The sequence below is a fragment of the Zophobas morio genome, unplaced genomic scaffold (assembly GCF_036711695.1).
Source record: "Zophobas morio isolate AGI-343-1 ecotype UQ-CSIRO unplaced genomic scaffold, CSIRO_AGI_Zmor_V1 ptg000017l, whole genome shotgun sequence".
In the NCBI taxonomy this organism is placed as follows: domain Eukaryota; kingdom Metazoa; phylum Arthropoda; class Insecta; order Coleoptera; family Tenebrionidae; genus Zophobas; species Zophobas morio.
In genome coordinates, this window is record NW_026972122.1 from 17,260,596 (window position 1) to 17,318,681 (window position 58,086).

A 58,086-nucleotide genomic window follows, 5' to 3' on the forward strand; every position below is an offset into this window, starting at 1 on the left:
GTTCTCATAATTAAATTTTCATTAACTAACCAGCAAAATACAAAATAAATAGTTACCAGTGCTAACTACTTTTTTATTGACTTATATCAATTATATTATTATATATTAAAAAATAATAAAGAAACCAGTACATGCGTGTGTGAAGTATCCTTGGATGTATTGATGTCAGACACGTGGAATAAAATTATTACTTAATTATTACACTTTATCTTTTAATGGTAAAATTTCCACCAGAGTTAAAGGCGACCTTAAACCATATAACAAAATAAAATTATTAAAATATCTTAATAGTTTATCAAAACAAACTAACAAGACATTTTGCAGTAATTATTTAAGTTTTAAAAAGATATATTTCTGTTCTCTTGTTTCTATTATTTAATCTATATATAAATATCAGAAACCTGAAATTCACGTCAATACTTTATTTTTAATGCATGTGAAATTATTTGGTTAACTGTGACATTGAAATATGCAGTACCCAAGCAACCTCGTTATTATCAGAGGTCATCGTAATTTTTCTGGTTAGTCGAAAGTCATTATTGGACTTACCTGCTCTTTAGTGCTTATTTTGTGGTTGACTACTTTGGCAGAAATACAACTTTGTAAAGGTAGGTATATTACATACTAGATATAGAACATCAATTTAAATTTATTTTGGTTCAATAAGTAACTCATCTTGCAAACGTGTAAATATAAACATACACTTACATAATCGTCTAAAAAATATATGTGTAACATTTATCACATTAATTGCTACATGAAATTATGCAAAAAAATGTTTGATAGACATCGTATTGGTTGTTATCTTTCTTTTATTATATTTTTTTTTTTACAAACTAATGTTATTTTTTAAATTACTGTAAGATAAATATCTTTGATAATAGTAATTTTAGTACAGATTATAGATTATACATATACAAAAAAACGCTGATAATTATTTAAATAATACAAATTTAATAATTAAAAAACAGCTTTTAATATCTAGACTTCAGTGAAAACAAGTGAAAAGTAAAACATATTTTATATTACAAACAATTTATAACAACACATTTTTAACATTTATATTTGTAAACAGAAGCACAAAGAGCAAAAATGTTCACAAATAATTCCATAACTTGTAGTATATTAATGATTATTTATAGACCTAGTGAATAAGCATATTTTTATTCACCGAGAAGAACAAAGCTTACGGGTCCGCAGGTTAATGGGCTAGTACTTCGAGTGAATAATTAAGCTTAACTCAGGTGGTTGTATACAATAATATTTTATTTGATTTTGACGAAATAATTCTTCAATCAATCAAAAAGAATCAACTTTGCAGCGGGCACACGATTTATTTTCACAACAAACTTTCAGTGAAAATTGCAAACAACTTGCATTGTGTGAAAACCGCTAAAAAATTAATGGCAATCTTGATAAGCAAGACGTTTATGTCTCCGAAGCTGTTTTTTATTTTTCTGAGTGACTTAAAATTCTGAGTTAATTAAAAATTTCGCGATTCACTTATAAATAAAAACTAATTTGTGAAGGTTGCTAAGGGTTTAATAAAAACAATTTAAAACGCCAAAAGTGGATAAATATAATTATTACTTATGGAGTTGTAGATACACTGAAAAACTCATTTTGATCGACTGGAAAAAACATACTGGAAATTGATTTAATTTAATGGGTATGGAAAATATTGAACTGAGTTTATTGTCAGAGTTATATTAGCTTGAAAATTCAATACTTTCTCTTATTTATATTATTATGCTCAGATTTTGAAAGTTAAAGATTAAGTTCAGTCAGTAATTTTACTCTTCTTTGTTTTCAAATTTTAACCTCTATCCATCACTCTTGCAGCATAAATAAACTTCGAAAAATATGCCAAAAAAAAAATGTAATTGAAACTTCTACGTCACGCAATTATTCATAACAGATACGTTTTAAGACTCCACATTTAGATGAAATTATTAAGTAAAATTGTAAGGAGCAAATTTTCAAATCACTAACTCAAAAATTCTAATTATTTGCTTTGTTTATTCTGTTGATAGGCTTTGGATATACAGCCTGTTATGGAATTGAACACAAAAATTTAAGTGAAAGTAGAACTCATCAATATATGAAACTTTGATATATAACATTTTTTCGAAAACCCATTTTTTTGTCATTTTCTCCCATTCGTTTTGACAAGACGGTCAGTATTTCAAAACAAATTCACAGTTGTGATTTAACTACAAAAATGCAGTTCGCAGTAAATTCTCACAGTGTTCGGGTTGTTTACTCCCAGTGTAAAAGATGATACAATGGTTTGTACCAACGTAGAATACAGGGATAGGGTACGATGAGGCTTTGTTCAACACTCAGGAAGCGAGACGTCTGTCTACACAGTGTGCGCTTCCTAAACCGACGCCTTTCAGCTGAACACACGTTTACTGCAGCAGTTTAACATCTACATGATTTTGCGACTCTCGATCATAATCGTGGCCAGCACCTCTACACATCAGGTACTTGAGCCGGAACCCGAAATTTTGGATGCTGTTGCCGTAGAACCCAATATCAGCATTTGTCGATTGGCATTTCGTATGGGTATTTCGAACTTTATTAAATGGTGAAGCCTTCACGAACAAGAATTGCACCAATTCCACCTTCAACGTGTGCAAGCGTCACAAGCTTATGTTACTCAGTAGTTGTGCATTTTGGAAATATAGTAGTAAAAATGTACCAATGCTTTGGCCTCCTCGTTCACCGGACTTAAATCCCTGTGATTTTTTTGTGAAAAGTTAGTGTACACGACCCCCAGGAATTCTGTGCCATCTAAGGGTGTCTCAATAAATCTGGTGGTTCTTATTTACTGTTCAAACTATTTTATGTCCCCAAATATCGAGAATTGCCTTAACCCTTCCAAAAACCACGCAATGCTTTCGTTTGCGAAATACATTTTGGTGAAAATTTTAGATTTTCTCTTCTCGCGTTGATATTTTCCAAAAATGTTTTATAACAATTTTGTTTAAATTGTTTCGTGTAATTTATAAAATATGTATTTTCAATTTAAATTTTTGAGCGGTAAAGTTTTGAACAAAGCGTTATATATAATGAGTGACAAAAGTAAAAGAACACTATGAAGGAATCGTGATTTTGTAATGCACTTTTATACATAGGGTAAGTGTTGTCAGAATACGAATTGATTAAAATTTCAGTGTTATCGGTCCAGTAGTTTTAAGGAAAACTTTTTTTTGCTCATACACTGGAGAAATACAATTACATTTCCTGACACGTCAAGAGACATTGATCTAATGATATCATCAACATCATTCTGGGGTATTTCATATTATGCCACCTATAATTGGTGCCAAAATCCTTTCAAAAACTCTAAAGAAACAGGGTAAATTGGGTAGCCTTATACCTATCACATTCCGAATTTTTCGATTAGGGATATGTCAAAGAATTTTAAACGGTAAAGGAGAAGATTAACTTCAACTTCTTCAAAACCGTCTATAGTAATCCTAGCAATGCGAGGTTAGGCATTATCTTGTTGAAAAACAGCGTTTTGCAGGGTGTGAAGATATGGAAGAAGATATATTGCCGTGGATCTATAGTTCTTCTAATGAAAATCAAGGGTGATCCACTGCCGTATCCAATCGCGACCCACACCATAACCCTAACAATTCGTTGCACATGCCACTCCTCGAAAAACTGTGGATGTCGTAGTTTTCCACGCCTTCGCCTTATCCTTATCCGATCATCGCTCATGCTCAAACCAAATCATGATTCGTCAGTAAAGACGACTTGATGCCATTCTTCATTACAATCTAACCTTTCTCGAGACCACTCGAAGCGTTGGCATGTGTGAACAACCGTGAACACAAATTGTAGCCGACATGAGTCCGAAAGACTTTATATGACTGTTGATGGTTGATGGCTTACAGCTAGCAGTCTTAGATGACGCTCGTGACGTGCTGTTGCTTATGGGGGACGCCCTAAATGTCTGGCTCGTTGTGCCGTTCTTTGTTGGATCCAAATCCGATAACTGTTTGCCACAGATAAGGCCCTGTCAAACGGGCTACAATTTAGCGAAACGATAATTCTTCATTCTGAAGACCCCCTATTCGACTTCTCTCAGAGTCGCAGAGTTGGCTAAAATTTAGACGAACACGTCAAACACAATAACGTGCCGGAAATGATCAAATGAGCCATACATACCATGGTATGTTTTTCATCAGCGTACAAGAAAAACATTTTTTTTAACTACTGGACCGATACCATTCAAATTCTTTCCCGAAGGAAAAAAAATGTTATAATTAATTCAGTAATAGAAATTAATTATGCATTTTCCGCCCGGAATGAAAAAAAAATAAAAAAGCCATAAAAAATGAACCCATCGCGGACACGGAAAACTGAGCAGTGATGTCATACAATTGTCAAAATTTCTAAACCAGACCTTAGCTACTCATAACCACGCTTCTATGTTTGGCGTATTTGTCATTTTGACACTGACAAAGTCGAAGTTTTATAAAATTTGTTTCAATTATATTAACATGCAGTACTGTGTACTTTCAATGATTCTCGTAGTTGCGAATACCTCATACGGCGACGAGCAATTTTGTCATTGCCCGGAAAATGGCTAATTATGTTTGCTTCAGGAGCACGGGCTCTCTCTGGTTATATCAACCAAAGCATCGTCTTCGTCAAGTGTAGAAACGAGATGTCCCCTTGACACTGGACGATCAAATTTTCCGTGCTTTTTGGAATAACAGCTACTGCTCGAGATTTGTTAAAAATTGATACAGCTGGCATGTTGAACAAATTGATATATTTCAAAGTTAATTTGACAGTTTTTCCAAAAATATCAATCATATTGTGATAACCCAAACTTCCCGCCTTAAAAATTGACCTTGAAACAGTTTGAAAGGCCCGCGAAAAATTCAAAAATTCAAAGTTTGGCCTTGGCTGTGATCGTCTAACAAATGAGAACCTACGTTGTGTGTTTTTTTTTTTTTGTGGTTTTGAAAAATGGCGGGAAGAAGTTCTTTCATACAAGTGCATACACTGTCGAGAGCGCAAGAAATAATAGACAAAATTAGGAGCCTTCCTAAGGAGGAAAAAGAAACGAAGAACGACAGACGCTCGATTTGCCCTTCTGGCGAGTCCGCAGGGCCAAGGTGTCATCGGTCTTCATTCCCCAAAACCCCCTGGGGTTTTATTCACCGACATATTACATGTCAGACACCTTAAGATATGTGAAAGAAAAACACTCGCGAATTGACAGACATACACATACGAAAACCGAACAAATACAAAACCCTACACATATGTAAATTGGATGGCAGAACCCGAATCATTATGAGAGTGTGGCGATCGAACAAAATATAGAGCAAAATATATCAATTTCATTTACGAGCACAGCAAAATACCCAGAGGGGGGCGTCGTAGCGTGAGCGAAGTTTGGAGCTCCCGGTCTGGGCTGGTTTCCCCCGCGACGGTGATTCTATCTACAGCAAGCCTGCCAGACAGCACCCCTCCATGACGAACATGGCGTCCAAGCAGGCCGTTTCGGCCTAAAACTAGCGGTGAAGTTTGGTCAACTACTACCTCGTCGTCAAGACCGTTCCCACTGAAATCTAGTTCAAAGCCTGCACATATGTGCAGAGAGCGCGACACATTCCGCTACCGCAACTAGGAACTGCGCCCATCGCCGACACTACGTGTTATTGTGTTATTTACCTTCAATTCTATTTAAATGTTCAAACTCTATGACTCTAATATTAAATGACAACCGAACAAGTGTTAAAGTTTCAACAAAGAGCAATAAACAACATTTAAATTCGCCATACTCTCTTACGGAAATTCAGTCAACAAATAATTCTTAATTGAGATTAAATTTGGACATCAGATAATTTACATGATAGAAATATTCATCAACAAAATATTTACATGAGCAAAACTTAGCAAAGATTTATAAAATAAAGATCTGGTGTGAAATAAGCTTGTACAAATTAAATATCATGTTAAGTCAGAACTGCAGAGCATGGAAATTTACGTTCAATTCAAATTATACAGCAAAGAAAATTACTGAAGCTAAAATTGTGAGACAAAGACAAATTGCATGAGGTGAAAGATTGTAAAGTTAACAGATTTACATGTGATTAATATTAATTCGTGTCCAGTCAAGTTATTGGTTAAAATTCAAACGTGAAATTATTTAGCTGCATTGTGGGCCATTATTACACATACATTTCCCCAAACAAAACACATAAACAAACATGGCAGACAAGCTGCAGTTGCAAAATGGCGTTGGACGAATTCGTCATTCCAAATAATAGGCGTCGAAAATATGCGATGCAAAAATACGATGAATCCTGTGGCGTTGTTATAAACGATGGGCTAAATAAAAGGAATAAAAAAAAGGCACGTCCCCCCATGACCCACAATGTTGTTATTTTGTTCAATAGATTCAGTTAAAACATGTGCTCGATTAAAAGAAACAAATGGACGCTTCAAAATGGCCGCTGCCTGAACAAAGAACGGTGAGAATAACAACTCGTTTGCCGCCATCCAAAATACAGATTTCACAAATATAGCTAAATAAAGCATGGCCCGAAATAAAAATCACTCCCTGTAAAGCCCTACTGCGATGGATTTTAAATGAAAGATAAAAAAAAAAACGAGATTAGTGGAAAAACAAGCGCACGCGTCGCTGCGTCACGAGGTCAGAAGCATCGTCGGGGCTTGAAACTCGCCGCGAAACAAGTGTTCAAAACATACCTCTCCAAAGATGCGAAGATTTCGACACGGCTTACCGCCAAAAGGAATGCAAAAACCTCGTCGTAAGAACGATGCGAAATCAGGAACACCCAATGGCTCAACGGGGCTGCTAGATTTTCCAATGGAACGGATCAACACTGGAAAAGCAAAAAAACAACAGCAAAAGGCACAGAATAATTCACAATTAAAAATACAACCTGTTGCTCGAAGCGCTCGAAGGAAGTCGACCGTTTGTTCCAAGCGGTCAAAGCGAAGTGGCTCATTTTTCAAGACAATACCACCCTCGCTTTGCGCATCTCTGTTTCTTTTGGGTTGCCAACCTCTTCTTCTTGTCAACCGTTTCTTGTGCGCGCGAAATTCGTTTGAAATTTAAAAATTCGAATTGGATCCTTACAATATTGACGTTAAAGGTGCATCTACATTGATATTTTTCGAAATGACAAGAACATACTGCCCAGGATTCCATGTCCCTCATAGTACCATTAAATTTTGTGTCATCAACGCAGCAAATGACACAATCGGAATAAAATGTAAGCAAATGTAAATGTATCAAATACAACAAAAACTTTTGACAATCTGACATTCTTCTTCGAATCTTAATGATTGAATTTCAGTATGATTCAGCCAATGTTCATTTATGCGTATTATTTCTAGAGGTGTAAACATTTTAAAAATGTTTCGACCTCCTGAATCTCACTTCTAATAAGGCACTACATATTTATATGATAAATATTAATAATTGTTGTGTTGCAAGAACAACTCGAATACTTATTTGAAAACCCTGGTTGTTTTTCCTAAAATTAAAATTAAATCTTCTTACAAATATGTACTTCTTTTGACCAAAAAGTCGCGTTCATTAGCCGATCTTTCAATTGAAATTTTATTCCAAAACAAGAGGATTGATTCTGACCCTGGCAATAAAACTTCGGCGCGGAGATGTTATCCTTATCTTGATGTCGACTTACAACATAGTTTTGGGCATCATCGCAGGTGACAGACTTGCATAAATCCAGTCCTTTATTATTTTTGAAGAATTCGATACCGTGCAGTTAGGAGTTGCAGTCCAGTTATAACTTCGATTTTTCAATACTTCGGTTTTAATGAACTATTATGAAAAATTCTTCTTCATCTTTGTTAGTTATATGTGCTGCGTCCCTTAGTTCGGGGATAGTTGTTAAATACATCTTTGCAACATTAACGTTATTTTTCAACTTTAGGTTTCCATTAAATGTAGGTTTGTCGACATTTTTTGAAGACGTGGTTGGTTTTTTATTCTTACTATATATCATATACTGATCTGCATATTTATAACATTATTTTGTTGTGAAACCTAATTTTTGAACCTTACGGTAGCTTGTAAAGGTCTCTATAAATTGCTCATATACTCGTACTCATTCACGTATTTTCAAATCGTTACTGTCAATAGATAAACTTCAGTTCTGTTTTCTTGAAACTGGACCTGTCCAAGTAGAGATGTACCCATACACACCACCACACATGAAAGTTTTCGTCTTCAGTTCGGAGCAAAATGATTCCGTGTCACTCATGTCGTCCACGTTTACTTTTTTAATATTCATTGATTACGCTGGATTAATCATTGTCTTAACAATTGCCAGTCGACTTTATTTATTCACTCCTTGTATCAAAAACACTTGAAAGAAAGTTTTCATAGTGCATTCATGCATATTTAACTTGTATCTTTGTATTTATCTGCGAACCTACCCTATATTAAAAATTGTTACAGATTTGATATAACGTTTAATACATAAGCACGATATTTATATTCCAACATGAAACCAAGGTGAGTTAAGTAAATTAGAACAAGGTGATCTCCATTTAGGTAATTTGAAATGGAGGCATTCTTAATTATTATTAAGATTAAAGAGCAAGGCGATGATTTTGGTCCACGGCCAATTAATGTGCTCGAGTTGAGAACAGTGTGCTAGGGGCATGATCTTGCAAAATGAAATCGACTAATTAATTAGGTATTATCTGTCAAAGAAATAAAGATGAATGCAGTAAAATGCGCTATTTTTAACATTTTTCATTTCTTTTTGTGACGTAGTTTATAAATTTTGTTGTACAATAAAAATAAAAAGCTATTCTATTTTATTCTATTCTAAAGTGAATTCCACAAATTTCCGAATTGTGAAGTGTCAGAATTAGTGACGGTGTAAATTATTATTAATGTTGTGTACATTGCTGATAAAATTTTAATTAAAAGTATAGCCACCGAAATCTTATTCCGTGTCTAGTATAAATGACCTGAGGTTATGTCGTAACCTCACTTTCTTGTGGCACTTCGAATCATATGAATTATGATGTGTTGATGCTGTTATTTTAGGACCCACCAGTGACCCGGAAATGACAGGCATTCAGGCAAGATGCGTATCATTACGGTTACTAAGACCAAGTAATGATATGCGTTGATTCGATTTTATTTTATTATTATTATTATTATTATGGAGACTATAGAACTTTTGTTTCAGTTACTGGATAAGCCTAAAAAATTACGGTTTGAAAAAAATGTTTCAAAAAATAAAAAAAAGAGAATGAAATACAAGACAATACGAAACAATAATCTAGTAATGTGGATTCAGTGGAAAGTGTAGTTGTTATTTTTGACTATTTTTTTATTTTGCTTAATAAATCATAATCATAATGTATGTCGCAATCCGCAGCAATTTTTTAACATGTTTGGTCTTGCGGGCTCCAATTGAAATATCTTTTTTATACGCGTATAATATTTTGGAACTTTGTACAATCTATTTTGTCATGTACCTACCTTGTATGTTGTACAGAAATTTAATGGAGTTAATCTCTCATTTTGACACCGGTAATTGCTGAAACATTATTATAGATATATTTATACTAGGTTTAGATTTCCGGGGCTTCAATTTTTTTTTTTTTGTAATTTTAAAAAGTTAGGTTGTTGGGTAACACTAATCTAGAAAAGATAGCCTTGAATGAAGTTAGTTATAAAACCTAGCGAGAATTTTCTAAAACCACTATCGCAGTCTGCCTAAGAATTTCTTGTCTCCCTTTTTCAATATACAGTAGACACCCCTTAATATGATCACGGTTAATGTTATCAACTGCTTAGGGTGATCAAAATGGTTTGGAACGGACCCACGCAATACCAATGCATTACAGTTTTTCCGTTTATTGTGATCAATATTTCGCTTATTGCGATCAATTGCGCAATTCTTACACAAGCGACAATTGCTTTTTTGGAGAAGTGAGACGACTGAAACTGGTATTGTGTTTTAATGAATATTCATTGCTTTCAAAAAGTACATTTGCTTATACTACTCACGTTGTAAAACCACAATCAGTGATAGTTTTACGCAATCAGTGCGTTTTCGTCTTTCGAACGAACGAATTTTTTCTGTTTTAAATTTGAGTACTTAACAAACTTCTATAAGAACCAAAGGAAATAGAGTGTTCCTTTTTCATAATGGTAACCAAAATTTAAAATAAATTCTAACGTTTATGTAGGTACCCTCATCTACAGCGTAATAAACACTGTCTTGTTCATGATTTTGTTCTGTTTCGAGTTTTACTGTCAGTGCTGGTGGTTTTCGCTTATTATTATCAGTCGGTTAGTGTGATCAATTTGTCTGAGTCCCAAAGTGACGCCGCTTAATAAAGCGGCGTCCACTGTATCTAGTCAGTGTCGAAACCAAAGAATATTTAGGTATAGGCGAACCTTGCGTTAGGCGCCCCTCCCCTACACATAAAAATGCAATTTTACAGAACAGTTTTATTTATATTTTTTATTAAGTATGCAAAACAGATACTATGATAAAATATAAAAAAAAGAAAAAAAATCGAGATTATACATATAGGTATATAATATGTATAAATCTATAAATATTATATAAGTTCAATATAAAATCAACATTAAAAAACCTGTCGCACCGGTTACATGTTTCTGAGCTTCCGTTCAAAATAAAAAAAGATTAATATGACATAATTCTTGGTATAGTTTTGGAAATTTCATTCTACCCTATAAAATTTTATTGACGATAACGAGACGGACAGTAGTACAATGGTAAGAAATATTTATGGCTCCCACCAGTTCACTCGAATTTGTCTGAGAATATTTGGCAGGTAGTTGTACTCATAAAATAATGGTCATTTCCGTTCATAAGTAACGATGGTCCCAGCCCGGACCTGGATTATTCTGGTTTCTAACATCTGGGATTACCGGCACGCGACAACTTAAGTTGTAAATATCTCTTGCTATTGTAGGTACTACTGTCCGTCTCGTTATTGCCAATAAAATTTTATAGGGTACAATGAAATTTCCAAAACTATACAACATAATTTTTGGACGAATTTGGCGCCCCTTGTCGTTGGCGCCCCTAGGCAAGGGCCTACTCGGCCTATAGCTAGTTTCGGCACTATATCTAGTAGTGACTAAAAGGATGTATTTCTCTGGCTATAAAAACCGTTCATCTTTATTTTATTTTCCGAGCGTAAAATAAGGAAATATGCATTGTAATAGGATCCCGGCGAATGGCTGATTTTATGTTTTTTCGACGTTCCATGACCTCTAGGGTACGAAAAAAGAGGTTTATGGTTTCCATCTGTCTGTCGTCTATGTGGATTTTAGACAGATAATCTCCGAAACTATTGGACCGATTGACATCAAATTTGATACGTAAGCTTTAAGGGGTATCTATCATGTAGATGGTAAAACGCTAACCAAAATTTATCTAATCATTCCTACCAATAATTTTGTGCTCCTTATATTATATTATACCTACGTATAGTTAAGGTTTTCTAAATTTTATAATATAATACGATGCTGCATGTAGTCAATATCTCACTAATGCATGAAATGATGTAGAACTTGTGCTTTCTTCCAGGCGGGTTCGAATTCCTTCCTTACCGGATGTTTTTTTTTTCACTGTGATGTGTAGAGATTATCTACAATTGTTTTTATTAGTATTTTATTCCATTTAGATTATTTTACTAGAAAAATTGGAGTCATCACCATCGTCCTCTGATTCTGACTCTGAATCAGATTCCTCTAGTGAAATAATGAAAGGAGGAATATCTTCATACGAAAAATTTCCCATATATTTTTTCCAGTCTGCCAGAATAAGTTTTTCATAATATCCACAACAATTTTGCCACATGTTTGGAGTACATTTACAGAGCGCTTCGAGCCATAAATTCTTCACCCTATCCCTACGAAGGTTGAGAATGTATGTGTTTGTGGTAGGAATTCTTACAAAACCCCCAAGCCATGTATTGAAGAAGTGATAACGAAACATTTTTGTAAATTCAAGTTTCGTCGAGGATAGAATGCTCACAAGAATTTTGAAATTGGAGGAATTTTCTCAAAAAAAGTAAAATTTTTGCTGCAATATGTTTTTGTTTACATAAAATTTTGCAACCGTTTACCTCCCTATTGATAATTTTACACAAGGTTGTTGGCCCACCTTTAAATTCCAAATGTTTTCGAGAATCGATCAAAAGTGTGTTTGTTGTAAAGTATTCATTTTTACTTCCCGAACATAAGGTAAGGAAGTAATGCAATCGAGTCAATCGGGCGACTTGCTGCTTTCAAAATTTCTCAATGGGTCATGACCCCCCAGAGTACGAAGAAATGGATCTCCCGTTTCCGTCTGTCTGTCTGCCCGTGTGTCTGTCTGTCTGTCTGTCTGTAGGACGTATGTATCAAATTTTGTTAGACAGATAATCCCCGAAACTACTAGACCGATTGTTGTGAAATTTTATATGTGTATTATGAATGTCATGTAAATGGTAAAACACTAACCAAACTTTGTCTAGTCATCCCCATCAACAATGTGATGACATCACCTCAAAATTGTACATAGTAAATTGGTTTTAAATGTCATACAGTAACATAGTCCTACACGTGTAGTTTATGAATGCGTGTTGAGTTTTCCTGAAACGTCCAGATTTATGGAAAAAATCAAAATAACATTTTGCAATTTAATTTTGAATCTGCAAAGCCGTATGCGCTAAAATCTTGCAGACGTTTTAAAGTTCTTGTAAGATGGTACATTTTTAATTAAAATATATCTGTTTACCCCACAATTGTAACAGTGTTAGAAAAAGATATTATAAAACACTTTCTTACATTTAGAAGAAGTGAGTTATTGTCTGTCCAATCATACAAAGTGTCCAGATCAAGTTGTAAATCCGGTGAATCGTTAACAGATTGAATTGTTTTAAAGATCTTCAGGTCATCAGTATAAAATAAGAAATTAGAGTATCTAAAACAAGATGATAAATCACTTACAAATAATAAGAGCAAAATAGGCCCACAATAAGAACCTTGGGTACACCTGACAAAACAGGATAAGAAGAAGAACGGTAATCACCAATACGAACTTGCTGAGACCTGTCAGACAGATACGAAGATAACCAGTCCAAAGTTTTAGTGCAAAATTTTTCAACTTGAATATAAGCAAGCAGTTTACCTACCTTATCGAACGGTTTGGAAAAATCGGTGTACACTGAATCAACTTGTATCTTATGGGCAAAAGCATCATTAAGATAAATATAATACTCTAATAAATTAGTTAAAGTGGACCTGTTTTTGAAGAATCCATGCTGTTTGGAAGAAATAGTAGATGAAGTCATCCAGTGAAGTTATTCAGACACAATAAGATCCATAATTTTGGGAATCACAGATTTAAATATGGGCGTAACGTAACTATTTTTCCAAAGCTTTGGAAACCGACATTTAGACAGAAACCCTTTAAATAGAAGAAAAATAAGTAACGATATCGTAAAGACACAATTTCTTAAGAAAAAATTCCGAATCCCGTCAGGACCGGTAACCTACTGAAGGAAGAATTAAGACGACATATATTCTCAAATACCTGTGATAAAGTTACCTCTAAACCGGAGTCATATACTTCGGAATGACTTAGTTGTTATCACTAACGTAAACGAATGAGAAAAATTTTGAGAATATATTAGATATTTCTTGACCACTCTTTGCACATTTTTCTTGAAATTTCATTTCATATGGAATGCCGTTATTCTGTTTTCTATCATTAACAAATTTCCAGAAAAACTTCGGACGATTTATTATGATATTGCTAAAAACTCTTAATGTATATACATATAAATTATAAAGACTTTGATTAAGTTTTTTACAGCGACCATGTAAAGTTTTGAAATACTGGTAATCCTCAAATCTACCCGATTGTTTGTAAGCTAAATGTGCAAAATATGATGATTTTTACTTGTGATTGATCACTACATTGATATTTTTACTTCCCGATCGTAAGCAAAGGAAGTATTGTAATCGAGTCCGTCGGCCGACTCTCTACTTTTACGTTTTCTCGATCTTTCATGACCCCTAGAAGACGAAGAACTAGGTCTCCCATTTCCGTCTGTCTGTCCGTCTGTCCGTCTGTCCGTCCGTCTGTCTGTCCGTCTGCCGTCCCGGATTTTTATTAGACAGATAATCTCCGAAAGTACTCGACCGATTGTTGTGAAATTTTGTACTTATATTAAGAATATCATGTAGATGGTAAAACGCTAACCAAAATTTGTCTAATCATCCCCACCACTAATGCGATGACGTCACTTCAAAATTGTACATAGTAAATGGGTTTTCAATTGTATAAAATAACATAGTCCTACACATGTAGTTTACAACTCTGAATCGACTTTTCACCCGAAACGTCCAGATTTTTGGAAAAAAAATCAAAATTATAAAACAACATTTTGAAATTTAATTTTTAATCTGCTAACCAGAATGCTTTGAAATGTTGCAGATGTTTTAAGGCTATAAAGAGCATCATAAATCTTTAGTCAAAAAATATTTGCTTATCCCCTCCAAAAACTTGATGACGTCAGCTCAAAAGTTTGTGGAATAAATCATATCTAAAATGTACAAAATATGATGAGTCTGTACTTGTGATCTATCACTCCATTCATATTTTTTGTATTTGCATATACAGGGTGACTCAAAAAAATTAATGAATGCGTAAATATATTTTATTGATTTAATCAGGAACTACAAAACCGAATGCTCTGAAATCTTGCAGATGTTTTAAGGTCATAAAGAGCACTATAAATGTCTAGTCAAAATATATTTGCTTATCCCCTTTAAAAACTTGATGACGTCAGCCCGAAAGTTTGCCGAATAAATCATATCTAAAATGTACAAAATATGATGAGCCTGTACTTGTCATTTATCACTCCATTCATATTTTTTGGATTTGCATATACAGAGTGACTCAAAAAAATTAATGAATGCGTAAATATATTTTATTGATTTAATCAGGAACTACAAAACGGAATGCTCTAACATCTTGCACATGTTTTAAGGTTATAAAGACCATAATAAATGTTTAGTCAAAATATATTTGCTTATCCCCTCCAAAAACTTGATGACGTCAGCTCGAAAATTTGCCGAATAAATCATATCTAAAATGTACAAAATATGATCAGTCTGTACTTGTGATCTATACTCCATTCATATTTTTTGGATTTGCATATACAGGGTGATTCAAGAAAATAAATGAAAGCGTAAATTTATTTTACTGATTTACTCAGAAACTACAAAACCGAATGCTTCGAAATCTTGAAGATATTTTAAAATTATCATAAGCATGGTAAATTTTTGATCAAAATGTATTTGGTCGTCCCCCCTAAAAAATTTATGACGTCACCACAAAATTTTGCTGAATAAATCCTATCTAAAATGTACAAAATATGGTGAGTCTCTTCTTGTGATTTATCATTCCATTCAAATTTTTTCGATTTGCATATACAGGGTGACTCAAAAAAATTTATGAATGCGTAAATTTATTTTATTGATTTAATCCGGAACTACAAAACCGAATGCTTTGAAATCTTGCAGATGTTTTAAGGTTATAAAGAGCATAATAAATTTTTAGTCAAAATATATTTGGTTATCTTCTACAAAAAACTGATGACGTCAGCTCAAAAGTTTGCCGAATAAATCGTATCTAAAATATACAAAATATGATGAGTCTGTACTTGTGATTTATCATTCCATTCATATTTTTGGATTTGCATATGCAGGGTGACTCAAAAAAATTAATGAAGGCGTGAATTTATTTTATCGATTTAATCAGGAATTACAAAACCGAATGCTTTGAAATCTTGGGAATATTTTAAAGTTATTATAAGCATGGTAAACTTTTGTTCAAAATGTATTTGTTCATCCCTCCTAAAAAAATTGATGACGTCACCCTTAAATTTTGCTGAATAAATCCTATCTAAAATGCAAAAAATATGATGAGTTTGTACTTGTGATATATCATTCCATTCATATTTTTTAGATTTTCTTAAGAGGTGGTTCAAAAAAATTAATGAAGTCAATTTATTTTATTGATTAAATTAAAGGCAACACTTATTATTAGTATTACACCCCAACCAACCCAATTTGGTAGACACAAAATTTGTTAAAGGAAAAACTCGGTTGAAACATAAGGGTAGCACGCTTATTTACATCGACTTTAACATTACAGACCTGCATTTGTTTTATGCGTTCACTTGGTTCCGCGAATGTGGAATCGACATGTTTATAATCAACCAATTCTGAATTTCACCGTCAAGAATTAAAATAAAACCCAATGTTTTATATAATAAGCGGAAGTCGAAGCAATAAAACCGATGGTCGTTTTGTTTACAGTTTCTCTGTTTGACTCTCACGTATGCTGTTACGCTTGTCATCTTAAATTAAGAATGTTTATACATAAACGATTTTCAGTTGCCTTTCATATTACCAGACAGCGGATTTTTGTCGGGCTACGTCACGTTTAATCGGTACTAATTCCATAAATATAATTAACGATTTATTAATCAAACGACTAAGTAAATGAGAACGGGAATTAACAGCAGAGTGCAACGAAACAGCGTTATTCTAATCTCAAATAAACGAAGTGTAGTCCGCAACCGCAATGAATTCGCATCCCGCACGAGCCGTGCCGAGTTTGGCCGTGCCTAGCCCGACAGAAATCCGCTCTCTAGATATTACACACCGGCGCCGTATACCTGAGTAAATTGTCTCGTTATTTTATTGATTATAAGAAATCAATATTCAAAACGACCCAATTCATTTTCCCGAAAATTTGGGAATACAATAATTTTATTCTTAGTATTACACTACATCTATCCCAACTGATATACGTGTCCTTGCAAAAATGTTGATGACGTCATCACAATTTTTTTTTAAATTCCCACTACAAAAATGTAATGAGAAAAAAAAACACAATAGGCATGCAGTCGTCAAGTTTGCGACAGCGAGGGAAGTACTGTCTAAACTCTTTAGACCAATTTTTTAGACTTGCTTATACAAGTGGTTCAAAAAATTAATGAATGTATCAATTTATTTCATTGATTAAATCAAGAACGACTCACTTCATTTTCCCAAAAATTTGGAAATACAATACTGTTATTAGTATTACTCTGCACTAATCAAGTTTATGTGCGTTTACTAGTAAAAATGTTGATGACGACAAAATTTTATAAAGTAAAACTCATTTAAAACGTACGCGTAACGTACTTTTTTACATGTACTTTAACATGACATACATATGTTAATTTCAACTTATTTTCATGAAAAAATAAAATTCTCAAAAACACATGCTATAATTTTTCGGAAATACTGGATATGTTTCATTGTACTTCAGGGACGAGGGAAGTTGTGTCGAAACAACCTTCGACTAATTGTTTGTAATAATTCTGCCTTATTCATTTTTGAGTAATCTTTGATATTCTTCGTTTCGCAATTTTTTTTTTGTTCTTTTATCAATTTATTCTGAGCCGACTCGGTTTTTGACATGGATTCATTTAATAATTTCTCTAGTACTCATAATACTTTCTTGGCGATCCAATTTCGTTGTATTTATATTCTCATTGTTTACATTATCTAAAATTCGATTTACTAAGCCAATCTTTTTATACTTTGTATTTATTACTCCCAATTTTTTAGTAAACGGGACGGACAGATGGACAGACGGACAGACGAACAGACAGACAGACGGAAACGGGAAACCTATTTCTTCGTACTGTAGGGGTCATGAAAGGTTGAGAAAATGTAAAAGTGGAGAGTCAGTCGACGGAGTCGATTACGATACTTCCTTTGCTTACGCTCAAGAAGTAAAATTGTAAACGACCAAGTTCAGAATCGAACACACTACCGCACGCCGTACCGCTTCGCCGCAGGTCTCGTTGGTTCCGATTTAGCCACTGCGCCACGTGGACTTCTGTCCGGGATTGGTAATATAACGTTATTATACCTTGCAAATGTTTTCCCGAAAATTTGATCATTAAGCGAAAAAACTGAGAGTGAATTCGTACTCTCCAATATAGCCATAAGAAAACACATAGTATCGTCATGGAGGAAACCTGGCGGAAACTTAACAAAAACAAAAATTATTAGCACCATTTGACTTCCACCAAAGAATTTCATGGTTTATTATTGGAGTTTATTATTAATGTTTACATCAGTGCATTGCTCATGACGTTCTCTATCGATTGGTGTTTTGGGAATTGCTACTAATAGGTAATCTGCTTCTTATTCTTCTTTTTTAAGACTCTTTTTGCAAGTACTTGCTTTTGTCACACATTTCTTGCTGTCAAGTACAATACTACATGATTTAAATTTGCTCCTACTGTTTTCATAATTGTATCAATCCTCACCGTTGCCTTTTTCACCCCTGTGTGTTTCTTTTTTATTTTTTAAAGTCGCTACGATAGGCACCGTTAGCATGAAAAGTGTGTCCCTGTCATATCCAGTTAGTATCAATTTAAGATAATGAATCTTTGTACTTGTTGTGGCAAATGTGCTGAACCTCATAAAATTGTCAATTGTTGTATATGCAGCAGATCTTATAAAATAGATTGCGTTGATGTAACGAATACTGAAGCGAAAAAAATTAATCAGAAATCTGGCCTATCATGGACGTGCAAAATGTGTGCTCAGTTAGGTAACGATATAAACGGCTTAAAAGCTGCAATTGTTGCGTTGCAAGATGAAATCAAAATTTTGAAGACTCAAGTCTCCACACCGGTTCAGTCTACAACTTTTTCTTTGATTGAAACCGAGAAAATTGTCAATGAGGTCTCGGAAAGGGAGAGACGCAAGAATAATATAATTAATAGTAACCAAGAATTCATTATTTCTATTGCAAACGATTGAAACCACGCTGGTCTTGCTAGTTGAAGTTTCGTCTCTGCTGGTTCAAGCTTCATTTTCATTATTTTCGTTATCGGCAAAAATTTGTTTACAATTAGTGTTTTAAGGTAAGTGTCCACTTGCGAGAAATCGCCTCAAAATCAGCCCTGGAGAGCTCCGAGTCCAGTCGAGTAAAGACGAAACACTGATCGGCTGATCTCGCCGCGAACGACATTCTCTCCAGTGGACAAGCCAAACTGCGTTTACTTGCGAGAGATACTGTCCATGTGAAGAAGCTTCGAATTGGGGAAGTATTCCCCGAGAGTAAGCAGTTCATCATAAATCATTTCTCGAGTAAAGCCGACTTATTTTACACGTTTATGATTCTATGCAAACAGTCGTGAAAAGGACTACGCAATTCGGCCAAATCTGATCGTTTACCTGACTTCAACATTTATACAGCGTTTTGAGATAGGTAACACATTTTTATGAAATTATTAAATACTAAAAAAAATGTAAAACGAAAATAAATGACTAAATTATGTTCATTTGTCGTAAATCTGAAGCAAGTAATGTGAAAAGTAGACTAGATTAACTTTTTTAATTTATAATTAAACATCATAGTTTGTATAAGTGATTCTGATTATACTTCATTATTATTATTATTATTTTGTTGCAGTACGAGATTAAACTATGCACAACGAAGTAAATTCATTTTTTATTATTCAAATAACGTTTTTAAATGAATTTTTAATAATAATTTACATATTAGGTACTACAAATGTATTGTTAAGTAGCATGAGTATTCAAAAATTAATATTTATATTTATTTTCGGTGTTTATCCACAAGTGCTTTTATAAATTGATACCTGCCTCACCTGAAAATATAATTATTAGGGACAATAATTTTATAGATGTTTTTACACACTACAACATTGCATGTAATTGTCCTTTGATAAATCATAACCTGCCGGGATGATAATCTTCAGGTGCCGGTCGTATTAAGCGCTCTTACCAATCTAACCCGGGAGACAATTTACCTATACCCTTTTTGCTACCTGTTTTCCCAGCATTTACATTTCATTTGAATTTCTTGAAAGAGGATTAACAAAAAGCTCATAAAATCATAAATTATTTGTCGGTCGAGTACAAATCGCTCGTTTCTCTCGCTAGTGTACCCGAGCAGTGGACAGGGTAGCAAATTTGCTAGAACTTGGGCTCTAGTTGGAAACCAAAGCTGTGCCTCTCTGGAGGTACTTTCACAATACGAACACGTTTCGAATTCCTACAGTTCTGTCCGCGAGTGGTGAGCTTTGCCATGGCCAAATTTGGATGGTCAAAAGACCAAACTGCAGAACTAATTGCACGATATGGAAAAAACGGACTATAGAAATCGCGTAGCATACACTAAAATTATTTTCAACTATACAGAGTGTTCTGTTTTTGAGGCGTAATATTCAACGTACTTTTTTAAATAGAATGCCTAATTCTAATTTTCTAAAAAATTTTTGTAATGAAGCGGTTCACAAAAAAATCGCAATCGTATTAATTTTAAGATCTGTGTTATAATATTTTATGGGGAGGTAAACAAAAGTACGTGCTTTGCTATGGTATCAATTAAATTAATTTCTAATATGCTGAGTGTTTATAAAAACAAAACTAAAATATTAACAATTTTCAAACATCGTTATTTCCGTCAGCCCATTCTCTACTTTTACGTTTTCTCGACCTTTCATGGCCCCTAGAGTACGAAAAAATAAGTCTCTAGTTTCCGTCTGTCTGTCTGTCCGTCTGTCTGCCGTCCCGATTTTTATTAGACAGATAATCTCCAAAAGTACTGGGTCGATTCCAGATTTTTGGAAAAGAAAACATAAAACAACATTTTACAATTTAATTTTGATTCTTACAGCTGTTTTAAAGTTATGATAAGCATAATAAACTTTTAATCAAAATATATTTGCTTATCCCCTCCAAAAAATTGATAACGTCAGTTCAAAATTTTGCCGAATAATTTCCACCCGAAATGTGCAAAATATATATGATCAGTATAATACTTGTAATTTATTATTGTGTTCATATTTTTTAGGTTTGCTTATACAGGGCGACTCAAAAAAAAATGAATGCGTGATTTTAGTTTCCTGAATAACACAAGAATTGCAAAACTGAATAGGTACTTTAAAATCTTCCAGACATTTTAAGGTTATTGTAAGCGTGGTAAATTGTTAATCAAAACATATATGTTTATTCCCAACAAAAACTTGATGACGTCATCTCAAAATTTTTCAGAATAAATTCTATCCAAAGTGTGCAAAATATGTTGAGTTTTTAATTGTGATTTATCACTGCATTCATATTCATCTATTGTTATTTTTAGTATTATACTGTACCAATCCAAGTTGATATACGTGACCTTGCAAAAATGTTGATGACGTCATCACAAAATTGTGTAAAGAAAAAACTCAACTCGAAAATGTTAGATATGTTTCATAGTTCTTTCGGTGCGAGGGAAGTTCTGTCGAAACAACTTTCGACCAATTTTTTACATTTTTAAGAGATATGTGGGAAGAAGATTTTACATAATATTAAATAAGAGTAATAATTGCAATGTTGATTTAATCAAAATCAACTCTACATTAAAATTATATGACATTATAATAGAGGGTGGGATCATATGAATGTGACAACCTGTGACACAGAAAAGAAAGGTCCAAAAACCCCAAAATGTACGTGACATAACCTATGGAGAACACCTTATTTTGTTCAATGATTTACATAATACTTTTACATATGTACCTGATACAAAAAAATCGTAATGTTACTATTACTCTTTCATGAATAGAAATAGCATCGTGCATTTGCGTATTTCTTAGCACAATTTTAGGTCCAGATAATAATTTATGTCATCTTACTACCTGTTTTCACAGCTGCAATATTTTACCGTATTTCATGAAAAATAAATTAACAAAAGGCTCGTAAAATCATAAATTCTTTGTCGGTTCGAGTAAAGAGGGTCCATTTTCCTCGCAAGTGCAACTGTGTAGTGGACAGGGTTTTGAGAGCTTTGTCTGATCGACATCTATCGGCGAGCAAAATTTGCCAAAATATCCTCTCAAATCGACAAGCCCTTGAAAGTAACTCTCGCGAATTCTCGCCAAGTCACTCTCCAGTGGACACGTACCTTTACTTTGGGCTGAGGATTCTACGCAGCATTCTGCAACATTTCCAGATTTCCTACCGCCTAGATGCTTTACAGTCTGTTTTTGTTTCAACAACTGTTTTGCATATTTGTTGTATTCCTAATTACGAATATGGACTTTGTTTTTTGTTATAATGTACCTAAGGTTTATTTGGAAAAAAATACGAAAAACTAAAATATAAGAAATACACATTAAAAAAAAGAGTGTGTCGACCCAGGGACGCACGGCGGGAGTTTTAACGTTGCGTTGTCAATTTGTATAAATTAGACTCGTATACGCGGCGAAGTCATTAATTTTCTCTTAAAAAATAATAAAAACCAAAAATCTGTTGCATTTTTCGACAAAACGATGATTAATGATGATGATTGGGTTAATTAAAGTAAATATCCATGTATTGTCAATTTTTGTTATTATAACATATACTTTTTTTATGTATTTATCATACAAAAATATCTAATTATTATAATAATAATACTGTATAAAAATATAGCGCGGCGTTACATGCCTACGTACAGACTCAGTTCAGACCGGTGTCGGTATCGGTGTCGAACTCGACCTCCTATTCCGGCGCGCGTCGTATACGTGTTCTATATTACGAAAAGAAAGGAGTTAAACTCCAAAAATTAAAGTAGCAGACAAAACTTAACAACAAAGTAGATTCGCACTAATAGCCTACACTTGATTTGTCAAAATTTTGTAGCTTTAGCCAATGTAATTAAGTGTCAAAATAGAGTAATACAAGTGACAGATATAATGTGAATATCAACATTCAATTGACGTGACACTAAGGTGTTAAGCTAAATTTTTACCACCTTGAATTTTGGCTAAAATTACCTCGGCAATCGGCATGCATTATTATATTGGAATCTCTTGAAAATTTTGACGCAAATGATGTTTCTTTGTCTTTAAGTTTTGTCTGCCACTTTAGACACTTATTTTGTATATGCACTTTTCAAATATTAACAAAAATATTTTTATCTACTTATTAAAAATCTTAGTGAAATCGTTTCTCCTCAAAAACTATGTTTAATATTTTTCTTCTGAACTTTCTGCGGCGCTCATTATTATGACTTCAATTTGATACTACTTCTTCAGTTTTAACTTGCTTAAACATCTGACAGTCATGATGCAAGGCACTTCGAATATATTATTCCATTTAACACCATTGAAAACCTACTATTGTATTTTTTTGCAAGGCGATCTCATATATGGAACTTTTGGTTTTATTTATTTATTTATTTATTTATTTGGAAAAGCTGTACGTGATGCAATTTTTTAACTATTTTTAGTCATTTACATCTGAAAATCTATCAAATTCGTTTGTTTATTTTAAGACAGGTTTTTCATTGCGCCTGTATTAATAATAAATCTACTACAATGCGTGCGGTTTCCTACCTAGATCTCTAGGAATCTGATTTTCTTTTATTCGAGCACTTGGTCACGGCTTGAATCATTTGAGGCTGCGGATATAGGGTTTAGGGTTGTTTCAGATTTAGATCTCCTGAAAATAGGGTGCGTCTTGTTTTAGAATCAGTTTCTTTTCGGGGCAGCCTTACAGTCTTCTACCTACCTACCTGTTCTACGGTCGTGGCCACAATTCAATGTGGTTAAAATTTAGGGTCATACCACAGTGTCATCATAATGTCACGTCAAGTGAATGTTCAAATGCATCTTATATCTGTAATTGGTGTGATTCTGTTTTAATTGGTACTTAAATGTATTGGCTAGAGCTTTAAAATTTTGACAAATCAAGTTTGGGTTATTGTTATTATTGTTGCAAAACTGCTTTGTCGTGAAGTTTTCTCTGCGATTTTATGAAAAAATTGTCGGTGTTTTATTTATTCGACATTCGACTGTATTTCCAATGAAGACAGTAAGTTTACATTTCAAGTCTTCCTATACATATACTTTCTTTTTAATTTCAGAAATGTTGGTTATTACCCTATTAATGGTATATATTTCCTACGTCACACATATTTTGCCATATCCAGAGGCCAACCCGCTGGTGTACACAAGATATGGACCTATCATAGGTTTAACGCAATTTTCAAGAAATAAAAGAGAATATATGTCATTTCGAGGTATACCTTACGCAAAACCGCCCTTAGGAAACTTAAGATTTAAGGTAAGCTTATCATGGAAAAAATAATAAAAATACATCAGTTCATATACTGCCAACTAAATTGACCATTTTACTTCATATTTGTGGTAAAATGAATCGTTAGGATTTGAGTAAATCTTATATTTTTTCATAAACTGATCCAAAACTGATCGTAATCGAGTCATCTTTGAAAGTGTAGACGTATGCCCTTACCTTAAACGCGATTGATAATACCTAATTGTGGTGCCTAAAACAAACACACTTTTTATGAGTCAGACGTTGTGGATACAAATTTAAATAAATGAATTTTTTTCATTTTATAATAATTTATTAATACTTACCCGTAAAAAGCCGATTGCTATCTTGATCATTAATTTCATTTATGAATTCAGCTTTATAAATGACACTTAAAAATGTGCATCTAGGGTCACCGCCATCCATAATCCCAAATTTTCACATCTGCTTTTCCGCTTGGTTTTGGTTTTCCTTTATCAGTTGTAATCAGATTGTAAAAATTCGAAGTCTTTTACTTCTTTTAAGAAATTTCGTTACACTGCTATTGAAAAATAGCATTTTTGTCGTAAATTAAAGTCTTTATGTTAAAGGCGTATTTTCAAAAAGTAAGTATTTGACAGTTCAGGACACTTGGGGTGAATTCCATGAACAATTTCCCAATAATCTTGTGAACTATGTACATTTGTACAATGGCCTGAAAAGTTCGGTACCTAACTAGAAAGCGGAAGTACATGGTTTTTAAATACATTCGAATACATAACGAATAGTTAAAAAAGCTTTTTTTACCGACGAGACTTGGTTTTAAATCATTTCATTCAAAAAATACGCGGAAAATCCACATGTTTACAGGAAACATCTCTATATGCAGAGAAAACTGTAGACAACTTTTTTGAGGTAGTGAATTTATATATCGATTGGAGTAACTTTACAATGTTTACTCTCATGACATCAACAAGCCATTTTACTTTTATAAATTAACTACATGATGACGAATTGGCGATGGAGTATTTTCAACAAGATGGTGCCACAGCACTTGCAGCTCGAACCATAGCTGCTTTGTTATGATAAGAGTTTTTTGCAAATTGCCTCATCAGTCTGGCACCAGAGTTTTCTTACACCTGCCGTTTTTTTTTTTTTTATTTTTACTCCTGCAGATTTTTCCGTTTGGCCATATCCCTAACACTCAATCTACTACTTCTCCGTTGATAACGTGAACAAATTAAGACGACGGATTACTGCAAAAATGAACAAAATCAACGCAAATTCTATTCTGCTACAAAATGAGACTTGACGATTCACTAAATGATAAATCATTTTGAAGAAACCGATTTATTAACTAATTGAAGTTCAGGAGCGAGCTCAACGCAATCAGTTTGATATTGAACATGTTCACGTTTTCTCTGACTTTTAAGTTGCTTTTTAACATTGCATACATACTCGTAGATCAAAGTATGGAGGATTTTATCTTTTCAGCCTGTAACCACATACATAAGTTAAGAATACTTTTTTGTAATTGCCCTGTGACATTGAGGGTAACAAGGCAGAAGTAGCTTCGTGTAGCTGCCATAATTTTCGCATTACGCTCATTTTTGCAAAATTTTGTTCACGCAATGACTTTCGGCAAAAATTTGTTTAAACAGCTATTATTTTGTTTTATTGCTATAATAGCTGTATTCGCCTGGTAAATTGATTGTAATTGAAATTGAAGTACAGTAGACGCCGCTTAATATGATCACGGTTAATGTTATCAACCGCTTAGTGTGATCAAAATGGCTTGGAACGGACCCACGCAATACCTATGCATTACAGTTTTTCCGTTTATTGTGATCAATATTTCGCTTATTGTGATCAATCTCGCAATTCTTATACAAACGGGAATTGCTTTTTTGGAGAAGCGAGGCGACTGAAACTAGTATTGTGTTTTAATGAACATTCATAGCTCTCAAAAGGTACATTCGCTTATACCACTTACTTAATACAACCACAATCAGTGGTCAAAAACAGACTTAAGTAATCAGTGTGTTTTCGACTTTTGAACGAACGAATTCTTTCTGTTTTAAATTTGAGTAATATTTATGTAAAAATTAGCACGTCGAAACGACGAAATCTTAGTTTATCAGAGAAAAAAAAATTCCCAGCCCTTTCTTAACAAATTTCTACAACAACCAAAGGAAATCAAGGGTTCCTTTCTCAGAATAGTAACCAAAATTTAAAATAAATTCTAATGTTTATGTACCTTCATCTATCAGCATAATAAACACTGTCTTGTTGATGATTTTGTTTTGTTTCGAGTTTTACTGCCTTTGATGGTGGGGTTCGCTTATTATTATCAGTCGGTTAGTGTGATCAATTTGTCTGAGTCCCAAAGTGATCACATTAAGCGGCGTCCACTGTATCTGAAAAAAATACATGCATTACACGTAAAGAAAAGAACCATTTTCCTTTACTTGTAATAGAAATAACTATTTCTCAAACATCACATGTTCATTTCGTTGATCTGAATCATGTAAAAACATTTACAATGGAGCAGCAGGTAGACTTTTCCAACTTGAGACTAAGTTGAAATTAATCAACATGCTATACAGAAGCATTTCTGTATTTGTCATTTTATTTGGCATGTTTTGGTACACGTCTATCAAACAAACGCAGATTAGAAGTCAAGGATGACTCGATTACAATCAATATTGATCACGCGATAGCTTTTTCACCGACATTAATAAAGCGTGTCCATAAATGTGTCGTGCCCAAGTAGCATTTGGGGGAAGAGGTAATAATTAAACGCTCCTAACATTTTAATACATATATTGAAAGATAAAAACTACAAGCATAATAAAAGAATAAATGAGTAAATATTAAATGGAAAATGGCAAAATAAAATAAGTATAAGGTTAAACCTACGTAATAAAACATGCAAAACTATAATAAAAGCGCTACGCAATTGTGTTCCATTATCAAAACCTTAAAATCTACGAACATAACCCATGAAACTAATTAAAATTAATCCTAAAGATCCTCTAATAACGTCATGTAATTAAAAACTTGAAAAAAATAACCTAATAAATCCCTAAATATGTGCAATACCTTCTAAACCATAATAATACGTGGTGGTACCTAACTAAACCTGGAAAACTGCTATGAATTCGAGTAATGCACTTCATTATTTAATAAACTGCGACTGGGCAATTACCCGCTAGCTAAGTACTATTACAACTGCTAAAAACAATTAAAACAAATGATTCACTGGAAATCATAGACATCTTCCCCTGAGAATAAAGACAAACTAAAACTAAACGAATTAAAACATGTACTTAAATCTACTAACTAACTTATGAAATTAAAACATGCAAAAAGTAAGATAAGTAATTTTTACTTTAATTAATTAAAAACTTGGTTAATTCTATCGAAACTCAAACAGTTCTTGTTGATTAAGCTGTAAATTGCTTAAAAAAATACTCTGAATTGTTTCGGACAAACCTTATATGTATTCACTTCTGTTCTCTTCCTGGTTTCTCAGAAAAAATGGATACATATTATATATTAAAAAAAAATCTTCGTCTTTAAAACTACACATTTAGAAGGTATGCAATTTTTTACTTCAACAAACAACTCTGCGTAAAAATTATTTTATATTTTTACATCAAATGGACTAAAATTAACGTTCTCTCAGGAATATTACACCACAAAGCAAGAGAAAATGTCGTCGTCTAACACACAAACTTAATTAAATTAAAACAAAGCACTTGACTATTAAATTTGTCTAATCTAGTAACTTTTAGTACAAAAAAATACGAAGAATACAATCCAGCTGTCATAATTATGTAACTAACTATATTTTATTTATATTTATACTTTAGGCACCAGAACCAGTTGAACCATGGACTTTTGCTATTAATGCAACAAGAGATGCACCATATTGTATACAAAAAAATTATTTCTTTGCTAACCCCCGCGTGGAAGGAAGTGAAGATTGTTTGTACTTAAATATTTATATTCCAAAAGTATTTATATCGAAATAACTTATTGTATACTTAATGCTAATGAGTAAAAATTTTAGACTGAGAATAACCATTTACTGCCAGTCATGATTTTTATCCATTGGGGAGGATTTTTCGCTGGTCGTGGATCAAGTGACACAATAGGCCCAGAATATATTATGGACAAAGACGTTATTTTAGTAACATTTAATTACCGTTTAGGAGTCTTCGGTTTTTTCTCAACTTTAGACGATGCCGCTCCCGGAAATTTTGGACTAAAAGATCAAACAATGGCTTTGAAATTTGTTTATGAGAACATTGAATGTTTTGGAGGAGATAAAAATCGAATAACATTATCTGGACAAAGCGCAGGAAGTGGTAGTGTCAGCCTTCACTTAATAAGTCCCCTATCTAAAGGTACTCTCTTCATCCCACTCTGTCTTTTATTATTATTTTTTTTACATTTTAAGGTTTATTTCAACAGGCAATTAGCCAAAGTGGTGCTGCTTTAAATTTATGGGCCAAACCAATAAATGCCCTGCAGCCAAATATAACGGCCGCACTTGCTGTATTTACAGGTTGTACTAATTATTTAGGCAATAATATTAAACTTGTTAACTGCCTTAGAGAAGTTGAAGCAACTGCACTTGCAGAAACTGCAGATAAATTTAAGGTTAGTGATAAAACATACCATTAAACCGCAGAAATCTAGCATTATATTTTGTAGTATTTCTCAATTGAACCTCTTACTCCATATACTATTGTTACCGAAATCACATCAGATTCTAATCCTAATCCATTTCTTACTAAAGACCCATTAGAATATTTACAAGCAGGGGAATTCATGAAAATCCCATGGATAATTGGCACTACACAAGATGAAGGAATTCTTCGTGTTTCCCGTAAGCAATAAACCTTTGTTGTATGTTAAGTACTTACACGTAACACGTTATACTCAATACCGTCGCCATATCATTATCATTTGCTAAAAAAATAGTCTAAAGTTTATAAATTAAAAGAAAGAAATGTCTTGTGTCAACTGCTGAAGTAAAGGTAAAGAAACATGTTATGCGGATGTTTAATAAAACAGTCCTAAACATAAACGAAAATAAAATCAACAAAAGGACGAATCCATGAAAGCATAACCAACTAAACACTAAAGAAGGTGTTAAAAATTCCCGACTTGCGCATTTAGCCAAGCTTGTACTCTTCTGCGACAATTCTCATTTATATAAATTTTGGCGTTTGTAGATACAAATTCATTAAAAAATTCAAAAATGTTACTCTTCAAGCTTTTTCTTGTATTTTATAGCGTTTCCGGCACACTACGGGCCCCAAAATACCAAGAAAACCCTGATTTTTGTAGAATTTTATGAGTTCTGAGGTATATTCTGACTTATTTTAATGATTCTGATCGTCATGACGCACTTTCTTTATGCAGAATGACTTATTTTGCGGAAAGGAGACGATTGGGTATACCTATTTTCCTCGTTCCGGAAAATATTTTGTGTTTTCGATGTTGTGGAGATAATGTTCTCTCTGCAAATTTTTGTAAAATTTATTTCAATTATTTGATGCCTTCCTCAATACATATTATCTGCAATTAATATTTGTATGGGAAGACAAATAGAATTTTAATCTGTTTTTATTTTAGAATTAACAAGGCAGCCAGAAATTTTAAAAACACTGAATGCTAATTTCAGCAGTCTAATACCTCAAATTCTGGGTCTTCAACTGAGCGTTGGATTAAATACAAGTCAGCTTTATCAGAATATCATTAATTTTTATTTAGGAGGCGACGCATTCGTAGATGTTTCTAACCCAAGGAGCATCCAAGGTTTTATAGACGTAAGATGAGACCTTACAGTTTTATTCCATTTCATGATGTTAATATTACCTACAGCTGTATTCGGACAGAGCATTTATTTATGGGATTTATCAGTCCATTGTTCTACAATCTAGAAAAGGTCATAAACCCATATGGGTGTACAATTTTGATTATAAAGGAAGATTTACATATGGCGACTTATTTGCAGCTACACCAAATAACATAAATTTCAAGTGGGGTAGGTGTCTTAAATTGAAATTGTATATTATATTAATCATTTTCACAATTTCAGGTGTTAGTCACTGCGACGATTTACTATACCTTTTTAGATCACCAGCACTTTTTCCAGATTTAGACGAAGCCATGGATCTTCATATGAGTGATAGTTTGTTAGCATTATGGACAAATTTTATTATTTATGGGTAATGAATTTAATACAAACTTTCCATTGGTTTATAAATAATTTGCAGAGACCCAGACCCACTCCAAGTAATTAAATGGAGAAGTCAATCACTAGATAATACAGATCACGTTAAAAACATAGATTTAATTGTTTTAAACATAACAGGAAGTTATGATACCAACATTATAGAATACAAAATTCAAAATGGTTTTAATGCAGAGAGAATACAATTTTGGATTCACCAAAACTTAGCTGAAAACTTCCCAGAACTGAGTTGATTTAATTTATTAAGCATTTTTTTAATATAAAACTATTTTAATAAAACTTCCTTACAATTATTACAAAGAGTATCTTTACAATCCATGTAATATTGTAACGAAGCGAATATTTTCGCGGGCAGGAAACCGGGACGCATAGCGAGAGAATCGGGGACGAATCCGCGATCGCCGCGCCGAAAACGAACGGCACTTCCCACTTCGCGATAAAGCATAAGCATAAAGGTGAAAAAAAGGAAAATCTGTGAAATTTGATGTGGAAGTTGAAAAGCGCAGAACCCAAAGTTGAGACCGACCACCGTAAGTACCGTTTTGGGTTTTCTGCCTGTCTGCGAACCGTTTTTGACTCGCCATCCCCGAGCGAAAAACCCTACCGCCGTCACCACTTCTTTCTATAAACCGTTGAGCACGCTTCGTTTTCCGTCGCCGCGCTCCCCTCCCATGTCGCTGTACCGGCCCTGCGCGACTTCCCGTTCCGAAGTTGCCGCCCCCAAGACCAGGAACTCGTCCTGAAGGAAGCCGCCGTCCAGGAGGGAACGGCCGTGTCGGACATCTTGTTCTTTTTTTTTTGTTTGTTAAACCGAATTGTAATTGTATTTTTTCAAAAAGGCAGCGCAAAAAATATTGTATGATACTCGTGTGAAAACTCCATTGCATTACTCACCTACATACAGCGCTCGATTGCGTCTCGCGCCGTATTCCCATTCGTAAAGCAATGGACCGTTTTCAACACTTGTAACATAAATACGTAACTATTAAGATTAGCCGTAATTTTAACCGTGTAGCTGGTGGCAGAGAATAGAAACTCGATTTATTATTAGAAAAATTCCGCCATTTTATTTCTTGTTTCCGCGGGCGCTCACTAGACCGCCTGGAGATCTCCGGCTTTAGAGTCACCCTTGTGCTCCCGCCCCAAGAGGGCGGTGCCCGAACACCGCCGAAGACATTACTCCCAGTGGTGTGAAGCTGACCTCGTAGCCTAAATCGGCTAGACGTGTTTCTTTTCAGCAGCACTAGTCAGTCCAGGGCTGGGCACTGAGGCACGCCACCTACACGTGTCATCGGCGAAATTCCGGACCGCACCGTCCGTCCCCCAGAGTTTCGTCGTAATATAGCATGTCTACTAAACATTTTCGAGTAAAATCCATTTCACTTTATTCAATAAAATTTTGAGATGACGTCATCGAGTTGTTGCGAGGAATAAAGAGATAAATTTTGATTTAGCGGTTTACCATGTAGTTGTGTACCAGATAAATGCTAAACAAATGTAGCATGATCTTGACAAGGCAGGACTAGTTAAATAAAGACATTTTTCAAATTTTAAGATCAAATACTAGCAAAATTTGTCGTATATTTTTAAATTTGGGATGATTGTGGGGCTTGAAAAATGTTATTGTTGTTGAATGCTTTGTCGGGAATATAGAATTACATATATGTGTCAATTTTGACGGCATGGAACACACATTTAAAAGTGTTACATCTGCGGTGATACGGCATATCCGTTCTTCCAATTTCCCAGTGATATTACTTTAAGATCAAAATGGTTTGAAGCCATTGGAAGATTTTGTGGTAATTTGAACAAAACTAAATTCATTTAAATAATATGTGTAATAATTATGTAATGAACAAGTTGTTTAATGAAGGCGATAAACGACCAAAGCATTTTAATTACACAAGCAACCGAAGAGAGCGAATGGAATTAAAAATCGCTAAGATCGTTACTCGCCCTTAACACTTAATCTTAACATAAATCACAACATAAATTCTTTGTATTTGTTCTTCGATTTTTTGGGTATATTTTCTGCGACGTCTGGTGGTGTAAGTGTTGGAGAGATTTCATTATCACAATGTCCATTTTATTTTGGTTAACACTAAAAAGCACGGAACATATTTCGACTATTTGTTGTTGTTATACCGGTTGTTAAGTTATGTATGAGATTCATACGATCACTAATTGTATCGATATTTGACGTCAAAAATCGATGTAAATTTATTGCGAAATTTCTTTCTAATGAGATTTGGAGTTCATAAATCGGAAAACATTAAAATTTTTTATTCCACTTCAAAAACTAAAATATTTACATTTTTTTAATACGCAAATTGATTACATTTACACATAAATTAATACGATGTACAGTGGGATTTTGAGTTGAAATGACATTTGAGTGTAGTACGTAAATGTCATTCAGAATTTATTACGCGCCAGGTTGCTTTAGACTTGTTGGTAGCATTTAATATATAATTATTAATTATAAGCTACTTGCCTGGCTTGCCTTAGGCTGTAGCATAACTTTCCTTAAGCAGATTGTATAATTCAGTAAGTTCTTTGTTATTTAAAATATTTTCTACAACTTCGTATTAATAAACGGTTATTGGAGAACTCGAGATGTATAGACTGAAGGAACCATGTAAAATCAAGAGTAACAAATGGGGGTACCGGCGATGCATTTTTTTTTACAAAAGTAAGAAAGATGCATACATACCTATGATAAGAGGTTTGTAAGCATTGCCGCGAATTTTTGTAAACGACCCAGAGTCTTCATTACAAACTGTCGAAATATATTCCAAAAATTGTTTTGCAACCTTGCTCGATTTATTTTCATCATTTATTTTTTTTTTTAGATTTTGTCTCAGTCTATCTTAAATTTCTAAAATGTCGACCTTTTATCCAGAAAAGTGTGCAGGTAAGCGAAGAAAAATGTTGTTGCCTCGGTTGGAATCGAACCCCACGCCTCTCGCTAGCCGGGCAGGTATCCTGACCACTAGACCGCTAGATCACTTACCTTTCTCTTCTTACCGACGTGTTATTGTGTCGCCACAGGTGTTACCCCATTCCAGTGTATTTTTTCTCAAACTATGCAAATTTATCCAGAATAATTTTTCCGAAAAAAATTCAGAGTTGTAACAATGTCCTGATTTAAAGTTTTCCTAAATTTTTGTTTTTTTTTTATTTATTCCATGTTTTCCCAAATCTTTGGATCCTGTCCTGAGCGCCAAATTTTGTGGCGACTCTTTTCTAATTTTGCTTGTTATCCAAGTTTTGCTTATTCGCTTCTTTTAGTAAGACTCGGGCAGGATTAAGTACCGGGCTAGGTACCTAGCCTGTACATCTGCCTGTTCAGCCCGTTCTCTCAACGGTTCATTTCCTGTCTCAACGGTTGTTGTCACCTGTGCTTAGTTGCTCCAATTCATAATCTGGAAACATTAAAATTATTAAATTCGAGAGTTGGTTCGAGCTTTGAGGTGAGTAAATGGTACGGTGAAGGGGTTATAGGGGATATTTAGTAGCGGTAGTGGAGGTCAATGGTAGAATACCTGGCAACCGGGGGGTTGTGAATTGGATTCTCACTAGTTGTCGAACATTTTTTATCACTTCTACCAGCGTATTATATGTACATAAAATAGTTATGAATTTTATAATCAGATGGCTTGTAGTGCCGTCCTTACGGCAGCCCCTAGCAATATAGTTATAATCCTTACTGATTTCTAGATTTCCATCAATAGTTTAGTTCGTAACGTATGTTACAAAAGTTTTGGGAAGAACTTTCAAAACGATATCTTATAACAAGTATGAAACTAATTGAAATACTAATTAATTCAATAAATTACGTAACATCTAAGGAATCCAAAACAATATTTAAATCAATATTTAAATTATTGACAAAGGTCCATTGTCTTCAGTACAACGCAACTTCGTCCTAATGTGCTGTATTAGGCCTTGGACGATATTCAGATCTCTTTCGCGGATCTTCAAGAAATTTTTTTTGTGGAGTTCTGCTTCATTGTGGACTTCCCATCCAAACTTTCCTACTCAATAAAGCCCAAAAATCTTCGATCGGTCGTGCTTGAGGTATATTTGGGGGATTGTCATTTTTGGGCACAAATTGTATGTTATTAGCTTCTAACCAGTTCCTGGTAATTTTCGCGTAATGGTAAGAAGCCAGGCCCGGCCAAAATATTATTTTGTCACCAGCATAATGAGACACTCCAGCCTCAGAAATGGCACACCAAACCAAAACATTGTCTTCAAACTTCTTTTTTTCTTTGAATCTCACTTCATTTGGACAATTTTTCAGGTCGTCCGTGTAGAAACCATCATTCCCCTTTATTTCTCAATGAGATAATGTAAGGTGTTTTTCATCATCAAGTGTGATTTTTTTGCCATTTGAAAAATGAGTTCGGCGTAGTGCGCGGCAACATATAGGAATTGTTGCTAACACATTCTCTGTGTATTGGAGGCATTTATGCCTTTTACGATATTTTATGCCTGTATTTTTGAGTTCTCTTCTAACAGTTCCATAGGAAATATTAAATCTTCTAGGAAACTGCAACGACGTTCTAACACAGTTTTTTTTTTCATTTTCACGCAACCTGTTCACACGAGCTTCAGCCAGTCGTCCACTTTTTGGCAAACTTAAACAAAGTATTCCTTGCTTGCATTCTGCTATTGTCCTATAAATACTTATTCTAGAGATAGTTTGCTCTCGAAAAATGTATACAATTTCACGCTGAGCGTCCAACGAGGTTCTAGATACTTTTTCGAATGTCTAATTTGTAAGCCATAATAGCACAACTTATATGATTTCTAACAGATGTTACGATGAAAACAAGTTCGAATAACGATTTGTTTATCATGGCAACTAGATCACAAGCTAGTTCTTATTTATTTTGAATCGGCGAAAGTTGTCCCAAAACTTTCGTAACATACGTTACTCAGCTAATCATAGTTTCATAAATGTGCTTTAAAACGGTAAGCCATAGATTAAAGATATAACTATTACATACCTGCAACCTGCAACATTGTACCAATTAAGAATAACCTAGGTTAATACAGGAAATCATGTTTCTATATGTATCAATTATCCTTCAATAACGAGACTATTCCCTTAGCACACATTACGTATTGAGATGACATCGCATCCATCGCTTATTCTCAGTGACAATCAGATCCTTCTGATATCATCACTGTTCTTTACAACTGACTTTGTCAAGAATTTGATGAAACCTCCCTTGCGTACATAGATTGACTCTCGTTACGTCAGGTGATCGAATACAACAGCGGAGGATACGCCTTAGTTCACGGAATTTTTCATGTAATTGATATACGTTAAACGTCCCAGTGTTCAAGTCCAGCTCACTATAAGTCAAACAAATAGATCCTTCCAATGAATCCTAAAGCTCTCTGCCTGACAGTAGCAAGCTTAATCATACCTAATATCTGAAACAAAAGTTAGTGCTTTAGTCTTTAATATTTAAAATTAGTTTTTATCAAAATTGAAATTGTTTCAGTAATTATAGTCTATGATAAGGTATGTGTGTTACTGTCATTCGACAAGGTAATTTTCATCATCTTCTTAAAACTCATGATTAGCTCATAAAAAAGAAGCTGTTAAATAGCCCCTACAAAAAGCTTACACAGTTAGTGAGTGAATGGAGGCAGTGGAGTACAGAGATTTGATAATTCTCGTTTAACCATCTTATTGTTATTTATTGTTGTAATAATAATAATTAGTGCATTGCTTATAGGTACGAATTTTTGGAGAAAATCTGTTTCCATTTTTCTTGATGCACAACTGAAATAAGTACCTAACTAAATTCAACAAAAACCTTTCACAACCATTGACTCGTTGTCGAGAAGGCCGCGTTTTCAAATTGGCACTCCTTCCATGGTGTTTATCTCAATAAAAATAATAATAATAATAATATAAGTATAATAATAACCCCAAAATCTTCCCACCACCCTACGACATTGCCAAAAGCCGACCGTGCTTTTTACACTTTATCATCTACATGCTTCTTCCAGTTCAGTCGCCAGTCCAAAACAACTTCCAGGTATTTGACTTCGTCCGAAAGTTAAAGCGTTGTGTTAAATATTTTTGGCATTTGTAATGTGTCAATTTTTCTTCTCCTAATGAACAGGATTCATTTCGTCACCTCTCCATTTACGGAACGGATGTGCCTGCTACACCATTCGTCGACTATTGTTGCATTATTTCACATAATGTGTCTGCGTTTTTTCCTGTTAGCAAAATAACTAGGTCATCTGCGTATCCAATTGCGTGGTAGCCAAGATCATTGAGGCGTCGTATCAGGCTGCCAAGGACAGTATCCCACAATACAGGAGAAAGTGCTCTTCCCTGGAGACATCCTCTGTATACATCAACAGCCTCGATCTCAGTGCCCCCTTCATTAATGAGTACTTCCCTATTCCTCAGCATACCAGTCACTCACCTACTCAGGGTGGGGTTCACGTTGTGCTCTTGTAGGGCTAATCCTATGCTTTTATAGGTCGGTTTATCAAACGCTCGTTCAATATCCAAGAACATTCCTAAGGTGGAGAATTTGTTTTCCATATTTACGATTTGCATATTACATATTTACTGTGTGTAAGGCGGTATTCGTGGATTTTCCTGGGATGTGGGCATTTTGGTTCGGATATAGAGGTTGCTTGTTTAAGGCGGTCTCCCGAATCTCTTTTCGCTCAGTCTTTCTAGCGTTTTCAGCAAGAATGATGTTAAGTTACTTGGTGTATAGGATTTAGCCAAGGGTAATCTTGTCTTCCTGGCTTAGGTATAAAGATAATCTTTACTTTTCGCTATGGATTCGATATGTAGCTGAAAGCCACACACGCCCGAAGCATTGGCACCAAGATAGGGCGTAGCCTGCTCATTCCCCTCTGCAGGTGGGCGGGATAGATACCATCCACTCCCGGAGATTTATATGGGAAAAAGCTGTCAACTGCCCACTCCAGTCTTGCTTCAGTGACTACCTTTGCCGCCAGCGCCCAGTCCCTCGGGGAAAGTTGAGAACAGGCCACATCCCTTTTGGAATGGGAGGTAGTCCTTATGCTACCTGAAAACATAGTCTGCAGCAAAAGTTCTGCGGACTCTTCTAAGGTGGCTGTAAAAGTACCATCTTCTTTTTTTATGAAACCTGATGGACGTGCGTAGTCCTTTGAGAGAACTCTCTTCAGCCTTGCGGCTGAAGCAGTCGACGTTATGTCGCTGCAGAAGGATGTCCATGTTTCCCATTTCCTCTTTCCTAATTCTTTCTTAAACTCTTTCTCTCTCATGTTCTTTGTAGGCTTCCCAGTCTTCAGTTTTCTTAGTGTTTTTTGCTTTGTTGAAAAGTTTTCTTAGCCACGATTGAAGTAGTCTGAGTCTTCGGTTCCACCATGGTGTACCTTTGCCCAGGCCTTCCTTCTTTAAGGGGTAAGTTTTCTCATAAGCTGACATTAGACAGTCATTGACAATGGTCAAAGTTTTCTCTATGTCCCTGTCGATTTATATGCTGTTGGTAACAACTGTACGGAGGTCCCCAGGCTGTCTTCCAGTTCTTCATTGTATAAAGCCCAGTTCGTCAGCCTAGGGTTCCTGTACGTCTTTGTCTCTATGTCTATATATTTTAACGTATACATAATCCATCTATGGTCTGACACTGACGCCTCTTTAGAGACGTGCCATTCCATTATATATTGTGAGATATCCCATGTAGCCAGTGATATATGTGCTAAAAAAATCAGAATGCATAAGTTAGACTAGGGTATTGCACCTACATCTAAAACGAGCATTAATTCATTACCTCCCTCACAGGTTTTAGAGAAAATAATTCTTCTTTGTTTAAAGTTTCATATTGGCTGTAAGTACCCCAACTGGGGCTGTTTCGCCCGCGATATTACAATAGTATATTTTCAAAGTATATATGTTGAAAATAATTTCAATTTCTAAGTATCCATTAAAAATGAATGTTGTGTTAAATACCAACGAAAATTATGGCGCCATCGATCCACAGGCTTCTCTAATTTCTAATTTGGCAACAACAAATATAATGGAACATCTGAGAAAAACCCTTTCGACGCAAACATTTTACAGTTAATGTTAAATCGTGAATTTTTGTCTGTAATGTTAGCGACATAGTGGCAAATTCGTATTTTGGACATCAACTTGACCATTTCAAAAATTCTTCTAAATCTTGTGATTCTTCAGAAAAATAATCGTGGAAGGACATATCGAAATTGTCAGAAGATGAAGTATCATTAGATTTGGTGTCCTATGTTTTAACCTTTTATCTCTTATCACCATTTGGCTTACAAAATTTAGAAAAAAATCTTGTTGACAACATCTTTTCCTTGATTTTAGTAACATTTCTTTTTTCTCTTGCTTCACTTATTCTTTTTCTTCCAGTCCGTTTTTCTCCAGTGCATCGGTATATATTCGAGATTGTCCTACTTCTCGCGTCTTTTTTTCGTTATTTCCAAGAGTAGCTTTTGGTAGAGGTCGCATATGCTCTAGCGTTAAATGAACGTGAGAAAATTCAGTCTCCGAATTTACCTGTTTTTGGTTCGGCAGTCTCATCATTTATACTTGGCTTGGTAATTTTGAATTTAATAGATCAGTAACATCGCTTGGTGTTAAGTCTTGGTCTTGAAAAATGTATTCATTGAAAGGATATATTCCTGTTTTTTGAATCCGTTTAATACATTTTTGAGGATATAAAAGCGATTTTGACAAAAGATGGCACAAGTCGAATCGGAATGGTTTTTTTCAGGATGACTCAACAGGAAATTATTCTGTGCGATACCATATGTAGTCTTAAAAGACCTACATACACCGACGTCCAAGAGTTGAACTCTGTGTAGTGTGCGGAGGAAACGATAACAGACACACGCACCATTTGTTTTGCACTATAATAATAGTGCTTTATGAAAATTATGGGACTCGTGATGAGTGATTAGTAATAAGATATATTCGCCTAAGTTTTCTAGTCGCGGAAATACAAAACAAAGTGAAAATGGATAACCAATAGCTGATATTATTTCCCCAAAGGTCTCAGTTTATCCGTATTCAGCTGGGGAAACTTGCGATACTTGCCTCTTACCCTTTGTTTGCACAATTTTTGGTGGTGGCGTTACTGTCTAACACGCACTTTCATGTAGATTGAAGCTTCTATCTGCCGTAAATTTATATTTTTCAAGAACTGCAAATAATGACTACGAAGAATTAAGAAATACGGTGTCTGTTAAATGCGGTAAGTACTTCTGGCCAGGCTAATACTTTCAGGTCTCTTCAATGTTGATATCTTCTCATAAAACCAGTCCATTCCAGCTTTCCCATTTTCCGCAATTCTCAGATCTCTTACAGTCTCTTACAGTTAGGTGGTGATTTGGCATACTCATAAGCCAACACCCTTACTGGGGTTCTATTGGAATTTTAACTCCTTTCTTTTCGTATTACAGAACATGTGTACGAGTCCGAGCTACGAGCTCGGTGTCCTCAACACCGACACCGGTCTAAACCATTGATTTAATAAAGGGGTGGTTGGAGTCTTGTATACGTTTCCATACGCTCGCGAATGTAATCAACACAAGAGAGAGTTAGCTAGAGCGGTTATGCATCAGTGGGAAGAGGACAGCTGACTACATGTCACGTGGCAAGAAACGTTTCATTTGAATGGGAATTAATACCTTTTCTTACGAATTTGTTCAAACAATTAATTATAACAAACGTTTGTTAATGAAAACCATATTTTTACAATTTACATTTCAATTGGATGTACTGTGAAATAACAAAAATCATGTTAATAAGTGGTGCAATGGTGGAGACAGTCTTTTAACAATAACCAATAGATATAATTTCACACATTTTATTACGCATTTAAGAACTGATCTTTTTTATATCACTCATTTTAGTCACCATACACCACTAATAACTGTATTAAATTATAGAGATAAAGATAGCGAAGGCGATAATGCTATGATTGAACAGTAATTTCTATTTTAAATCGAATAAGTTGTAAATACTGATCTAGCATTTTGCTTCTTACTTTAGTTGGTAAATTACACATTGTCCTTTAATTTTTTTTATACCGAGTGTCTGGAAAATGGCGGATTAACTCTCCGCTACGCTCTTAACAAACAACTGGTGAGTCTGGGAAAAATAGTAAAAAAATGCCTTCTCATATTTTGGTGGAGTTATAATAATTTTAAAATTGGTTCTTTTGCTACGGTTAACAACTAAACAACAGATTCATTATCACAATAACTAGTAATAAAACTTTTAGTTAGTATTTCTTTCGCCCATGACCATGTTTAATTACCATTTCAGTTAGAATGCACAAAGATTCGGCTGTGTTGTTTTTGTAATAATTTGATAAAATTCCATTTGACAACAATGTTTGCCTAATATAAAGGGAAGGTGGATCTCAGTCACCATCGTTACTAAGCAATCAGAAAATAAGCTGGAGCTATGCATGCATTAGGTGTGTGCAGTGTTGCCAATTTTACTTTTATAAAATTATGTTTTTTTCGTAATCTACATCATAAAGAATTTTTTTATTATGTTTTCGGGACTCCCGAAACTCCCGTATATAACGTACTAAAGAGTTAATTATAATATTTCTATATGATGAATAAATGATATGGGGTGAGATTAGAGAATAATAGCAGACTAATTTGTATGCTGTAATTCTAGAATCTCGAAAGTTGTTTTGTTAATCTAATCAATGCATATCATTACTTGGTTTTGGTACCCGTAATGATAGAAGTCTTGCCTGAATGCCGGTCATTTCCGGGTCAGTGGTGGGTCTTAATAAAAAAGTATATTTTATAATAAACAACAATTGACAGTACATACATGGATATTTACTTGAATTAAGCCAACCATCATCATTACTCATCATTTTGTCAAAAAATATAAATGCAACATATTTTTGGTTTTTCGCCGCGTATACGTGTTTAATTGATATAAATTGACAACGCAGAGTTAAAACTCGACCCGTACGTCCATGGGTCGAGGCACTCTTTTTTTTATTTTTATTACTTTGATTTTGGGAGTTCTATAGCTCTGCAACCCTTATAAAGAAGCCGCCTCTGAAATAGTTCATTCTCCTTTTCTGTAGAGGGCCTAGCGTCCCTTAGCTGTATATAATATTTGTTTATATAACATCTTCCAAGTTGGATCAACGTTACAAGTGCCGTAAATTTTTAACACTGCATTCTAGTAGACCGGTTCATTTTTAAGAAAATCATGAGCAGTATTCTTATTTTAATTAAGTTACATACGATGTTACTGAATTAAAAATGCATTTTTACTTCCTGGGCGTAGCAGTAGGGATGTATTGTAACACGGCCCGTTTGAGGAATCAGTTTCATGTCTTCTGGAAATTACATGACTCATAGATATATGATATGAAAATCTACATCTCTCATTGCCTGCCGTTTGTCTGTCTATCGTCTGTTAGACAGATAAGCTCCAAAACTACTATATCGATTACTTTGAACTTCTAGGTGTAGTTCTTAGAGTTATCGTGGAGTTAGTAAAATGCTTACGAAAATTTCACTTTCCATCTCCACTAAAAATTTAAAGACGTCGAGTCAAAATGTGCTAAATAGAAATTCTATTCAAAATGTGCAAAATACATATTCCATTCTTGATTTTTACTTCCCGAGCGTAAGCAAAGGAAGTATTGTAATCGAGTCCGTCGGCCGACTCTCTACTTTTACGTTTTCTCGATCTTTCATGACCCCTAGAAGACGAAGAAATAGGTCTCCCATTTCCGTCTGTCTGTCCGTCTGTCCGTCTGTCCGTCTGTCCGTCCGTCTGTCCGTCTGTCCGTCTGTCCGTCCGTCTGTCCGTCTGTCCGTCTGTCCGTCCGTCTGTCCGTCTGTCCGTCCGTCTGTCCGTCTGTTGTCCCGGATTTTTATTAGACAGATAATCTCCGAAAGTACTCGACCGATTGTTGTGAAATTTTGTACTTATATTAAGAATATCATGTAGATGGTAAAACGCTAACCAAAATTTGTCTAATCATCCCCACCACTAATGCGATGACGTCACTTCAAAATTGTACATAGTAAATGGGTTTTCAATTGTATAAAATAACATAGTCCTACACATGTAGTTTACAACTCCGAATCGACTTTTCACCCGAAACGTCCAGATTTTTGGAAAAAAAATCAAAATTATAAAACAACATTTTGAAATTTAATTTTTAATCTGCTAACCAGAATGCTTTGAAATGTTGCAGATGTTTTAAGGGTATAAAGAGCATCATAAATCTTTAGTCAAAAAATATTTGCTTACCCCCTCCAAAAACTTGATGACGTCAGCTCAAAAGTTTGTGGAATAAATCATATCTAAAATGTACAAAATATGATGAGTCTGTACTTGTGATCTATCACTCCATTCATATTTTTTGGATTTGCATATACAGGGTGACTCAAAAAAATTAATGAATGCGTAAATATATTTTATTGATTTAATCAGGAACTACAAAACCGAATGCTCTGAAATCTTGCAGATGTTTTAAGGTCATAAAGAGCATAATAAATGTTTAGTCAAAATATATTTGCTTATCCCCTCCAAAAACTTGATGACGTCAGCTCGAAAGTTTGCCGAATAAATCTTATCTAAACTGTACAAAATATGATGAGTCTGTACTTGTAATTTATCACTCCATTCATATTTTTTGGATTTGCATATACAGGGTGACTCAAAAAAATTAATGAATGCGTAAATTTATTTTTTCGATTTAATCATGAACTGCAAAACCGAATGCTTTGAAATCTTGCAGATGTTTTAAGGTTATAAAGAGCATAATAAATGTTTAGTCAAAATACATTTGCTTATCCCCTCCAAAAAATTGATGACGTCAGCTCGAAAGTTTGCCGAATAAATCATATCTAAAATGTACAAAATATGATGAGTCTGTACTTGTGATCTATCACTCCATTCATATTTTTTGGATTTGCATATACAGGGTGACTCAAAAAAATTAATGAATGCGTAAATTTATTTTACTGATTTACTCAGAAACAACAAAACCGAATTCTTTGAAATCCACTGCGAAAAAAAAAACATAATAGGCATGCAGTCGTCACGTTTCCGACAGCGAGGGAAGTACTGTCGAAACTCTTTAGACCAATTTTTTTTGTCTTTATTTTCTTGATTCTATGAGCAGAAAAAGTATATCTAGTGTTAAACTCGTGAGAAATTGGTCATTCCACTTGGATGAGTTCCTCCACTCGCGTTTAGCTCGTTCCGAAGACTCTCGTCCTGGAAGTTGGAATGCCCAACTTTCTCATTCGTTAAACAATATACTATTTTACCCTTATGTCCATAAAGTTTTATAAAAATAATTCAAATTATGCAATACAAATTTATTGTTTATCCTTAGCAAACAAAAATCGAGTGAACAGAAATTTTATACACAGTGTAAGGTTATCATGTGCACGGTAAATCGCTGATTAGAATTTATTTGCACATCACTTCCAAAAATTTGTCGAAATACATGTAATTATGCTATTAAAAATATGAACAATAACGAGCTTCTATGTGTGTTGATAGTTTGTTAGTCCAGCGTTATTTTGGATAATAATACTAATGATATTAATACATTTTTAATGTTAAACGCATATAATATATCCAAAAATATAAAAATTATACAACAAGACTACACGTATACCTGAAAATTCAAAAAAACGATTCCTGGCACGCCTTCAAGTTCTCATAAACGTGGTAACTCCCTAATCAAAATTTATTTTTTATCCCCCAGATGACGTCACTTCCAAAGTGTTTGAATTAAATCTATATTGAAATGTGGAGAACAATATACTTCTGCATGTATTTTCTAATCCCTTGTTTCTAATTTACTGTGATGATGTTCAACCCCTATCCATATTTTATTTAATTTTTATTGGAACATCGGAACTTTGTTATATTCAAATCGGATTTCAGTGGATAGATGATTCATGGATAAAAATTTCGATTAAACACATAACAGGTTGAAAAATATTTACTCACAGTGCTACGGGGAGTGATCACTTCATTTGTATATATTCCGAATAGAAAAACCTTACCTTTTTGTAAAGCACAGTTCGTTATTAATTTAATTTGATTTATTCGTGGAAACTTGTCAAATCAACAATACATATATGAAGAAAAGTTGACTTGAACACATTGAAATTTGTACGAAAAAAAAAACAACTGTGGTGACCAGATCTGATTTAAAATTTCGCACTGAAAAAAAACAACAGCGCGAAATCGCATTTGAATAATTTGAATTTGAAAAAAATGTTCACCTTTAGTTCTTTTCTGGTAGTTAGTAGCTCTCCTAGGGGAACATCTAGTGAGAGGGTTGGTAAAAATCGACTTGCTTTGCTAGAGGGGTGAGCGTGCGACCCGTCGCTTTTGGTTTGTTTGGTGTGAATGAAACCACGTGGTGAGTTAGCTAGGTGAAGTTTAGTTGGTTTGGTAGTTAATAAAAATGGGGAGCCTTTGTTTAACAAAAATTAATCGTAACGATGATGACACCACAGTTTCCCCAACACGCATAGCTAATTCTTGTTGTTTTTCCAAGCGGAAATATGCGAGTTTTTGACCGAGGCTAATACGTGGTGTAAAATTGTTTTAGTGTTTGTTTGTAAATTCACAGTTCATGTTAGGATTTTAATCGTTACTGGTTCTAACACAATTTAATAGTCAGGAGTTTGTTTAGATAAAGCACTTGCTAGGAGATTTCACGAAATTCACTTAGTCAGGACTCATCCTTTGTTTATCAAGTTATAAATAAGGTTTCTGCATGCTTATACTTAAGTGTTACATTATAACACTCCTTAATTCCTCACACAAGATTGCTAATAGTTCATTTACGGTAGTTAAAGTAACGTAATGCTGTCCCATTTTGGGAAAAGGACCGTGCAAAGTGCGGTAGAATTCATAATATCGTGGACTGAGGTACAGGAAGGATTAAATTTTTCCCCTTAGGCAGTTATCATGACATCATCGAGACATTTTTCTCGCAATGTTAAAAATTACACCACCAAGACCTAATTCTCGCAACGACGAATGCATTTTTTGTTTATTTATTTTGTTTGTTTGGGATAAGCTGCGGATAGTTCACGATATAAACTCTCAAAGCTAAATGTTTTAAGTAACCAATCACTTGGATCATGCATGGCATAATTTCACATCGTCTAAGTTCTTTGTTTGAATCGTTGATAAAGTGTGGCATAATTTAACATCATGTGAATTCTTTGTTTGAATCGTTGATAAAGTGTGGCATAATTTAACACCAGGTAAATTCTTTGTTTGAATCGTCGATAAAGGTTGGTAAATATTAAACTCATGTAATTTTGTTAGCTTTACAATTTTTCACCTCATTAATTTTTCTCTATCTCATTATTTTTAACTTCAGTAATTTTCTTTGTGTATAATTTATATTGAACATAAATTTTCATGCTCTGCAGCTCCTAACTTCATGTAATTTTTTTGTCCGCGCAACTTTTATGTCACATTGTTTTTTTTTTGTTTTATAAATCTTTGCTAGTTTTGTAAAAAAATTAAATAGTAAAATTTTTTGTAAAAAAATTAAATGTACATATATTGCGTTTTCTAATAACGTTGAATTTTACAACCATCATGAAAAAGAAATTAATGAAACGTAAAATCGTAATCAGAGAAGCGGGCCACATCTAAATTTCAACACGGCATCTCTCTTATAGGGCGCTTAATTAATTATTTATTATAACAGACTGTGTGGTTTCTAAGATCAACTAGTTACAAAATGTTATTGTTATTACACTATTTTTAAGTCTTTTCCAAAAATTCGTTTGCACAAAGTGTAGTAAATTGTGTATACGAATCAATTTTAAAATTAAGCGTTTGTGATCCTTTTTAAATTGGGTGGCGACATCTAGAAATATTTTGGGCAACGAGCACCGATGACGGCTTAAAATTCGGGTCAGAAAGATCAAAGGTGCCGACACGAGTTGTCTCTACTGATTGATATCTTTACTGTGGTTCGATCGCCACACTCTTGTGGCGCTTTGGTACCAGGGATGTTGCGAATATTCGCATCCGCATCCGCATCCGCAAATGCGGAGCTTCCGCATTGATTTGGACGTCCGCATCCTCATCCGCAATAATCAATACGGAACTCATGCGGATGCGGATGTAAATGTGGTGCAAATCGCGACAAGAAAGACTCGGTTTTCGCAGACTGATACAAGAATTATCACCAAGGTATACTTTAAGAGGGCGCAATTTTTTGACGTGACAACGTCTTATAATTCGATTGAGCCGGCTGCACGCACGAAAAAACATGACTCATGCGGCGTTACCTCGCTCTGAGGCGTTCCATGTAAGGCTTGAAGTGCAAGCGAGAAAATCTAACTTGATCAATTTCATTGTGATTTCTAATTACCTCCTTCTCTATATAGATACAAATCTATTAAACAAATGAAATTAAAATTTTCTTTTGAAAAATGCTACCATTCCATCAGTATTTTCTTAAGACGTTGTCACGTTCAACTATCGTCAGTAAACCGACTTTACAGACAACCGATTTTTTTACTGACTTTGTGTGCACGGAACTGTATGGCAAAGTTACTAACAAAGTGAAAGAATTAATCGAAAAATTTGATTACATGGCGTTTACTTCTGATATTTGGTCGGATCCAAGCTCTAATGCATCTTTGCTTAGCCTGACTTGTCATGGAATCGCAGAAAACTTTGATCGATCATTGATTATATTGAAATGCGAAACCTTCGACGACCGTCACTTTGGTGACATAATTGCAGAAAAATTTGACACGATGCTTACTGAATGGAATATTTCAAAAGAACAAGTGCACTGCATTATTCGTGACGAAGGCTCCAATATGAAAAGTGTTATGCGATTAACAGTATTGAATGATTTGGATTGTGCAGTTCACAAGATGCAATTCGCTATTCGAAGTGGTTTACAATCGCAGGAAAACATAACAGTCGTCAAACAAAAATGTAAGAAAATTTCGACTCACTTTAACCATTCCACCATTGCTCAAAAACAACTGCAAAAAATCAAGGACAGACTGAATCAACCGCATCTCAGAGTGTTTCAAGATTGTGTAACGCGATGGAACAGTACGTTTTACATGTTTGAGCGTTTTTTAAAGGTAAAAGATGCATTGAGTCTTTATATCAATGACAGTGAAATTGACCCTATTTTGCCAGAAGAGTGGAAAATTATTGGATGTTGTGTTGAGCTATTGAAACCTTTTGAATAAGCCACACGGGAACTAAGTAACTCTCATACACTTATATCATCTGTGATTCCAATAATTAAAATGCTTGGAAAAAAACTTGATGATTATTTAACAAGACCACAGGATTCTGATCCAATTCGGGTGGCTGTCACGACTCTAAAAACTGAAGTTTCAGCAAAATTTTCTTTGTTGGAAGAGAACAACTTATATGTCATAGCCACGTACTTAGACCCGCGCTACAAGCACAAGTTTTTTACACCAGTGACTGAGGAAAATATTAAGGACGATATTTTGAAGATTAGGACAAACATAGAGAATGACGTCTCAAACTCTCAAATATCTCCAAATTTCAAAGCAGCGAAAAAAATGAAAATGGGAGATTCCCTCGTGAAAGATACGGAACAACCTGGAACATCCGGTACAGCCAGAAAGCCATGCTTGAAAAGCGATCTTGCCATGATGCTAGATTCGTCAAGTGAAGATGAGAGTCAAGAAATATCAGAAAATGGTTCCCCTGATGCTGTCCTCAAGAAGGAATTGCTTTCGTATCGAAATAAAGCAAGGCTGAATATAAATGAAAATCCACTTAAATGGTGGAGCGTTAATCGTACGGAATTAAAAATTTTATCTGTAATAGCACGCAGATTTTTATCGCCTCCACCAGCTAGTGTTCCCAGTGAACAGTTATTTAGTAGTGCAGGATTAATTTATGAACCTCTGAGAAATAGACTCGAATCTGAAAAGGCCGCAATATTACTTTTTATTAAATATAATTCAACAATTTTTAAATTTTCGTACTAAAAATTTGTTTATTAAATAAAAATATTCAAAACCCCCATTTTTTTAACTGATTTCTGTACATATACTAAGTTTCTTAAAAAAAACTTGAGATCCGCATCCGCATCCGCATCCGCGGATGTGAGCCCCCAAAAATCCGCATCCGCATCCGCATCCGCATCCGCATCCGCGGATGTTGAAAAATCTGCATCCGCAACATCCCTGTTTGGTACCTCTGTTGCTGTGCGCCGCACTGCATAGAGCTTTTTTTTATTAAAATTTTGTTCTTTTGTTGACTGCCATAATTTAAATTTGTCGCCACACGTCCGTAACAACTTGTGTCTTTGCATTCAGTTACTTTAATTCCTATTTTTCTTTGTTTTTATTAAATTTGTGATTTTCAAATATCTGCATTGATTTGGAATGTTTAATTTGATTTCATTCAAAGTTAGACAAGTTTTTTTTGTAAAAATAGCTGAGCATTATGAGGTATCTTCAACCACCACAACTTAGTCGCAGCTTTTCTTTTTCTTTTTTTTTTTTGTCAGTGGAGGAATAAACGATTTTGTGTCCGCTATATATTATTGTTTTATTTAGCAGTACTTTTCCAACTTTGGGGTCCACCACTTGCATCTGCCACAAAAAAAAAACAAACACAATGTAAGGTTCCTTTTTGTTAAACGATCACAGCCAAGACCATGGTATAGGCATACGTATCGGGTGTGACGTCAAGTGGCATCAAATTAGCGCGAAATTTAAAATACATTCTTTAAATTGCAAAAATTTATTTGTGATTACTGATTATTCAGTTGTTGCAGTCGTATGTGTCATGTGATCGCAGAATTTAGGTTCGTGGAGAGAACTGAGCCTAAATATGTCAAAAACCTCTTTCCAACACTCAAGTGATAAGAGCAAATTGTTATTTGCATTTGCTGATGTCCCACATTTATCGAAATTGATACGAAACCACATTTTTGGACCGTTCAACTTTCAATAACTATATTTTTATCATTATTAATTTCATTAACTTTCGTTAGCCGACAACTAATTGACGTATTGGACAGAGCGATGACAACTCAAGCTGAAATTCCCTAGACTTTCCTAGCGAAGCTCACAAGGTCGTGGATGCCACCTGACGTCACAAATGGATGCGCAGACGATTTTTAAATTGGTACCTCGGATCAGAGACTTTAAATATGTATAGACCGGCTATGTGGCCTAAAACTTGAAGCCGGCAGTCGCCATATTGTTTAGTCCCAAAATCGCGCCAAATATAAAATCTCAACAATTTCAAAGTTATAAAAACATTAATCTTAACAAGTTTATTTGGAACAATAAGGTGTTGCCGATGAAATTAAATACCTTCTTGACCACTACTTTTTTGTTTCGAATTACGACACCACCGTACAGCACAGCTCATTGGCATTTTCGTTCAAAGTTAACTTAATTTATTAAATACTATCGTAACAAACGTGACACGATTGGCATTATATGCCAGAAGCTTGGTCCAATAAACAAAAAAAATTGGTCTAAAGAGTTTAGACAGTACTTCCCTCGCTGTCGGAAAGGTGACGACTGCATGCCTATTATGTTTTTTTTTTCGCAGTAGATTTCAAAGCATTCGGTTTTGTAGTTCCTAAGTAAACCAATAAAATAAATTTATGCATTCATTTTTTTTTGAGTCACCCGATATATGCAAATTCAAAAAATATGAATGGAATGATAAATTACAAGTACAGACTCATCATATTTTGTATATTCTAGATAGGATTTATTCGGCAAACTTTTGAGCTGACGTCATCAGTTTTTTGGAGAAGATAACCAAATATATTTTGACTAAACATTTATTATGCTCTTTATAACCTTAAAACATCTGCAAGCTTTCAAAACATTCGGTTCTGTAGTTCCTGATTAAATCAATAAAATACATTTACGCATTCATTAATTTTTTTGGATCACCCTGTATATGCAAATCCAAAAAATATGAATGGAATGATAAATCACAAGAAGAGACTCATCATATTTTATACATTTTAGATAGGATTTATCAGCAAAATTTTGTGGTGACGTCATAAATTTTTTAGGGAGGATGAGTAAATACATTTTGATCAAAAACTTACCATGCTTATGATAACTTTAAAACATCTTCAAGATTTCAAAGCATTCGGTTTTGTAGTTCTTGAGTAAATCAATAAAATAAATTTTGCGAATTCATTAATTTTTTTGAGTCACCCTGTATATGCAAATCCCAAAAATATGAACGGAGTTATATATCACAAGTACAGACGCATCATATTTTGTACATTTTAGATAGGATTTATTTAGCAAAATTTTGGAGTGACGTCTTCAAGTTTTTGGAGGGGATAACCAAATATATTCTGACTAAAGATTTATGATGCTCTTTAGAGTCTTAAAACATCTGCAACATTTCAAAACATTCGGGTTAGCAGATTCAAAATTAAATTGCAAAATGTTGTTCTATAATTTTGATTTTTTTTCCAAAAATCTGGACGTTTCGGGTAAAAACTCAATTCGGAGTCGTAAACTACATGTGTAGGACTATGTTATTTTATACAATTTAAGACCCATTTACTATGTACAATTTTGAAGTGACGTCATTGCATTAGTGGTGGGGATGATTAGACAAATTTTGGTTAGCGTTTTACCATCTACATGATATTCCTAATAAAAGTACAAAATTTCACAAGAATCGGTCCAGTACTTTCGGAGATTATCTGTCTAATAAAAATCCGGGACGGCAGACAGACGGACAGACGGACAGACAGACGGAAATGGGAGACCTATTTCTTCGTCTTCTAGGGGTCATGAAAGATCGAGAAAACGTAAAAGTAGAGAGTCGGCCGACGGACTCGATTACAATACTTCCTTTGCTTACGCTCGGGAAGTAAAAAATTGGTCTAAAGAGTTTAGACAGTACTTCCCTCGCTGTCGGAAACTTGACGACTGCATGCCTATTGTGTTTTTTTTTCTCATTACATTTTTGTAGTGGGAATTTAAAAAAAAATTGTGATGACGTCATCAACATTTTTGCAAGGACACGTATATCAGTTGGGATAGATGTAGTGTAATACTAAGAATAAAATTATTGTATTCCCAAATTTTCGGGAAAATGAATTGGGTCGTTTTGAATATTGATTTCTTATAATCAATAAAATAACGAAACAATTTATTCACGTATACGGCGCCGGTGTGTAATATCTAGAGAGCGGATTTCTGTCGGGCTAAGCAAGGCCAAACTCGGTACGGCTCGTACGGGATGCGAATTCATTGCGGTTGCGGACTGCACTTCGTTTATTTGAGATTAGAATAACGCTGTTTCGTTGCACTCTGCTGTTAATTCCCGTTCTCATTTACTTAGCCGTTTGATTAATAAATCGTTAATTATATTTATGGAATTAGTACTGATTAAATTCAGTGATTATCACCCGCTACTGAGTCCCGGCGATCCAGCGCGTCCCCACCTATAATCGTGACGTAGCCCGACAAAAATTCGCTGTCTAGTAATATGAAAGGCAACTGAAAATCGTTTATGTATAAACATTCTTAATTTAAGATGACAAGCGTAACAGCATACGTGAGAGTCAAACAGAGAAACTGTAAACAAAACGACCATCAGTTTTATTGCTTCGACTTCCGCTTATTATATAAAACATTGGGTTTTATTTTAATTCTTGACGGTGAAATTCACAATTGGTTGATTATAAACATGTCTATTTCACATTCGCGGAACCAAGTGAGCGCATATAACAAATGCAGGTCTGTAATGTTAAAGTCGATGTAAATAAGCGTGCTACCCTTATGTTTCAACCGAGTTTTTCCTTTAACAAATTTTGTGTCTACCAAATTGGGTTGGTTGGGGTGTAATACTAATAATAAGTGTTGCCTTTAATTTAATCAATAAAATAAATTGACTTCATTAATTTTTTTGAACCACCTCTTAAGAAAATCTAAAAAATATGAATGGAATGATAAATCACAAGTACAAACTCATCATATTTTTTGCATTTTAGATAGGATTTATTCAGCAAAATTTAAGGGTGACGTCATCAATTTTTTTAGGAGGGATGAACAAATACATTTTGAACAAAAGTTTACCATGCTTATAATAACTTTAAAATATTCCCAAGATTTCAAAGCATTCGGTTTTGTAATTCCTGATTAAATCGATAAAATAAATTCACGCCTTCATTAATTTTTTTGAGTCACCCTGCATATGCAAATCCAAAAATATGAATGGAATGATAAATCACAAGTACAGACTCATCATATTTTGTACATTTTAGATACGATTTATTCGGCAAACTTTTGAGCTGACGTCATCAGTTTTTTGTAGAAGATAACCAAATATATTTTGACTAAAAATTTATTATGCTCTTTATAACCTTAAAACATCTGCAAGATTTCAAAGCATTCGGTTTTGTAGTTCCTGATTAAATCAATAAAATAAATTTACGCATTCATTAATTTTTTTGAGTCACCTGTATATGCAAATCGAAAAAATTTGAATGGAATGATAAATCACAAGAAGAGACTCACCATATTTTGTACATTTTAGATAGGATTTATTCAGCAAAATTTTGTGGTGACGTCATAAATTTTTTAGGGGGGACGACCAAATACATTTTAATCAAAAATTTACCATGCTTATGATAATTTTAAAATATCTTCAAGATTTCGAAGCATTCGGTTTTGTAGTTCCTGAGTAAATCAGTAAAATAAATTTACGCTTTCATTTATTTTCTTGAATCACCCTGTATATGCAAATCCAAAAAATATGAATGGAGTGATAGATCACAAGTACAGACTGATCATATTTTGTACATTTTAGATATGATTTATTCGGCAAATTTTCGAGCTGACGTCATCAAGTTTTTGGAGGGGATAAGCAAATATATTTTGACTAAACATTTATTATGCTCTTTATAACCTTAAAATATCTGCAAGATGTCAGAGCATTCCGTTTTGTACTTCCTGATTAAATCAATAAAATATATTTACGCATTCATTAATTTTTTTGAGTCACTCTGTACAGTGGCGGCTCGTCAGATGAGGCAAGTGAGGCGGCGCTTCACAGCATATATCTTAAGAACAGATTGACTTAATTTATAATTATTATTGATAATTAATTAATTGCGTGGGTAATTAGCATGAACGTGAATAAAAACCCACGTGTTGGTGTTTTGTGTTATTGTCTCTTTCATAGGTATAGGTGAGTGAAAAATGAATCCCGAGTACGATATCGTCATGTTGCTTCTTGAAACGCCGTTTTCACGGCGAACCGAGCTAGAACGTCGGCAAATTTTGCTAAATATCGAGCAGTCAAAACCGTTAATTCATTTAACTTCCATTGATAAGCGACAGAATCGTCAGTACTCCAAGTTTTTTAAATCAACTTGGTACCTACGAAACATATAAATGGCTCTGCCGTAATATTTACACAATATCCCAGGATATAACAATTTAAAGAATTTCATCCGAAGTGCAAAATTACATGAAAGTTCCAAAGTACACATTAAAAATTTCATGGGCTTAAAACGTTTAGAAAAGAACACAGCAACTATTCGCGAATCCCTCCAAGAAAGTGCTACTTTCAACAAAATTTTGACTTGTAAAAACATTGTTGATTCAATGTGTTATGGGTGTTATTATTATTATTATTATTATTATTATTGGGACCTACCACTGACCCGGGAATGACCGGTATTCAGGCAAGACTTCTATTATTACTAATTAATATGACTAAGTAATATTACTATTATTGTCAAACTTCTATCATCGCCTCACCACATCAGACAGTCACGAGCCGCCACTGACTCTGTATATGCAAATCCAAAAAATATGAATGGAGTGATAAATGACAAGTACAGGCTCATCATATTTTGTACATTTTAGATATGATTTATTCGGCAAATTTTCGAGCTGACGTCATCAAGTTTTTGGAGGGGATAAGCAAATATATTTTGACTAAACATTTATTATGCTCTTTATGACCTTAAAACATCTGCAAGATTTCAGAGCATTCAGTTTTGTAGTTCCTGATTAAATCAATAAAATATATTTACGCATTCATTAATTTTTTTGAGTCACCCTGTATATGCAAATCCAAAAAATATGAATGGAGTGATAGATCACAAGTACAGACTCATCATATTTTGTACATTTTAGATATGATTTATTCCACAAACTTTTGAGCTGACGTCAATCTACATTGGGAGATTATCTGTCTAATAAAAATCCGGGACGGCAGACGGACAGACGGACAGACGGACAGACGGACGGACAGACGGACGGACAGACGGACGGACAGACGGACAGACGGACAGACACACGGAAATGGGAGACCTATTTCTTCGTCTTCTAGGGGTCATGAAAGATCGAGAAAACGTAAAAGTAGAGAGTCGGCCGACGGACTCGATTACAATATTTCCTTTGCTTACGCTCGGGAAGTAAAAAACAACAAATAATAGCCACACTCAGCACCCAACAAACAGACGTTGCTACTTGTGTTAACGAAAACTCGAAAACAGAATTGAGATAGTTCCGGTTATAGGTTAAGTTGGGTGAGGATTGACAGGTTGACAGAGAGGGGCCAGCAAGGGATCTACACACATTTAAAGTCTCTGCATCGGATGCCTATACCATGTCTCCTTCTACCATGGCCAAGACCAAATTTTTTAATTTTTCGCGGGCTTTCAATTTTTTTTTCACATGTCAATTTAAGGCGGGATCACGGCGGGATGTTTGGGTTATCAAACAACATCAATACTTACTAAATTACAGGTGGATAAAACATTGTTGACCGAAAACGCACATTAGTGGAGTAAAAATTTACATAGAACAGACGAACTTATCTGACTTGATGCCGCGGAACGTTTGAATAAACAGAACTCAAAAGGTTACCCTCATCGCACACTTTTATTCTATACTTGCTTTTCACCCGCGGCTTCGCTCGCGTAGACGATTCGTTGTGTTGAATAGCATTATTATCAACCGTCAAGTAAAAAATGTGTTGAAGGACATTAATACAATTTCCAGTAAAAATCGACTTAAAAAATGTTTGCTCATAAAAACTTTGTCACCCCCTTTCATTTTCTTAGGACTGAAATCTCGAAACAATCCGAAATACGTGTTTCATTATTTGTGTTGAAGAGTATTAATACCAAGTTCCCCGTAAAAATTTAAATTTACAATAGAAATATTTTCCCATACAAACTTCGCCACCACTTTTCACCCCCTTAGGGGTCGCATCTCGGAAAATGCTTAAATACCTGCTTCCTTATTTGTATTGAACAGCATTAATACCAAGTTTTACGTAGAAATTTAAATTTACAATAGAAATATTTTTCCCATACAAACTTTGCCTCCACATTTCACGCTCTTAGGGGTTGAATCTTGGAAAATGCTTAAATACGGGTTTCATTCTTTCTATTGAAGAGCATTAATTTAATATCCAGTTTCACGCAAAAATTTAAATTTACAATAAAAATACTTTTTCCATACAAACTTAACCAGCACTTTTCACCCCCTTCGGGGTTGAATCTCGGAAAATGCTTACATAATACTAAATTCCATGTCAAAAATTTACAATAGAAATAATTTTCCGATAAAAAGTTAGCCACTTTTCACCCCCTTAGGTGTTGAATTTCGGAAAATGTTCAAATACGTGTTTCATTACTTGTGTTGAAGAGCAGTAGTACCAAGTTTCGCGTAAAAATGTAAATATACAATACGAATACTTTCCCATACAAACTTACCCTCCACATTTCACCGCCTTGGGGGTTGAATTTTAGAAAATACTTAAACACGGGTTTCATTATTTGTGTTGAAGAACATTAATACCAAGTTTCACGTAAAAATTTCAATTTATAGTAGAAATATTGTTGCTATACAAACTTAGCCGCCCAAACTTAGAGACCACTTTTCACCCCATTTGGGGTTGAATCTCGTAAGATGCTTAAATACGTGTTTCATTATTTGTGTTTAAAAGCACTAATACCAAGTTTCACGTGAAAATTTAAATTTGCAATAGAAATATTTTTCCCACACAAAGTTAGCCAGTACTTTTCACCCCCTTGGGGGTTGAATCTGGGAAAATGCTTCAATACGTGTTTCATTATTTGTGTTGCAGACAACAGACAATTAATACCAAGTTTCACGTAAAAATTTAAATTTACAATATAAATATTCCCACACAAATCTAGTCACCACATTTCACCCCCTTAGGGGTTGACTCTGAAAAAATGTTTAAATACGTATTTTATTATTTGTGTTGAAGAGTATTAATACCAAGTTTTAAGCAAACATCACCATAAAAATATTTTTCTCATACAAACTTAGCCACACCCTTGTTTACCCCCTTAGGGGTTGAATCTTGAAAAATGTTTAAATACGTGTTTCATTATTTGTGTCGAAGCGCAAGTTTCACGTAAGAATTTAAATAAACAATAGAAATATTTTCCCATACAAACTTAGCCTCCACATTTCACCCTCTTAGGGGTTGAATTTTAGAAAATGCTTAAAGACGGGTTTCATTATTTGTGTTGAAGAACATTAACAGCAAGTTTCACGTAAAAATTTCAATTTATAGTAGAAATATTGTTCCTATACAAACTTAGCCGCCCAAACGTAGACACCACTTTTTACCCCCTTAAGGGTCGAATCTCCGAAAATGCTTAAATACATATTTCCTTATTTGTAATGAAGAGAATTAAAATGTACCAGGTTTCACGTGACGATCTAAATTTACAGTAGATATTGGTCCTATACAAATTTCATCACCCCTTTTTAACCCCCTTAGGGGAGAAATCCCTTCTTAAACGATGCCTCCAGTATAAAATGAACATTCTCTCCAAATTTTAACTTTCTAGCATTAGCGGTTTGGGCTGGGCGTTGATAGGTCAGTCGGGACATTGCCTTTTATATATAAAGATTTTAAACACAAAACAAATTTTGAGGACTTCATATCCAATAAGTAGATTTAATCCAATGTAAATTTTACAAAGTTTTTTATCAGTAGGTATCTACAATGTGGGGAATCCCTAAGTCCAGGAAACAAATTTATCCTGCATAGTTTCGATTCGGTCTTTGTGTACCTAATAGATTTACGACTAAATTATGCACCCATATTCTATAATGGAACGAACAAAAGTTGAAAAGAAAACCGTCAAAAGGCGAATATTTTTAAATCACATGAGCTGATTTATTTTCAACGTTTGTTACCCATGTTACAAAAAAGAATCGAGAACGGGTGTGTAAATTTGCAAACGTTGTGTATTGTCTTAAGTACTCACATCTAGGGTACCGACGATTCATTAAACCATTCTTTTCTATGGTGCGCAGAAAAATCCTTTAGACTAACCGAACGATATTTTGGTAAAATTTGCAAAATGAGAGAACAAGTAACACGGCTAATCCTACTGTACTGTGAAAAACATTTTACATCCCTGCAAATCTAGTTCAGCGTGTAATCTCCAAAAATCTTTGCATAGAAAATGAAGCAAGGGCAACTGAATGAAGCATTTTGCAGTAACACCAAACTGACAATAAGACAATGCGATTTGTACATTTTTAGCGGCATCGC

General features: G+C 34.4%; 2 protein-coding genes across 3 annotated transcripts; both read left to right on the forward strand.

The window, feature by feature from the left end:
- The first annotated feature begins 447 nt into the window (after positions 1 to 447).
- LOC135130035 (juvenile hormone esterase-like) lies at positions 448 to 31,511 on the forward strand. Of its 2 annotated transcripts, XM_064057341.1 has the most exons (11): positions 448 to 608; positions 17,708 to 17,994; positions 24,015 to 24,214; positions 28,060 to 28,203; positions 28,260 to 28,596; positions 28,650 to 28,852; positions 28,907 to 29,081; positions 29,834 to 30,027; positions 30,083 to 30,245; positions 30,300 to 30,429; positions 30,478 to 31,511. In XM_064057341.1, the coding sequence occupies exons 3-11, from the start codon at positions 24,017 to 24,019 to the stop codon at positions 30,686 to 30,688; spliced, it is 1,755 nt and encodes a 584-aa protein (XP_063913411.1). In that variant the 5' UTR covers positions 448 to 608; positions 17,708 to 17,994; positions 24,015 to 24,016; the 3' UTR covers positions 30,689 to 31,511. The 2 variants fall into 2 exon arrangements, with proteins under 2 accessions (XP_063913411.1, XP_063913410.1); XM_064057340.1 differs by lacking the exon at positions 17,708 to 17,994.
- A 13,840-nt stretch (positions 31,512 to 45,351) lies between these two features.
- On the forward strand, positions 45,352 to 48,509 carry LOC135129975 (uncharacterized). The gene is made up of 4 exons (XM_064057245.1): positions 45,352 to 45,417; positions 46,519 to 46,704; positions 47,019 to 47,586; positions 47,884 to 48,509. Exons 1-4 carry the CDS (start codon positions 45,352 to 45,354, stop codon positions 48,507 to 48,509), a joined length of 1,446 nt encoding a protein of 481 aa, XP_063913315.1.
- Positions 48,510 to 58,086: the final 9,577 nt, after the last annotated feature.

Bases quoted from the DNA above. Each gene is read 5' to 3' on its own strand.
- LOC135130035 (XM_064057341.1), top strand. From the start codon at position 24,017: ATGTTGGTTATTACCCTATTAATGGTATATATTTCCTACGTCACACAT. The intron at 24,215-28,059 runs GTAAGCTTATCA...TTTATACTTTAG, and splicing joins TAGGAAACTTAAGATTTAAG to GCACCAGAACCAGTTGAACC. The intron at 29,082-29,833 runs GTAAGCAATAAA...TTTTTATTTTAG, and splicing joins AGGAATTCTTCGTGTTTCCC to AATTAACAAGGCAGCCAGAA.
- LOC135129975 (XM_064057245.1), top strand. From the start codon at position 45,352: ATGCTGTCCCATTTTGGGAAAAGGACCGTGCAAAGTGCGGTAGAATTC. The intron at 45,418-46,518 runs GTACAGGAAGGA...CTTTGGTACCAG, and splicing joins TCATAATATCGTGGACTGAG to GGATGTTGCGAATATTCGCA. The intron at 47,587-47,883 runs GTACGTTTTACA...CTGAAGTTTCAG, and splicing joins TTGTGTAACGCGATGGAACA to CAAAATTTTCTTTGTTGGAA.